At 36.9% G+C, this 72,089-nt stretch overlaps 2 protein-coding genes and 1 pseudogene across 2 annotated transcripts; all 3 read right to left on the bottom strand.

The window, feature by feature from the left end:
• Window positions 1-30,859: 30,859 nt before the first annotated feature.
• LOC145058624 (uncharacterized) lies at window positions 30,860-32,838 on the bottom strand. Its single transcript, XM_079006509.1, has 2 exons — window positions 31,997-32,838; window positions 30,860-31,925 (listed from the first exon to the last, which is right to left on the bottom strand). The coding sequence occupies exons 1-2, from the start codon at window positions 32,794-32,796 to the stop codon at window positions 30,884-30,886; spliced, it is 1,842 nt and encodes a 613-aa protein (XP_078862635.1). The 5' UTR covers window positions 32,797-32,838; the 3' UTR covers window positions 30,860-30,883.
• A 12,944-nt stretch (window positions 32,839-45,782) lies between these two features.
• On the bottom strand, window positions 45,783-47,708 carry LOC145060193 (uncharacterized). Its single transcript, XM_079007901.1, has 2 exons — window positions 46,903-47,708; window positions 45,783-46,824 (listed from the first exon to the last, which is right to left on the bottom strand). Exons 1-2 carry the CDS (start codon window positions 47,706-47,708, stop codon window positions 45,792-45,794), a joined length of 1,839 nt encoding a protein of 612 aa, XP_078864027.1. The 3' UTR covers window positions 45,783-45,791.
• A 9,700-nt stretch (window positions 47,709-57,408) lies between these two features.
• On the bottom strand, window positions 57,409-58,430 carry LOC145060192 (uncharacterized; annotated as a pseudogene).
• Between the last annotated feature and the right edge of the window lie 13,659 nt (window positions 58,431-72,089).

Below are 72,089 nucleotides of genomic sequence, written 5' to 3'. Positions count from 1 at the left end.
ACACATACCCACCCATACACACACATACCAACCCACACATACACACATACATACCCACCCATACACACACCCATACACAAACCCACACCTACCCCCACCCCACCCCTCACAAACACACACACCCACACACACACAAACCTACACCTACCCCCACAAACCACCTAACACCACCACGACAATCACCGACCTACCATCACCACCACCACCATCACTAACCCGTCACTAGCACCACCACCACCACTGTCGCCACCATCACCACCACTGACACAATTGCCGCCGCCACCACCATCGCCTGTCACCACCACCACCGCCGCCGACTCGCTACCGTCACCGCCCCCACCCACACCCTATCACCGCTACCATTTTTTAAAAATGAAAACTGATAGAAAAATACACATCTAAACACGTTTTCTAATTTTCTAAAACTGAAAATGAAAAATGAATAAGTTTAACTAAACGCGTTTTCTAAATTTTTCAATGAAAAATGAAAACGGAAAACAAAAATCAAAAAGGGAAAACAAAAAACGGATAATGAAAATTGTTTTTCCGTAACTAAACGCAACCTAAGAAATCCTGACTTTTTATAACTTTTCCAAAAAGGACTTTTGGGCTTGAAGAAGCTAAGCCAAATAGCTCCACAATATATTCATATTCATTTACACGTACGTATTATGTCTCCTCCTTTAAAACTCCAAAGATGGTCATTAATCCCTAAAAACCCTAAGAAAAGATTTCTTGGTAGCCTTTTTGGAGCTAACTGAGCCCTTCTAGCAAAATGGCGATGGAGTATCCTCTATCATCAAAATTTCAAATTGATCGAGGTCATCAAAACAATCAATGGTCCAGATGGGGGTTTTATCGGCTCTAATCCTTCTAGATTCTTCACAATGGAAAGTGGGTAATGCTTGAATACATTTTTTTGGGTAGGAAATCAAGCTGATAGGTAGTCTTGGTTACTGGATTTTGCTTTGGATGAGTTCAGTGTTAGATCGTTTATAAAGTTAATTGATCATTCCTATCTCCAATCCTTTAGCTCGATAATTACCCTCTGGAATTCTCTTTCCCCTATTAAAATATATTATGACTCTGAGATGGAATTTGGACATCTATTCCAAGATTCCTATCTCTCCCAACAGTTTTGGAATAGAGTGGGTCTTTTGTGGTCGGATGCTGTTTGTGGGGTATTTGGATGTTTAGGAACAATTTGACCTTTCTCTTTCAAAATATGTAATTAATGCCTTGTTTGCTTCTCTAGATTCTTCCTAGAGCTGTTGTACATGAATGTTTGTAAAAGAAAAATCTATACCATAATAATATTCTTTAAATAGATTAAACTGGTTGTCAAGTACATAATGTTATTTTTTTGAAGAATTTAACTATATTACTTATTTATCGTACATTAAGTCTAATAAAATAACAATTTATGATAGTGTAATGTCCAAATATATTAACATCTTATACCATTCGATTGTTGTAAACCTAAACCCTTTTACAAACAGAGTTGGACATGACCATGGTAAAGATATTGAGAGATGATCTTATCATACCTTCAAAAAAGGTCTCTAGTAGCTAGCCTTTCAAACAACTAACAAATGATATATTTCAGAGTTAATATGGGTTTTTATAATTTTATGTCAAATTATATTTCACAACTTTGGTTTTAATGATTTAAATAAGCAAGTGAGAGATTACATTATTAGAAATAATAGAAGTTTAAATAGCACAAAAGCATGAGAGTAATTTCAGGTAATTTCAAGTCCAGATTATGTGTTTATTGGATTCATGAACTGTAATTTAAGTTCAAGATTTATACAGACGCTCAATCTTCCCCAAATCTGAATTTAATTCTCATCAGGAAACGATGGCAGAGAAGCAACTTGTTAGTGATATTTATTTCACAGTTATTTCATAAATCATAGGAGTTAAATTTGTCCTGTTAAGAGGGATCCATGACAAGTTGACTTGACAATCCCAAGTTCTTTATGTTGTTTTATGTGTTAGCCTTATTATTTTCTTGCTTACAAGCATAGCTAATACCATAAGTGCAGTTATTGCATATTTCCAACAGTTTTCCCCCTGAACTCGTTGGCTATATGATGACAAAGAGGACTAACAGAGTTATAGAAGATACAATAGTGATAGCCCTTTTGTATATGCAAGCAAATAGCACGGCCGTCTCTACCATTTGCAAAACTAAACAAGAGCTTAGGGTCCCAAATTCTAAAGGGATCCCAATTTTAAAGTTTATTCTGTTATATATGCATATATACGTATTTCTTGAGTTAGAAAGACAAGTTGAAGCTTGGCCTTACAGTAAAAGCACTAGTTGATAAAACTAAAGGTCTCAAGTTCGAAACTGTTTGCTTACTTGAAGGGCCTCAATTTTTTTGTTTACTTAGAGCCCCCAAATTGGTTGAGCCAGCCTTGACAAATAGGTACTAAGAATGGTGGTGTTTGAGTTCCTAAGTCATGTCATGTTTCTAGTTTCGGCTGGCTTTCGTTTTGAGTTATGATCGTCTGAAAAGAAGGACGTAATGTTTTCCATTTTATGTCTGGATTGATGAGGTGTAAAGGGGGTAATCTTTCAAAGCCTTAAAATATATGTAAATGGTGATTTCCTAAAGAACCTTTCAAAGTTGTGTTATCCTAAGTGAGAAATTACAATCCCATGAATATTAATGGTCATCAAATGCTATTTATATACACATAATGTAACCTATCTATATGGAAATTAAGGATAAGTACAAAGTCTAATATATAATACAAAGGATATGTTTGGCAAAACTACCTGCTAACCGAAAATTGTAAGCAAGCAGCTATTATTTGTGTAGAAATATTTGGAAAAAATAGTTGTAAGCTTTTGAAATGTAGAAAATTACAAATAAAAAAAAAAAATCGTATACCATACTCTGAACTATTTTTTTGTTAAAATAAAAGTTTTAAACTTGTACTTTCAAACGAAGTTTTTTCTTTAATTCCATGATTTTTTTTTAAAAAAAACTAAAATTAAAAAGCTCATAAAAGCTATAAGAAAAGCTAGGTGTCGAATATACCCCGAAACCTTTTATATTTTCAAATGCAAACCATATAATCATATGATAACACCAATTTGATGCCCTGGTTCAGGGGTTTAAAAGAATAGGAAATATGTGTAAGATATTAATGCTATAGAAAATGAATTACTTACTAATTGGGAACAAAATCATAAAGATAGCCGTTTTCTGGAAAAGAATTTAAAAATTGATCATTATTTTTTGAATGGAAAAAATGACCATTATTAATCTTTTTATTTTTCATCCTTATGAAATGTATACGAAAACACACCAGATTTCTTTTGAATACAACACACAAAACATTGTCGAGGTCTGGAAGATTGATTTTTCAAATTAGTAAGTGTTAGATGATGATGATATAAGGAAGGGTCGTTGATAGTGAGCGGAAGTTGTGTACATGCTTTATGCAGAAAGTAACGGCATTGGATGCACACAAATGCAAAACCACTTGATATGGGTTTTTCACATGAATGGAAACCAATAAATCCAGATTTAATTTCTCCTCACCAACGTTGACACTAGCACCTACAATCGTCGAGGAGCTTTAATGGATGTCTTAATGGTTAATCTATTCCATATCTTCTCTCTCTTTTTTGTTGAATATGACATATATTTAGCCCTTCATTAAATTTATATAAAATAAGGTAGAATCAAAATACCATTTCAACAAAATCAACTTAACTTTTTTAGATTGCTTTGCTTCCGAGTATAGTTTCTAATGCTATTCACAACATTTTTTTCTCTAATATCAAGCTAAATTTAGCATACATCTTTTTTCCGAATGAAATTCACCTTCTGTATGTATTAGTAATGATTTCAAATACCTGGATTCCTTCCTTTTATCTTAATTGTTGATTACTTATTTTTAGCTTTATTGAAAATTAAAAACAATAAATCGTCTAACAAATATTGCCAATGGATATTATTTGTATGTATTAGTCATGATTTCACAACGAGTTTAATTGATCAACATAAAATTTTAGAAAAAAAAATAACTGTGTAGTTATATAATTTGATTTTAGTAATGTTTGTTTTCAGAAATTATTCTCTTGTGATTTCAAATATCTCATCCACAATATATTTATTTCCGTTTATGCAGTAGACTATCATAATGTTCTTTTAATATATTAAACTTGATGGCATGCCCTAGCACGCACGAAGAAGTCGTGCCCGGTCGTGCCAAAGAATGTCCCAAGGCATGACGCGCCCGGCACGCTAAACCCGACGGAACCTAGCGCCCATCAGTGCCCCTAAGAGCAGGGCGCTCGCGGAGAAAGGCTCGGCCCCGCCAGGGGCGTCTTCCACTCCGGGACAAATATAACGGTTTCATGCGACAAGGTAGATGCTCAGAGCATTACCTCTTGAACCAATCATTGGCTCTGACAGATTAAGGAGCACGATCCACCAATCAACGTCCCCGATCTTGTCAGGTCAGACGTCCTTGTCCCGTACGAACTAGAAAAAGGGTTTAGTATAAAAGGCTACTCCAGGTGCCTTGGGAAGGAAGTAAGTGATTCTCTCTCAGTTTACCCACAACAAAACTCCAAGTCTATCTACTGACTTGACCGTCAAAGTGTTTTCCTGGGAGCCCCCTCCCGGAGAACAGTTGATGGCCATTTCTTGCTATGACCTCGCAGGTTCGTCGGAATCATCCAAGGTGAAGAGCATAATCAAAGGGAACCAGGTCACATCATTTGGCATCATCCGTAGTGTAACGAAAAATAAATCAAAATCACACTCTTCATCGGTGAAAAATGGTATCCGGCGACACCGGGGGAGCTAGTGGAACGCCAACCAGCTCCATCATGCCTATGATGTTGCTGTAACAAACTACCACCCCAATTCCCAAAATAATCGTCGGCGAAACGTCACAAGCCGCCTGATCGCCGATAATCGCGACACCAATATCCGGGCTACAACAACCGATCGACAGAGGATAAACTTCTTCCGCCGCAGTGTCAATACAAAGCACTCCGATGCAAGCACCCCTACTAACGGTGATACCATGCAGTACAACACTGCCAACGGTGGAAGACGTTAGCGCCACACCGAGTTTCTTCTAGCAGCCACCACCAAACCAGATGGCAGGCACACAATCAGTGGTTTTCCAGACACCACCACCGCCTATTGTCCACCCAAACGTTAACCTTCCCATTTCCACATCAATCATTCTACGGGCCAAACACTGGCCACTCTCCAGCATATAACAACATGCTTATGCAACCCCAACAATATAACCCGTAGGGTGCCTTTCTAATCCCAAACCAAGACTACCTATCTCGTAGTGTAACATCTCCATTCGCCAAAGAGCTCTTGGATTATGGAATCCCAAACACAACAAAACTACCACATCTAAAGACCTACAATGGAACTACAGACCTCGATAGCCACATCGACACATACGAGCGGACAATGACATCGCTCAAATTGGACGAGCGATTCCGGTGTACGTGCTTCCCAAAAACCCCCGACGGCAACGCAAGAACGTGGTTCAAGACGTTGCGACCAGGGAGCATATATAACTTCAGGCAGTTAAAATATTTATTCTTGATGAATTTCATGCAACTGCGTAAATACAATGTAGATTTGCACTCAATCATTAGTTGCAAATAGAAATAAGGAGAAACAGTAAGAGAACACTTCACCAGGTTTACCAACGCCACACTGGACGTCCCGGGGTCACGACGAAGGCCTAATAGCAAGTGCCTTCACATGGAGCCTCCTACCAGGACCCTGTCTCAAAAGCTCATAGGAAAAAAGGCCTAGACACAGGCATAGCCAAAAGAGAAAGTAGAACGCTACCTAAGACAAGAAGAAGGCGAGTCAACGAAACAAGCCTACCTGAATGCCATGACCCCCTCGACCGCAAGATGCTACAGCCCACCACCATCTTCCCCAGAAACCCAAGGTGGGGGCATGCACTTTCGATGAGGCTAATGCTCGTGGGGACGCTTCAGGCCATTCCAAAGAGATGAAAAGCGAGGTAGGCGGTTAGACGTCTATGCAGTCTCTGACAAACAACTGGTGAAAAGATGAAAGGAATGATTATGTGAGTACCACAAAAGCAAACTCATTACACCGTCAACTGCTCAGTGTGAAAAAGGGATATGGAAGAAAAGCACCTGAAAGAGAATCTCATCGAGGTGGCACAAATCCTTTGTGCCAAGTTTGACGCTGAGAACGCTAAAGATGCAGCCAGAGAGCGTGACTAGCCTTGTGAAATCCTAATGATCTGTTCCAAGCGGGGAAGGCAAGAGGAGCACGACGATATGGACAGCCTCAACAGATCCATGCAGGGATTGACATTTTTAGCAAAGGACCCTCGTCCGAAAGGCTGGCGAGCTGACGACCCACTCATAATCCAAGGGTCTATCAAGAATGTGAGGCTCCTCGGGTATAAATCGATACGGGCAGCTCAGTAGACATTATTTATGAGCAAGCTTTTGGCCTTTTCCCTAATAGATGGAATGAGAACCTAAAGCCTACGACAAGGAGACTAACAAGTTTCACAGGAAACAGCCTCTGGCCCCTAGGCACAATTCATCAGCCCTTAACATTGACCAGACACGACAGAGTAAAGAAGAAGACAACCCTAATAGACTTCATCATGATGAGAAACCTGACAGAGCATAACATCATCCTTGGGTGGACGACCCTGCTCAAGTTTGGGCCAGCCCCGTCAATGATGCATGGGATTATAAAGTTTAGCACCACGGAGGGGCCAGGAATAGTCCTAGCAACGTCACCAAGGGAGCTACAATGTTACAAGATCATACAACCGAAAGAGATAGTGTAAGAAGACAAGAAGTCGTGAATAGAGCCGACAAGTGACAAAGAAATTATCAATACTGTAACGTCCCAAAATTTAAGACTAAAAATTTCTTTTAATACAATATTACTTAAGGTAAAATCATCGATTCAAAACATAATCAAAGCAATAGTTTTCAAAACATATGTTCATTATCAGAGTAAACATTCCCAGGCTGTCTAATCTATGATGTGTGTGCCATGTGATCACCCCGAGCTCCTCCCTCCGCTACCGGAAGTACCTGAAACCAAAACTGAAAACCGTAAGCACGAAGCTTAGTGAGTTCCCCACCCTACCACATACCATACAAACACATAACACATATACTGCCAGGCTATTCTGGGGTGCCTGACTACCCGGTATGGCCGTTCTGGGATGCCGACTACCCGTGTCAAGCCATTCTGGGGTGCTGACTACCTGTGTCAAGCCATTCTGGGGTGCTGACCTACCCATGTCAAGCCATTCTGGGGTGCTGAACTACCCATGTCAAGCCATTCTGGGGTGCTGACCTACCCATGTCAAGCCATTCTGAGGTGCTGACCTACCCGTCGGTCCTAACAACCGACCCTTGGGGACTATTCCACCCCCTGCTGCTACTATCATATATATCATAACATAAACAGTATACATACATATCATCACATACTGTCAGACGTTTCTGGGGCGTCTGACTACCCTTCGGTCCTAACAACCGAACTCTACTGATGAGCCATGGAACCCCATCCATGCTCCTACTAAGTCCTGGTCAGATGCGGGCCCAACCTGTTGGAATAGTGTCTAAGGCTGTAACTATATCCGGTTGTGCATGGTCCTTTTGGGTTGCCTTCACCATAGCAACTTGATAGGATGATTTATTAAGAGAGAATAAATATTATTAATATATTATGGGAATAATATAATGAATAATATATTTGTTATTTGATTAATATAAGTCATAGAATTAATTAGAATTAATTTGGTGACTTAAAGAGATTAATTAAATAAAGGGGTATAAACTGTCAATTGTTTGATAGTTAAGCTTTAAACTGTAAATCCATTTGGATATACTATGGACGAATTCTAAGAGGATTAGGATAGCTAAAATCGTCCATTAGAGTTATCTAGGAATGGATTTGGATGGCCTTAAGAGAAGATTATCTGATAGGGATTTATCTGTAATCCTTAAGGAGTCTACAAGTATAAATAGACCCCATGGCTGATGGAATTCGACACTTGACCTAAAGTAAGGAACCTCTGGTTGAAATTCCTCCCCTCTCCTCTCTCCCAAATCATCCTCCTTGCTTTGGTGTTTGTAAGCCATTAGAGGAGTGACATTTGTGACTCTAGAAGCTCCAAGACCTCAAGATCAACAAGGAACTCAAAGGTATGGTTCTAGATCTGTTTCAATGTTCTTGTTTAATCTAATTAGTAATTAGAAGTCTTGGATTCAAAGCATGTTTATTAGAAAGCCTAGATCCAAGTATTAGGGTTTTGCATGCGCACATAGGAAAGTTCTTATGGCTAAAACCCATCAGTGGTATCAGAGCCTGGTTTGGTTTTCTGTAAATTGTTGCTTGATTAACTGAAACAAACCTGCAAAATTCGATTTTTGGTTTCTGAGTCATGGACTCGGCGAGTCTCAAAGTGGACTCGGCGAGTAGGCCTGACTCGGCGAGTCCATTTGTGCACTCGGCGAGTCCAGGCGTCAGGAATGGCCAGATTCGGGATTTCTTTGTGTTTATCTTATCTTAACTTACCATAAACTAATTAGATCAATATTAATTCGTTTTTCTGATAAATATAACTATTATCTTGATCTAGTTAAGGGTAATTATCAACTAATTAAATATTTAATTTCCTTATATGATAATTAATTAATTATTTTGATTATTTTGGTAATTATCTTAAAAGGAAATCTTGAATAAATCAAATATAGATAATTAAGATATTAATTGTTAATTGGAATTATTTGTTATTTGATCCTCCATGTTTTAAATGTTTAAAACCTACCCTCATGTTTTGAAATTTACTTTTGTGATTAAAAGCTTTAATTTAGACAACTTAAATTTCAAGCCCTAGATTTTAAAAGTTTTAAAATACAACCCTATACTAATATGATATTACTAGAATAATATATATATATATATGTATAACTAAATGCTAGTCTTACCGTTAGTAGGCCTCATTCACGAAGCCGATCTATAAGGTGGGTATAAGGTTGCGGCCTATAAAATGGCGCTTAATGGGTGTACACTCACACCCACCGCTTGCTTGATTGGTGGAGGGTCGTTAGCCGAACGGGTAGGATAGGGCAACCTCATCCTCTCATTAAAAGTATAATAAGAAATATAAAGTAACTACACATATTTTAGAATTTCCCAATCCTAGTTACTTTAGGAAAAGTGAATTGATGCAATCCCATGAAATTACACTTTGCACCTTGCTAAGATGTTGGTGGAGCGTGTGTGGTTTACCGGCACACTAATTGGTTCTAAGCGAAGGTGGCAAAGGGTGATTCATTGTTTATCATAGTTCGATGGAGCGTGTGTGGTTTACCGGCACATCGAATAGGTGATTGTTACAATGAAGGCACCATGTGAATTTGCATGGTAATTCACACCCGCTTTGTGATCCTCGGCATCCCAGTCACAAACAAGAGGGGCATATCGAGATTTAAACATGCCATTGAATAGTTTCAATGAATCTCATCCGAACCTAGGAATTCTCAAAAACACTTAGGACTAATAGTTTAAGTTTCGTGATGGAGAATTAGTGAATCGTCATTCACTTACCTTCAATTTATTTGCATGTTAGATTACGGCATCCCTTTTCTAGTATGTAAATGCTATTGTTGGATCCTAGCCCTAATTTTCTTATTGGGTGATAATTAGGGATTCTTATTCTAATCTATCTTTGTCCTTTTCTAATTATAGATGTCGAACGCAAACAACGCTGCTGCTAGTTCTTTCACATTGATGAGCCTTTGCCAAAAGGTCACCTTCGATGGAACGAACTTTAGTGAATGGATAAGATACATTCGCACCATTGCTCGCTATGAGGACAAAGAGTATGTCCTTGATGAGAAGCTCGAGAAAATCAACACCGAAATCGCTACTCCAGCCGAAATCACCGCCTTTGAAACTCATGAGCGAGATGCAACGAAGGTACATTGCATCATGATCGCCACCATGAACTCCGAATTCAAAAAGTCCTACGAGGACATGTACCCGTACGAGATGCATCAAGACTTATTGGAGAGGTACCACCAAAACGCGAGACAAGAGAGGTACGAGATTTTCACTAACATGATTTCCGCAAAGATGGGTCATGGAGAATCTCTTACCGTGCACTTGCAAAAGATGCAAAGGTATGTCGACCGCCTTCGCAAGTTAAATGTTGACTTCGGTGAGGACTTGGCAATCGACATGGTGCTTCACTCTTTACCTCCGATGTACAACCAAGTTAGGATGGCCTACCACATGAACAAAGAAGAGGTCACCCTAAGCAAGCTCCAAGGTCTCTTGAGGGTTGCTGAGAGCAACTTTAAAGACAAGTCTGTTGCACCTACTCCCAATCCGCCCGCTGCTCCTGTCTTGGCTATTGGACAAGGGAAGGGAAAGAAGAGGAAAGCTTCATCGAAGAACTATCGCAAGGTGAAAGCCCGAGATGGTGCCTCTTCTAGTGGGACCAAAGTTGATCCCGCCAAGCCCTGCTCTAACCCGAAGGAGGCAGAGTGTCACCACTGCCACAAGATAGGACATTGGAAGAGAAGCTGCCCGGATTACCTGCAAGCAATCAAAGAAGGAAAGATCAAGCCATCTTTCGCAGGTATATATACAATCAAATCTAACGATTCTAATCATGCTATTTCTTGGGTTCTTGATACCGGTTGTGGTTATCACATTTGTTCTAATGTGCAGGGACTAAGAAGAAGTAGGGATGTGGAGCAAGGAAGGATCAATCTAATCATGGGGAACAGAAGATCGTCGCCTGTAACCAAGATTGGAGTATATTCCTTAGTGCTTAGGAATAGTTTAGTTTTAGATTTGAACAATTGTTGCTATTCGCCAGAAATGGCAAGAAACATCATTTCATTTCATGGTTTATTTAGACAAGGATTTAGATTTTCTTTCAATAATGAGAATGGTTCTATTTTGGCTTATCTAAATGGTGTCTTTTACTTTGAAGCTATACCATGTAATGGAATATATGAAACTGTTATGATTGTTGATGACTTTGGAAATGATGTTTTGAATATTGATTCTTCCACTAGTATGGATAAAGCTTCCTTGTGGCATTGTCGTCTTGGACATGTCAACAAGAAACGCATAGCCCAACTCCAAAAGGATGGAGTGTTGGAGTCATTCGACCTTAGGGAAGATGACACATGCGAGTCTTGTTTGCTTGGAAAGATGACTAAGTCGCCCTTCACAAGTACTTGTGAAAGGGGCGAGGGTCTATTGGACCTAATACATACCGATGTATGTGGACCGTTTAGATCAACCACGAAGGATGGGAACCGCTTCTATGTGACTTTTACCGATGACTATAGTAGATATGGGTATATCTACTTAATGAAGCAAAAGTCAGACACCTTTGAAAAGTTCAAAGAGTTCAAGAATGAAGTGGAGAATCAATTGGGCAGGAAAATCAAGATGCTTCGATCCGATCGAGGAGGAGAGTACCTAAGTCTTGAATTCCACGATTATCTCAAGGAGTGTGGAATAGTTTCGCAATTGACGCCTCCTAGGACACCGCAGTTAAATGGTGTGGCAGAAAGGCGTAATCGAACCTTATTGGATATGGTTCGCTCTATGATGAGTCGTGCTTCACTACCAATCTCTTTTTGGGGGTATGCCTTAGAGACTGCCGCCCATATCCTTAACCGAGTCCCTACTAAGAAGGTTGCCAAAACACCTCACGAGATGTGGACAGGGAAAGCTCCCTCGTTGGCACATATCAAGGTTTGGGGTTGCGAGGCTTTCGTAAGACGAGATACTCACGACAAGCTTGAACCTCGAAGTGAGCGATGTATTTTCATCGGCTACCCGCAGACATCCTTTGGATATCTCTTCTATAGACCGAAGGACAATGTTGTCTTCGTTGAGAGGAGAGGAGTTTTCCGAGAGCGAGAACTCATAAGCCAAGGAGACAGTGGGAGGCAAATCGAACTTGAAGAGATTCAAGAGTCGATGGATGAAGGAACCTCTACCGCTGGCACTCAACCCGAGGAGGAAACTCCGGTTGAACCAATTGACGAATCCTTACCTCTTAGACGTTCCGATAGAGTTAGAGTTCATCCCCAATTCTATGGCTTTCATATTACTACCGAAGGGGACACGTATATTAGTGATGGTACACTAGTAAATCTTGATGAACCTAATAGCTACAAGGAAGCCATGGCAGGCCCGGAGTCTGTAAAGTGGAAAGAGGCAAAGGATAGCGAGATCCAATCCATGTATGATAACCAAGTTTGGAATTTGGTTGATTACGTGCCCGGACGTAAGACCGTTGGGTGCAAATGGATCTTCAAGAAGAAGACCGACGTGGATGGGAACGTACACACATATAAAGCGCGATTGGTCGCGAAGGGCTTTACTCAAACTCCCGGAGTTGACTATGATGAGACCTTCTCACCAGTTGCGAAGATTAAATCTATTAGAGTAATGTTAGCAATTGCCGCATTTCATGATTATGAGATTTGGCAAATGGATGTCAAGACCGCTTTCCTTAACGGAAAGTTGGCTGAGGATGTTTACATGGCTCAGCCAGAGGGGTTTGTGGATCCGAAGCATCCGGATAGAGTGTGTAAACTTGAGAAGTCCATTTATGGACTTAAGCAAGCATCTCGCAGATGGAATCTTTGTTTCGATGAGAAAGTCAAAGAGTTTGGATTTGTACGAAGCGAAGACGAATCTTGTGTATATGTCAAAGCCAGTGGGAGTATAGTAAGCTTCCTCGTTCTATATGTCGATGACATATTACTCATAGGAAACGACATCCCGACTCTGCAGGAGGTAAAGTCCTGGCTCGGGAAGTGTTTCGCTATGAAGGACCTCGGAGAGGCCTCTTACATTTTGGGAATAAGGATAATAAGAGAAAGAAGTAAGAGACTAATTGGACTTAGTCAGAATACTTACTTAGAGAAGGTACTAAAACGTTTTAGTATGGAAAACTCAAAGAAGGGAGAACTACCGATACAAAGTAATGCCAAATTGAGTAAGACTCAAAGTCCGAGTACCGAAGCTGAGATAGCAGAAATGAGCCAAGTACCATACGCTTCCGCAGTTGGCTCAATCATGTACGCTATGACTTGTACTCGCCCTGATGTAGCCTTCGCTTTGAGCATGGTTAGCAGATATCAAGGGAATCCTGGCAAAGCCCATTGGATAGCGGTGAAGAATATCCTTAAGTACCTTCGGAGGACGAAGGAATGGTTCTTAGTCCTCGGAGGAAGTGATGACTTGAAGGTGCGAGGGTATAGTGACGCCAGTTTTCAAACCGACAGGGACAACTACCGTTCGCAGTCGGGCTGGGTCTTTACCCTAAATGGAGGAGCAGTGACATGGAAAAGTTCCAAGCAGGAAACCGTAGCTGATTCAACGTGCGAATCAGAGTACATTGCAGCGAGCGAAGCGTCGAAGGAGGCAATATGGCTAAAGAACTTCATCGGTGATCTTGGAGTCGTACCTGCCATAAAGGAGCCAATGGAGATTTTCTGTGATAACGAAGGTGCGGTTGCCTTAACCAAGGAACCGAGGGATCATGGTAGATCAAGACATATCGACAGAAAGTATCACTTCATTAGACATCGTGTAGAAGAAGGACAACTCGTAGTTAAGAGGATATCATCAGAAGATAACCCAGCAGATCCGCTTACGAAGGGACTGAGTAGGGTTAAGCACTTGCAGCATGCTAGGAGTATTGGGCTGAAGGATGATATTAGCATAGATTAGATAGTATTAGAAACGTGTAATAGATAAATGTAATTGACATTTGATGATTAAATAAAGGAGTTTTATTTATGAGTAATGTTACTGTCTTATGTTAATTGTTTAGCTATTGTTTCACTTTGCATGTTTTGACTTCCAGAATAATTGAGGTTATTAGGAATAATCGAATTATTCAAATGGTCCACAATCGTTCATATGTTGGAAGTAGATATGAAAGAAGATTGTCGTGAATTGGTGTGTAGAATGTCTAAATGATGTTAGACATAGCAAAGGATTGCTGCAACGTTCATGAGTGCTTATGAACTAGTTTTGAGCATTGGAATAAACCCGCGCTTGCTGGAATCACCTTATGGAATAAGATATAAAAGGTGATCGCAAGACGATAATATCATATAGTCTTAAAACTTAGATATATGGTTTATTATTTGTTAATTGATTGTACATTGATAATACGAAAACGCATCAGTAACTTGGTGTTATAAAACGTATTGTTGTGTATAGTTGGTAAATGAATAAGTAAATGCATATAAGTCAAAGTTTATCTGTAACTTTTATCTAAGAAGGTAAAAGCGATATCTCGGCCGCTCGATGATTTGATTTGACTTATGTGCCGGGCCCGGTCAGAACTGAATTGATGTGTTCGATTAAGTTCTATGTCAAATAAATCAGAGATCGAGAAACCTAAATGCTTGACTAACCATTCCATAGGATTGTCAGCATGATATCTAACAGAGGACTGTACGTTCCCTTATCTAAAGGACAAGATTGATTAGATCAGAGTTGACAGCGTCTTTGAGAGCTACGATTGCAAACCAAATTGTACTTGTATAGTTACTAGACTTATCCAAGTGGGAGACTGTTGGAATAGTGTCTAAGGCTGTAACTATATCCGGTTGTGCATGGTCCTTTTGGGTTGCCTTCACCATAGCAACTTGATAGGATGATTTATTAAGAGAGAATAAATATTATTAATATATTATGGGAATAATATAATGAATAATATATTTGTTATTTGATTAATATAAGTCATAGAATTAATTAGAATTAATTTGGTGACTTAAAGAGATTAATTAAATAAAGGGGTATAAACTGTCAATTGTTTGATAGTTAAGCTTTAAACTGTAAATCCATTTGGATATACTATGGACGAATTCTAAGAGGATTAGGATAGCTAAAATCGTCCATTAGAGTTATCTAGGAATGGATTTGGATGGCCTTAAGAGAAGATTATCTGATAGGGATTTATCTGTAATCCTTAAGGAGTCTACAAGTATAAATAGACCCCATGGCTGATGGAATTCGACACTTGACCTAAAGTAAGGAACCTCTGGTTGAAATTCCTCCCCTCTCCTCTCTCCCAAATCATCCTCCTTGCTTTGGTGTTTGTAAGCCATTAGAGGAGTGACATTTGTGACTCTAGAAGCTCCAAGACCTCAAGATCAACAAGGAACTCAAAGGTATGGTTCTAGATCTGTTTCAATGTTCTTGTTTAATCTAATTAGTAATTAGAAGTCTTGGATTCAAAGCATGTTTATTAGAAAGCCTAGATCCAAGCATTAGGGTTTTGCATGCGCACATAGGAAAGTTCTTATGGCTAAAACCCATCACAACCCACCCTCACTCCTTCCCTAACTTGGGCCTCGCCCCTGCTCTGCTGCTACTGAGATGTGGAACACCATCCACACTCTGCTATGGGTGAGATACGGGACCTCGCCCACACTCACCTCCCTACCAGGCATATACAAGTATCACACAGACATCAACTATAAACTATCACATAAACCATTCCTTGGGCACCCGCCCTCTATCATTGGACCTCGTCCCAATTATCTTACTAGCATACTGTACCTAGGGCTAACCCCCGGGTCTTCTACTCATAACTACATGGGCCGGCATTGTGGCCGTAGACCCATTCGCACAAAGGGATACTCACCTGCACTGGCTGAACTTGCTGATGATCCCACTAGCTGCTGCCCGACCACTCACTAAAATCCTGCTTTACTAGCTTCCCGAGCTATCAATATCAATGCAACACTTAGTCAAACTGACCCCCGACAGTTAACCAAGTCAATTCTGGTCTAAGTCAAAGTCCTGGTCAAAGTCAACCTTTCCAGGTCAACCCTACTCGCCGAGTCCACTTACTGACTCGCCGAGTTCATATACTCAGGGTCCATCCATTCGCGACATGACTCGCCGAGTCAGTCCATGACTCGCCGAGTCCAACGATTTCCGAGTCCTGACCTGACCAACTCGCTGAGTCTCCACCCGACTCACTGATCCGAGTCTCAACTCGAAGGGTTTGGGGTTTCGCGACCTGACTCGCCGAGTCCAAGAACAGACTAGCCGAGTACCAGGCAATCTTCATCCAACTCGCCGAGTTGTTCTTCCAACTCGCCGAGTTCATGCCCAACATCATCCGACTCGACGAGCTGTTCATCCCACTCGTCGAGTTCCTCCTCATCTTCATGCTACTCGCCGAGTCCACTCAAAGGACTCGCCGAGTCCATTCAGATCTCCAAACATGCAGAGGACTTTTGAGTCATGCAGGGACTCCAAACCATAGATCCATACTTCCAAAGCTCAATCCCCACGTAAAGTTGCAAACTTTACGTATAACTAAAGAGATCTAAGCTCAAAACATACTAGGGTTTGGTTTAAGGACAAAAGGGCTTTACCAACTACTAATCTCCTGATGCTTTATGACATATTGGACCATCCCAACAATAGATCTGAAGTGGCAACAACATATCTAAGCCCCTAACCCGATTTGGGTCTCAATCAACCATAAAACCCCCAAATCTCATGACAAAATAGATCTAGATGCAAAGAAGGGAAAATGGCAGCTTAATACCTCCAAGATGAACACAAACTGAAGTAGATCTCGAGCACACACCTCTCCTTTGAAGCAACCTTCATGATCTTCAAGTTCCTTTCCAAAGTTTCCTTCCTCCAAAGCTATTTCTCTCAAATGATGGAAGCTCACACAAAATATAGGGTTTACAGGTTCTATGGGATGATATGGGGGCTGAGGGAGGGACATAACACCTTTTATATAGGATACAACTCCCGGAATTAGGGTTTTCCTCGCACAGACCAGACTCGTCGAGTCACCTTGGCTGACTCGCCGAGTCGGTCACTTACTCCTCGACCCGGATCCCGCTCTGACTCGCCGAGTTCGTCCTTGGACTCGCCGAGTCGCCCCTTAACATTAAAGTTTTCTTTCCTTTCTTGGCCTTCAATACATTGGGTGTTACAACTCTTCTCCACTTAAACTAAACTTCATCCTCGAAGTTTGCTATGGCCCACCGCTTGTGCAAATGTTGAGCAATTTTATCGACTGTGCGATCCAGGCGTGTATTAGGGTTTCATTTTTTCCTACCGCTTCTGTGAAATCTCCACTGGGGATCGATCGACACTTGTTATCTAACAACACACCGACAAACACCACCGAAGATGGCTTCAATTCCTCCGCTTATCGATCCTCTATCTTCTTCCCTACTCTGTTCTACAGCCACTTCCGTCCCCGCCACCGCTTTCTTCCACCGTTCGTGTCTAACCTTATCTCCTCCAGTGCTCGCCGCTACGCTTTCTTCTCCTTTCCGCCTTACAGATCCTCGCAGACCATTGCTCATCGTCGCTGCAGCTACCACTTTGATGTCCAATTTCGTGCAGGTACAACTCTTCTCAGTGTAATTTGTGAGTTTAGTTTCGGATAAATTTCTTTGTAGATCAGTCTGTAATACGTGTTGTTACCATTTTCGGACATTTTAAAATAGACGTGATCATGAAACAGGAGCTAAATTTGTTGTTACCCTAAGCATCGCCTCGACAGAAATGGAAGAACAAAGTGATTCGCTATTTTTTGTTTTTCAGTTCGTATTGATCGCTAATTTTGTCCCAATCCTTCCAATTCGATGTTCCAGATCAGTTTTATATTCGAATTGGTAACTAGTATGGTAAGAATTTTGTCCCAATCCTTCCAATTTGATGTTCCAGATCACCCCTGCTTCTGATTTTTTAGCTTCCTGGTCAGGCCGACTCATAGAATTATTCCCCACAAACCCTTTGACTTCCGAAACATCACCCCCATCCTTGTTCTTTCCCATAACCTTGTTACTTTTCCAACGTTGCCCCTGTTCAATCTTTGAATCATTATACTTTCCTTTCATTGGCTGAATATTCCCATAATACCCCTGCCCATTTTTACCTCCTGTCTTCCCACCTCTGTCAAAACTAAATTCCAATTTTTTCTGATTATTCCCATTATACCCCTGATAGCGAATTCCAGCAGCAGCCCCAGAATTTCCAATTTTCGAATAATTCCCTTTTTGCCCCTGCTTGCGGTTTCCAGCAAAAACCCCTGAACCTTCATTTTTCGAGAAATTCCCTTGATTCCCCTGACTCGAAAACTGTTTTTCCCCCCTGTAGCTTCTTTTGAAAAAAAAATTCCATTATTTCCTTTGGTTTTCTTCACCACATCAATGCCTAACTAAATTGGCTATGTTTCTTGTTCTTTTTCTTAACCAAAGTTTATCAACTTTGTGAATATTATTCTGACTTGTTTTGTTATTTATTTTTGATATTTTGTTCTTAATGTTGGTTCTAACTTCTATTTTTTTTTTTCTTTTTTTTTTAAACAGTTACAAGGGACCTGAATAGGGGTTTTCTGAATTTGTAGTGATGGCTGCAGACACTGAAGATTTTGAAACATTGATAATTTGATACTAATTTTATCCTTTTGAATGCAGTATTGCGGAAGATAAAGTTATATTCCCTGCTGTAGATGTTAAGTTGCCATTCTCCCAAGAACACATAGAAGAAGAGAGTGACTTTGACAAATTTAGATGTTTGATTGAAAGCATAGAAAAAGATGGAGCAAATTCATCTTCATCTGAATTTTGTTCAAAGTTATGCTCACATGTTGATCATATCATGTCCATCATTGAGAAACATTTCAAAATGAAGAACTTCAGGTGAATGAGTGAAATAGTGAATCACTAGTCTTTCTTTTTATGACTTTTATTTACCATAACGCCCTTATGTGATTTCAATTTCAGGTTCTCCCACTTGCACAAAAGCATTTTACTCCTAAAAGACAATGAGAGCTCTTATACCAAAGTTTATGTGTAATGCCTTTGAGAGTAATTGAATGTGTTTTACCATGGTTAGTTAGATCACTTACTGAAGAGGAATCAAAATCATTTCTCCACAATATGCATATGGCAGGTTTGTCTATTTTTGTCAAATTTTTCTCAAACCATTGTTTATTTATTTCTTCATTGTGAAGTCTAAGTTTCTAACTCTTAACACATGGTTTTTGTTAGCTCCTCCTTCCGATATTGCGCTTGTCACCATGTCCTCTGGTTGGGCTTGCAAAGGGCGTCCAAGGGAAATATGCTTGTCTTCAGGCACAACAGGTTGTTGTCCTGCAAGGGCATTTTTGGAAATATGCTTGTCTTCAGGCACAACATGTTCTTTCTCTCTCTCTCTCTCTCTAACTATATATATATATATATATATATATATATATGATGGAGTTTCACTTGATTGCTTTCTGGTTCAAATTAACACTACACGACACATGCAATAGTCTTTAAAATTAATAGCCAATTGGCAGTATGTTCACTCATTATGTACCCTTTTTAAAGTTGTTTAATTATATGTATAGCTAAACAAGCTAGCAAGGTGCATAATAAGATTCATTTGAATCTTGAGTTTTCTACTGAATATTGCTTTGGACTCATAACAGCAGGTTGGGGGCAAGTTTTACACCAATGGGCTATAAGGTGGACTGAGGTGATAGATCAACCAGAGGGGTCATCCTTTTAAAATATTGATTTTATCCCCTTTATATGTTAAAGGACTTGGTAGATCATCATCTGGTGGAATCTTGAGTTCCATTAGTTATGGAGCCAATGAGATTATTATTATTATTATTATTATTATTATTATTATTATTATTATTATTATTATTTTATTTAATTTTAATAATGTTTGTAGATAAAAGTGGAAAGAAAGAAAAGGGGGAGAAGTCCGGTGTTGGTGAAAAAGCAAAAACAAAGGGAGCTGTTGTGGAAGAGGAAATAACAAAGGGAGAGGATTCTTTTCCATTATTAACTAAAATTACATGAAGTTAAAGTTAGGTCCTCTTCTTTGTGTTGAGTGCTTATTGCTCTGATTTTGATGTATGTGTTGAGTGCTTTTCTTTTGGTTCTGAGGTTTATCCTCATAAAAGCAATCATCCATATAGAGTTACGGTTAGTAATTTCTTGTTGGTATACAATTGTTGAAGTTTGTTGTTGTGTTCCAGTATATCCCCGATGACCACAAGCCACCACCGGAGGACCACCGTTGAATACCCCCAAAATCCGGTGGCCACTGCCCACAGAACAGGTTAGGATTCTTTGATTTGTTTTTTTACTGATGTGTTGTTTTTTGGTGACCACCAGCCACCACCGGAAGACCACCTTTGAAGCCAACCCGGAGAAATCCCGCTGCCACTGCCATATAACAGGTATGTTTTTTTTTATGTTATTTTATTTTGGTGGGATAATCTTATAAATTTTTCGATATCTTGTATGCCTCCTATGATTATTTGTATAATTGTTTGAAATTGATTGTGTGAAAGTCATCTACTAAAGCAAGGTTGGTGTAAGAGTTGATGACGAGAACATTGTTCCAAGACCTTCAGTGAGTTATGATGATGTCCTTTAATAGCAATGTAGTATTAGGTTATATAGTTAGCAATGATTATTTGTATTTGACATTTTAGTGCAATGAATTATCTTTCTTATTTATTGTATTTTATTTTGTATTTTGTATGGCATTAGCTTTTGTGTAATGGGTTGTATTTTTTGTATATGGTATTTTAATTATTTTCTATTATGAGACATGAAATGCAAATTTAATTTGAAAATTAGTAAATATATAAATAATTTTTTTTAAAAGAAAAATAAAAATTACGATACGCAAAAATGTGTGTCATATTCATTTATGACATGGCCTTTCTTGACAGCGGTTTTAATGATACGCATTGTGTGTCATTAACACGCGCGTCTTAAGGTTACGACACGCGGATGCGTGTCATCTTCCTTTATGACAGGGCCTTCCTTGATACGCATTGCGTGTCGTAAACGCGCGTCGTAAATGAGCGTCGTAAATGCGCGTCGTCTATAGATGAAGCGCAAAAGCGCGTCGTCTCTCTTTATGACAGGGCCTTCCTTGACGCGCATTTGCGCGTCGTCTGAGCCTTTTACGACGCGCAATGAGCGTCGTAAAAGGCTGTTTTTCTAGTAGTGTATGGGAAAATGGCAGCTTAATACCTCCAAGATGAACACAAACTGAAGTAGATCTCGAGCACACACCTCTCCTTTGAAGCAACCTTCATGATCTTCAAGTTCCTTTCCAAAGTTTCCTTCCTCCAAAGCTATTTCTCTCAAATGATGGAAGCTCACACGAAATATAGGGTTTACAGGTTCTCTGGGATGATATGGGGGCTGAGGGAGGGACATAACACCCTTTATATAGGATACAACTCCCAGAATTAGGGTTTTCCACGCACAGACCAGACTCACCGAGTCACCTTGGCCGACTCGCCGAGTCGGTCACTTACTCCTCGACCCGGATCCCGCTCTGACTCGCCGAGTCGCCCCTTAACATTAAGGTTTTCTTTCCTTTCTTGGCCTTCAAAACTTTGGGTGTTACAAATATGGAATATCCGGATGAACCGATCAGCGTAGGCAACAACCTCTCATCAGCCACGAGACAGATGCTCATCAATCTCCTTAAAAAATACAAGCATATATTTGCTTGGACCCCTACGGACATAGTAGGGGTAGATAGGAAGGTTATAGAGGTCAAACTCATGATCAAGCCAAGTAGTAAAGAAACCAAGCAGGAAAAAAATGGTTCATGGAGGTGACAGACAGGAACAAGGTAATCAACACTGATATTTTTATTAATTGTATGTATTAATAATGTTTTCACAAGGGCTTGAATTGATCTGTATACAAAACTAGAAAGAAAAGAAATCAGATAGATAATTTGATTTTGGTGACGTTTCTATTTCAAAAATTACTCTTTCCGATGTAACAAATCTTGTCCACAACATGTCCATATTCATTCATGCAGTAGATTATCATATTATTCTTTAAGGGTTAAGTTCAAATGAGAACACTATTTAGTGTGAGAACGTGAGAACACTATTTTATGTTACTATTCTACGATGAATTTAATATGGATCGTATTGTAGTAATTATTAAATGAATATATTCAATTTTATATTGTTATTCTACTATAAAATTTATATATATATATATATATATATATATATATATATATATATATATATATATATATATATATAGAATTAGGTTCAACTGTTTTTAGCAACTATTGTGTACCTAAATGCACCAATAAGAATTCAAGAAAAAACATAAATCATTACTATAAAAAAAAGGGTAGATGAGTCATTTTGTTTTTATAAGCTAAAAATAAATTCTTATATATTTGGTATATCCCTTAAATCACGTCTACTATTGTTTGACTTATTTAAAATCATCATATCCATAACCCTAAATGCACAAAGAAGGGACGCGTCTTCTTCAACAAATCGGGAATAAGGAACGATCGAATGGGAGCAGTCAAAAATCAAGGGCACTAGTGAGGGTCAAGCAGATTTGCAGGGAGGGCTGAGAAAGGGACTTCGGTCCTCATCGTCGTCTTCATCAGATCGAGAAGGCATCAGACGATTGAGGGAAGTCGAATGGTGGTCCCTTAAATCACGTGTGCGGTTTTTTTATAAACCTTATCATTTTCAAGTCTCCAAATAATTAACCCTACGCCATCGTCGACATTTTCTTCATCGTCTTCATATACTACAGGCAACACAGCCATCATCTTCACGGCATATGATTGATTTTTCTACAAAGATTAGTAACGAGACACATGGCACACACCATCGATCAGATCCAGGTAACTTTTTTTTTTGTCAAAAAATGTCATATTTAGACAGTAAGTTCTTTAGTTATGTAGAATTGAAAATATTCCAACTTGCTGTCTTAGTGAACTGTTGGTGGAATTGAAAATATTCCGATTTGCACACCAACTGTTTGTTAAAATGTCTCAGTGAACTTCAGTTACTTATTCCAAAATTTGTTATTTCTTGCTTAATGAGTCACTTTCAGTTAGAAGGAAGCATAGAAAAAGATGTTAGTTCGTATGGTTCCAGCCCTTGTATCAGAGCCTTATAATGTAAGTAACATTCTTTATTCATGTGTTCAAGTTGATGAGTTTCAATTTCTTTTATGTGGATGCTCTTCTTTCTTACAAAATAATGTTTTCAAATCTTATATGAAAACCACATTTCTATGCTTTAATGGGTCTGCTATATATTTTGTTTTTCTTTTGGTTATGGAATACAATTCTAGGTTGTTTGTGCCCTTTTATTTTTCATCAACACAAATTAATTTACTCTATGAACCTTGTGGTATGCATTCTAAATCATGTTGCTGGAAATTATGTTTATATGTAAACTATTGCAAGTAAATCAAATATGGTTTTTGACTTGTTTGATGATAATGTCTAACAAGTGTTTGTTGAAATGCCTGAAAGAGTATTTAAAGAATTTAACTTTGTGGTATGCATTCTGTCAGAATTATTAGCTGTAAATACTATACCTTTGAATGTATTCTATTTATTCTATCAGAATAAAATCGATGTATTCTGCCAGAATGTATTATATGCATTATATCATATTCTATGTATTCTACCAGAATATATTAAGTGATAGTTAATTGTAAGTAACATATTTTTAACAATTATTAGTTTTTGTTGTATTTGTGATAGGAATGGCTGAAAGAAGGCGTTGAAGACCTTGATATTATTTTACGATATGTATAATTATATTAAAATGTATAAAAATTTTAGTCTGTAAGAATATGTATGAATTTGTATTTAAGTTTGGATGTATAAGAATATATTAGAATGTTTGTTATTTTTCAACATATGATTCAAAAATTTAGTTTTTCTTCAATAATATTCTATTAGAATAAAATTCTGAAAGAGGATCATTCTAACAAAATAATATTCTATTAGAATAAAATTCTGAAAGAGCATCATTCTAAGAAATAATATTCTGACAGAATAAAATCGGTAAAAATTTGAAATTGAATTAATTAAAAAATTAAGATTTTTTTTTTAAAATAGGAGAATTAATCATCCCTAAAAATCCGAAATTTTCCTTTTATAAATGTAGTTAATTGTCCAAAATACCCTTTTGCTTAAAATTGTATGATTATATGCTACATGTTACCCTATTGTAATATCATACACCCTCAAATCATGTCCATTGATTAATTTCATCAATTGGTCCAGATTTGTACATTCTGGCACACAATACTTAGTAAAAACAAAATAACCTAAGCCTATATATATATATATATATATATATATATATATATATATATATATGTGTGTGTGTGTGTGTGTGTGTGTGTGTGTAGTAATTTAGTAAATTCTAATGTGAATGTTAAATATGTGATTGTTCATATATTCGGTGATGAATAATGTCATAAAGTTGTAAATACAAAATTTTAATGTGAATATTAATGTGTGATTGTTCGTATATTTATTGATGAATAATGCCATATCGTTGTATATACAAAATTCATAGTAGAATAGTAACATAAAGTAGTGTTCTTACGTTTTCACATTAAATATTGTTCTCATTTGAACTTAACCCTATTTTTTAAATATATTGTTACTCTAGCAATACAATGCAGAAAAATAATAAAACCTTGACAGCAATTAGTTTTTTTGTTTGTATTCCCGTTTTGCCCTTAGACCCAAGAACAAGCAATGACAATAACCAAGATAAAAGAAAGTAAAATAGAGAATGAAGAACAATAGAATTAACATGGTTCAGCAATAACTTGCTTACATCCACAAGAAGAGAGAAAACTTTTGTATTAGGTTAAGAAGCAATTTACCTCACTTTGTTCCCTGTTACAAAACTTACGTACATCTCTCTTTACAACTGAAATAAGCATATAAGCAAACATACATGGGCCTACAAACATTGGGCTGTTAACTGGGTCATTTAACCCAAAACAGTTGGGCTGACCCAAGTCAACTCAAGCTAACTTCTTGGGCTGACCACTTACAATTCTCCACCTCGAACAACATTTGATAGACCTCAAATTTTGGACGATACACCAAGAAGAAGTTGCAAACCTTGATATGTAAAACTCAATCCGGCTGCACCATTTGACCATGGTTGCCTACGTACCCACATTTGGGATCAAGCCACCGTAGTTCACTTCACCGGGTGAAAACTCCACCTCACCCTGACACCGCCCCGCAATGTCGTTGCCCTCAAGGGCAATCAACACTGATTAATATTAAGCAAGTTCAAGCAATGCTTAAACTTGTCACCTGGTACCGCCTTGGTTAACATGTCTGCTGGGTTCTCATCGGTGTGTACCTTCATAAGAGAAATATCACCATCTTTTATGACATCCCGCACAAAATGATATCTGACATTTATATGTTTGGTACGAGCATGATAAACTTGATTCTTAGCTAAGTGAATTGCACTTTGACTATCACACCACAAGTCTACACAATCTTGCTCAAACCCCAAATCATCTAAAAAACCCCACAACCACAGTGCTTCCTTTACACCTTCTGTTATAGCCATATACTCAGCTTCTGTAGTCGAAAGCGCTACTGTTGCTTGTAGCATCGATCGCCAACTAACTGGAGCACCATGTATTTTGAACACATAACCAGTAGTAGATCAACATCTATCCAGATCACCAGCATGATCTGAATCCACAAATCCAGTAATTCGACATGTATTTCCACCAAAGCATAAACCAATATCAGTGGTTCCTTTCAAATATCTCAAGACCCATTTCACAGCTTCCCAATGTGCCTTCCCTGGGTTCGCCATGAACCTGCTAACCACACTGACCGCCTGTGAAATATCTGGACGTGTACACACCATGGCATACATCAGACTGCCGACTGCACTGGCATAAGGCACACGCCCCATGTACGTCTTATCTTCTGCTGTAGAAGGAGATTGTCTACTAGAGAGCTTAAAATGTGGAGCCAATGGAGTTACCACTGACTTGGCATCTTGCATCCCGAACCTCGCAATGACCCGCTCAATGTATCCTTTTTGGCTCAAGAACAATCGATGTTTCGTCCTCTCTCTTCTAATCACCATACCCAATATTTTCTTGGCAATTCCCATGTCCTTCATCTCAAACTCTTTACCAAGTTGAGATTTCAGCCTATCTATCTCCACCTTGCTCTTCGAAGCGATAAGCATGTCATCCACATACAAAAGAAGATAAATATAATCACCTCCATGAAGCTTCCGCATGTAAACACAACAATCATACAGACTTCTAGAGAACCCATGCTTCAGCATGAAAGAGTCAACCTGCTTGTACCACTGTCGAGGAGATTGCTTCAATCCATATAGTGATTTCCTCAAGCGACATACCTGACTTTCCTTATCAACAACCTTGAATCCATCAGGTTGATGCATATAGATTTCCTCATCCAATTCTCCGTGCAAGAAAGCGGTTTTTACGTCGAGTTGTTCCAGCTCCAAATCACCATGAGCAACAATACTCAACAATACCCAGATGGAAGTGTGTTTCACTACCGGAGAAAATATCTCATTGTAGTCTACTCCCTCTCTTTGTGCAAACCCCTTTGCTACTAATCTTGCCTTGTACCTTGTACCACTGAGTTCGGAAGAATCCTCCTTTTTCTTGTACATCCACTTACAACCAATAGCTTTCTTTCCTACGGGTAATAGGACCACCTCCCACGTTTGGTTCTTTCAAAGAGACTCCATCTCTTCTTCCATAGCAGCCAACCAACTCTTATTATTGCCATTTTAAATAGCTTCCTTGAAGGAGACCGGCTCATCTTCCTCCATCGAGAGTGCATACTCAACCAAACTTGCATGTCCGTAGTGCTTCAAGGGTTGATCAGACCCTAACTTTTGAACTTTCTTATATGCTCGCCTCGGCCTAGTAGGGACCGAATTATCCTCGAGCTCTTGTTCCTCTGGTTCGTGTACATTTTCTTGTTGAACTGTCTCATGTTCAATATCATCGTGAATACCACCATGATCTTCCTCGTGAACACGACTAGAACCTTGTTGGCTTTTAGGTTCTATATCAACTACTTGAGACTTGACCGTCTCAATGTCATCACCATTTGGGACCGTAGCTTTTGAAGAAGCTACATTAGAGTTCTCATCAAAAGTAACATCCCTGCTGATTATAAACTTGGAATCTTCCAAACACCAAAGACGATAGCCTTTCACATCTGATGCATATCCCAAGAATATTTCCTTCTTGGCTCTTGCTTCAAGCTTTCCCTCACTAACATGATAATAGGCTGTGCACCCGAAGATTCTGAGTTTTTCATAATCTGCATGTTCCCCTGACCATACCCTATAGGGTATATTTCCATCTAGAGACGCATGAGGATACCGATTGATAATGTAGCAAGTTGTAGCAATCGACTCTACCTACCATTCTCTGCCCAAACCAGCATACGATCGCATACACATTGATCTCTCTCGCAATGTACGATTCATCCTTTCTGCGACCCCATTCTGTTGTGGTGTTTTCCTGACCGTCTAATGTCTAGCAATTCCTTCTTGATCACAAAATTTCTTGAAGGCACCTTCTGTATACTCTGTACCATTATCAAGTCGAAGTGTCTTCAATTTCTTGCCTGTTCTGTTCTCAACCATTGCTTTCCACTTTTTGAATGTGTCAAATACCTCATTCTTGTGTTTCAAAAAGTAAATCCAAACATACCTAGAATGATCATCCACAAAAGTGACAAAATATTTGGAACCTCCCTTGGAAGTGACTGAAGCAGGACCCCAAACATCTGTATGCACATAGTCTAAAATTCCTCTGCTTTTGTGTTTGCTAGATTTGAACTGAACCCGATGTGCTTTACCGTACACGCAATGCTCACAAAAATCCATGCAAGGCTTCTTCAAATTCTTCAACAAACCTTCTTTACCAAGCAGATCAAGACCCTTTTCGGACATATGCCCAAGTCGTCTATGCCATAACCGAGTGCTTTCACATGGGTCAAAGAACAACCTTCTTTACTCCTTCCCATGTAACTATCTTACACCCACCGGAGTCCAATACACCTTCAGAGATGAGATTCTTTCGCAACTCAGGAACATGTCTCATATCCAATAAAGTTCTAACCACTCCATCATGCATTTTGATTCTAACAGAACCGAGCCCAACCGTTTTGCAGGAATGGTTATTTCCCATTACCACGGTTCCACCATCTATGCTCTTATAGTTAGTAAACCACTTCCTATTTGGGCACATATGATATGAGCAACCTGAATCAATAATCCATTTACCAGAGATTTCTTCATCAGAAGTGGCAAAGTAACACTCATCATTGCTTTCTTCTCCCGAGGCATAACTAGCTTCTTGCTTCTCTTGTGCATTTCCTTTGTTTTTGTTGTTGTTGTTCTTTTCTTTGTTCCATCCTACTCTCTTGTTAGGACAATTTGCTTTGAAATGTCCAAGCTCGCCACACTTAAAACACCGCCTTTCAGCAAGGGTTCTAGATTTAGATCTAGACTTTCCTCCTTTTCCTTTTCCTCTCTCATTACTTCTACCTCTTGCAAACAATCCTTGTGCCTGGTCTTTGTTACCACTAGCAGTAGCCATGTCACCAGTTGCAATCTTTCGAAGATCGTCCACTAGAATTGACGTTCTAGTCTCATCTATCATAAGGCTATCACCCACAAGCATCAATGTTTGTACCAGATTCTCATAAGACTTTGGCAACGAAAGAAGTAGTAAAAGTGCTTGATCCTCATCTTCTACCTTCACATCAATGTCTTTTAAATCTGATATACACCTATCAAATTTACTGATGTGTTCCCGGATTGAAGAACCTTCAACCATTTTGCAAGTAATCAATTTGGACTTCAAATAGATTCTGTTTGTTAGAGTTTTCGTCATGAAGTTTGCCTCTAACTTTTCCCACACCGCAGCTGCCGATTCTACATTACCAACCAAGAAAGCAACATCCCTTTCAAGGCATAAAATGATCGATGCTCGTGCTTCAAGATCCAACTCCTCCCAATCCTCATCGGACATATCTTTGTGCTTCTTTGTCTTACCCGCCAAAGCCTTGTGTAACTTCTGTGAGATTAATAGATTTTTCATTTGCATCCTCCAATAAGAAAAATCATTCTTCCCATTGAACTTCTCTAATTCATACTTCCCAACTTTAACCGTTCCGCTTGTAGATGCCATTTACCCGCTTGTTTCAAAATCTGCCTCTCTCAGGACTTTTATCGAACACCTTGTGTGCTGAACACAAAATACCACCTAAATACCTCAAATTTGAGCTCTACCACCCGGATTTGATATTAAGCTCTGATACCAATTGTTACTCTAGCAATATAATGCAGAAAAATAATAAAACCTTGACAACAATTAATTTTTCTGTTTGTATTCCTGTTTTGCCCTTAGACCCAAGAACAAGCAATGACAATAACCAAGATAAAAGAAAGTAAAATAGAGAATGAAGAACGATAGAATTAACGTGGTTCAGCAATAACTTGCTTACATCCACAAGAAGAGAGAAAACTTTTGTATTAGGTTAAGAAGCAATTTACCTCACTTTGTTCCCTGTTACAAAACTTATAAACTTATGTACATCTCTCTTTACAGCTGAAATCAGCATATAAGCAAACATATATGGGCCTACAAACATTGGGCTGTTAACTGGGTCATTTAACCCAAAACAGTTGGGCTGACCCAAGTCAACTCAAGCTAACTTCTTGGGCTGACCACTTACATATATTAAACTGTTTTAGAGTGTATATAATTAGAATACATAATATATTTTTGATAAATTTAAGTACATTACTTTAATTATCACACTTTTTTCATAAATTATATTTGACAACTTCGATTTTAATGGTTGACAAACATTTCCTTTTGTAGTGATAAATTTCACTTTAGTTCGATATGACTTTCAAATATTTAAATTGAACAAGCTCAAAATTAGATAACCAGATGAAGCTCAATATTTAATATCGGTAAATGTAACACTCATGAATTTTGATATAATTAATAGGACTATAAGAAATTTGATCCGACTTCATTGTTGGACTTAATTTGTAGGTTTCATATATTTCTTCCGTTGATTTTTTTTGCTAAATAGATTGATATAAATTATGATTTAGAATTTTGAAGGGTAGGTAATATAAATGTGCAAGTGGAGGTACTCACATTACAAGAATTGGAGATGATTGTTAAATTACGTAACGAGTTATTTTCTTTATATGACAAAAACATGCAGAGTGGAGGGGATTGCGTTTGATTTGGAATGGATTGAAAGTGCTGAAGTTACAAATAGCACCGGAGCTTAGTTTTGCTGAGATCGAAGAGTGTAATTTCAGGTAATTAGAACTAGCTGGATTCGTGAGTCTGTATTTTAAGTTCGAGATGTATGTAGAGAAGTATTTTGGGACTTGTGTTCTGCATCTAAAAGTAGCCAGTTGGTGGTGAAGTAGTTGTTATTTCAAAGATCATTTTTGTTAAATTTGTACTTTTACGAGAAATCCGTTGAGAATGAGTTAACTTGACAATCTCAAGTTCTCTATGCAGTTTTCTGTTTTACCGATATTACTTTCTTGCATACAACATACAAAGGCAGAGGTCGCTTTCATCTCCATGAGTGGATTTGTGCTTTCTTCTTCCGCCTACCAGGTGCTCGATGTAATGCCTGTGGCTATTGTTGTTTGTTTTTCTTAGGTCAGTCAGGTGCATGTTTCCAATTAGAATACAAAAGAATGTAGTGGATCTAACTGGAAAAGCTGTTATATATAGAATACACTTGGAGAAGGTATATACAAATCGAAAATATGTGTAAGTTTGCTATGAACAGTGAGTTGTTGAATATAAGACAAGAAGAAGAGAAAGCCAACATATATATTTATAATTTATGGAAACAATGACATATATGGCCCTTTCTTAGTTCCTAATCATATGACATGTTTAAGGACCCATCACATTATTATAATCACATTCAAAGCATATATTGAAACTACAGACTCTACTGTGACATTCTAGGATCAAACAACCATTAATATCTTGATTACAATTAGAACACACATACTTGGGCGTTTTCTTTCTTCGGACGTATGTTAACGGATGTTTATGATAGGGAACATTTAAGGTGCCCTCGTGGAAAACATTTGCAAAACGCTTAAATCGATTAATGCAATAAAGGTGAAAAGAATTTTTGCATTTTCCACAATAATAGAGGGGGAACTTGGGGTGCATTTCTTCCTCACAAATATCACAATAGAAATCTTCAGGATGATCCATGACCGGGGGATATGTTAATGGAATTTCATGTCCTTTGCAATACCTATGACCAAGAGAATCTGGCGACCTCATTGCACAATAAATACCTAATGTGAAGCTACAAGCCTTACAAGCATAACTTATATTATCAGACCACATGTTGCAAGCGTTACAAAGAGGTCCAGGATCGATAACTTGGATAAGAGGATGTTTGTGGGATTTATGTTTGATGGTTCTTGGTAGAAATGCACATTTCACATCGAGGTAGAACTTGCAAGTTTTACATATGTACACAAATGTATTGGCTAGGCTACCACAACCTTCGCATCTATAGTATATCTTAAGTCCACTTGTATTTATCAAGGCAAGCGAATGATCCGGGTGAAGTGGATGTTGTAATTTGAGTGGTAACTCGGCACAATATTTATGGAGAGTGAATGAACATCCATCTTTACAACTATAGTATGGAAGGGAGAGGGGTTGTACACACCCGAAACATACCTCTATTGGATCACTACAACCATACATGTTGTTAGCTTGAGGTTGAACATGAAGGATTAATGGATGTTCATGACACCAATGCTCAGTCATAGTTTTTTCATCATCATCATCATCTTGTGTTATTTTTTCATAATGTTGTAGTTTCAGTGGATCATTAAATTCATCTGACATGGGAAAATGTAGCAAACCATTTTCTTCCTCATCAACCGTAGAAGTACTCGGACCATCCCTGAAACCAGATGCATATTTTTGTTTAGAGGGAGAATTCACAACCACAAAGAAAAAGCAAAGAAATTTTACCTTGGAATAGAAGGTTGTTCTGCATTTAAGGCACACCTGATATGAACAAAATATCTACAATTTGCACAATGATACAACCACTCGTTCCGCAAGATGTATTTGTTGCAAATTTCACAATAATACAAGAAATTAAAGAATATTTCTGGAAGCAAATAGACAAGAATAAGTTCGTGATCAGGATGATGGGGTAGGTGGATGATAGGTTCTAAGGAAGCACATGTTTTATGGATCCAGAAATCACAACTATCACATTGATAGAATAAGCCTTCATCCTTAGAATTGCAAGCATCACAAAGGAATGCAGCTGGTTTTAACTGTAGGGTTAAAATGTGTTGTGGATGGCCTTCGTGTTGAACCTTCATCTTTGCCTCCTCCTTGATAACATCTGCTTCAGCCTTGCGAGCAATCCTAGCAACACAACAATCAATGCAAGCTTTAAAGATGTATATTTTATCCTTCTCAAAAGTATATGAAAACACCCCAGATTTCTTTTGAATACAACACACATCACAATTCCAAGATCTGGAATATGGATTTTTCACATCAGTAAGTGTTAGATGATGATGATATAAGGAAGGATCGTTGATACTGAGCGGAAGTTGTGCACATTCTTTATGAAGAAAGTAACGACATTGGATGCAAGCATATGCAAAACCACTTGATATGGGTGTTTCACATGCATAACAACCAATCAACCCTGATTTCTCATCACCACCATTGACACTAGCACCTACAATCATCTCATAGTCGAGGAGTTTTAATGGATGGTTTTCATGACTAAAATGGTTAATCTCTTCCATATCTTCTCTCTCTCTCTCTCTCTCTCTCTCTCTCTCTCTCTCTCTCTCTCTCTCTCTCTCTTTGTTTTGTGAAGAATGACATATATTTAGCCCTTAACTAAATTTATAGAAAATAAGGTATAGGCAAAATACCATTTCCACAAAATCAACCTAACTTTTTTTAGATTGCTTTGCTTACAAGTATAAGTTTTAAAATGCTATTTACCACATTCTTTTCTCATATATCAAGTTAAATTTACTATACATCTTTTTTTCCAATTTATATTCTCTTTCTGTATGTATTAGTCACGATTTCACGAAAATAATTGGATTCCTTCCTTTTATTTTAATTCGTTGATTACTTTCTTTTTAGCTTTATTGAAGATTAAAAAAAATCGTTTAACAAATATTGCCAATGGATATTATTTGTATGTATTAGCCTTGCATTCACAAGGAGTTTAAATGATCAATATAATTTAAAAAAAAAAAAAAATAACGACGTAGGTATATAGTTTGATTTTAGTGATGATTGTATTTCAAAAATTATTCTCTTGTGATTTCAAATATCTCATCCACAATATATTCATATTCATTTATTCAGTAGACTATCATAATATTCTTTTAATATATTAATATGGTTTTCGAGAGTCTATATAATTAGAGTACATAATATATTTTTGAAGAATTTAACTATATTATTTTAATTATCACACTTTAAGACTATGTTTGACAGACTAGTTGAAAAGTTAGTTGATAACTGTTAAGTTAGCAACTAGATAAAATATGACGTTCGGTAAAAACTAGCTGATAAACTACTTATGAAATATAAAACGACATATAAGGACATGTATGAAAATGATTCAAATTTAATTAGAAAAATATGTAATGCATAACATTATATTAATGTAAATACTAAAAAAACATTTCTCCGATTATTTGTATTTAAGTAAAATTTTGTGCATTCCATATCATATTTGCAATATCATCACGAATTTTCTTGCATAGTACAAGGCGAAGGACTAGTGAATAAATTTTGTTATCAGTAATTGCAAATCCTAATAATATTGAGTTACAAAATAGAAGGTGGTGCTTTGTTTGAAACCGTTTTATTTTTTGGCATGATATGGTTATCTAATTATGTTTACAGTCCTTTTACATGATATGAGTTGCAATTATATGTTTAGTGGCTACACTATATTCATGCATATAAAGATACTTATAAATATATAGTATTTGATTTTTGAGGTTGAAATGAATATTGTTCGACTTTAAAGTTGGCATAAACATTTAATGGGTGATAATTTATTTTTACATTAACCACTTGAAATAAGTGCTACGTGTTAGTAAATGAATGCATAAACTGTTAAGAAATCCACTTTCTTGCTTAAATTACTAAATTAGTAGAAGAGTGTAACTTGAAATAAGTACTACAGAAATTCACTTAATTATGACCAACCTTCAACTTGAACAATGTGACCTACTCCCTAATCATGCCTTTCTTATGCAATTCAAGAGAGGCATCTCTTTTAGACATTTATGTGGGCATCCATTAAAAGAACTGAATTTATGAATAAATTACAGTTTGATACTATGTTGATGATCTTTTACCTTGTTACAAGCTGCACAATGTTTTATCTTTTAACAGGGTGGTTTATCGCGATTTTGGCTTAAATGAGATTTTGATCAAATTGTTTCAAGACCTTGCTAGGATTTATATGCAATACAAGGTTTTTTATTGGGTTATAAAGTCTTGTTTTTTATTAATCTTGTTCGTAATTAGGAAGCTGGTTAATACAAATTGGAACCAAGGAATCAGAAGGGCATACAACTACATATAGACAATCGCATTGTCCCACACCTCAAATCATATAAACGACTATAAAATTGCTTACTCAGATCATATAAATTGGAGAAACAACAAGTTGATTAAAAAAGATTACTCACCTTGAGTTCGTTTGAAGCTTTGACTAACCACATAAAAAGAAAAGTAGAAAACCTTCGTCTTATGACACTGAAACAATCAAAGACGTAACAAATCAATGTAATCAACAATTACGATAACAGATGACAAGAAGCACAATACATAGTATGAAAACGATACTAACCTTGAAATCGATTGAAGATTTCTTTGTAGAAACCGAATTGAAAAATTGGTACTATGAAATTGGTACCTGTGCTTTTAAAGAAATCGATGGTGGTGGGAAAATGATGTTAGTTTCTTGCGATTCAGAGGGAACCGATTTGGTGGATAAACAGATCTCCCCAAGGAGTGGTTCAAAAACCATCAAAACACGAGAAAAATGGAAAAACATGAGTTTACGACCGTAAACTCCCCAAGGAGTGGTTCAAAAACCGTAAACTCCATAAAGTGTCCATTTTGAGCCCTAATCACTTCCATAGCCCTTGAATCAACCCTAGAACCTTTCTTTGTGAAGCATGAAGCCTTAAAGCACACAAATACACCATTCCCATGAGTTTACGGCTGTAAACTCATGGGGAATATGGTTCCAAAACCGTAAACACCCCTAGGTACTACCATTTGAGGAGTAAACTCCAAAGTGAGACTATACTCTCCTTAGATGCAACCCTTAACACTCATAGCACTTGAAACAAGGTGTTTTCATGCATTAGAGGGTCTTTACTTGCTTAATTAGTTATTTAATGACTAATTGGATACTTAAATGTATCATTACTTGCTAATAGGATCCAAGTGTGTGTTCAAGACCTCAATTGACACATAACATCCTATATCGTCCGACCATCCGATTCACCCACGACAGGTGAGTTCATACCCCTGAATCAACCTTTTAAATGATTTTAACTGCTTTTAGGGGGGGGGGGGGGGGGAAATACAAGTTGAACTGTACAGTTATTAGATAAATCACATGTGATTAATAACTGTATAGCAAAATAGATTTTTGCATGTTAAACTGCTTCATCCAGCTAAAGATTTTCAAATCATGTTTTCGAGTCTTGTTAAAGTATTAATATCCTTTTTTAGATTATTAAAGGTTATCCAAAGGTTTTCAAAGCTTGTTTATAAAAAGGACATCAAGTCATAATTTCTTATTAAAGGTTATCTAAAGGTTTTCAAAGCTTGTTCTATAAACTGACATCAAGTCATAAATTCTTATTTATAAAGTTTTACCAAAGTTTCTGTTATGCTTTTATTTTGTTAAATGCATGCCCGTATATGTATAGTTATATAAGTAATGTTTAAGGAAGGCTAACTCGCTTTGGTTCCTTTTCCTTGTTTGGATGTGGCTTCAGGGTATCGGTTATCTGTCCGAAGGTCGTTTAAATACTAGTTATATATCATGTATACAAATATGGACATAAAAGCTCTCTCAGCCAGTTCATCGCCTTTGAGTAGTAAAGGCATCCTTCCATTACTCATGTTTCTAGAACCCTAGTAACTATGATAGGAATAGTTAGGAGATTCTATTTACTCTCTCTCTATCTCTCTCTCTCTCTCTCTAGTACGGAGAATCACTCATGAGTCTATACTATTATTATTATACTTAAATAGAATGTGACGCACTATTTCCCGCTACGACACTTCATAGCGCCATCGCCGTGTAACCAGAGTCTCCTGGAGGGAGAACGAACATCATGTGTATAGATCTATATGGGACCGACACTCCCGCACCCTGACTGCTAGCTACAGTCCGCACCGGTAAGGCCCATGGGTGACATAATGTCACTAACTCTACGCGTGACCTGGAGGGTCATCGGATACTCTATTGTCGATCAGCGTGGTTACATACGAGTTCACATTCAACCATTTTATTTACCTTTAGACTAAGCCAGGCTTATCGTTCATTCAATACCCTCTTGGAGTCTATGTTTTATTCACCTTTAGACTGAACCAGGCGTATTTTTCATTCAATACCCTCCTGGAGTCTATGTTCTATTCACCTTTAGACTGAACCAATTGTATTGTTCATTCAATACCCTCCTGGAGTCTATGTTTCATTTACTTTAGCCAACAGTATTACTGTTGAAATATATATTATTTTTCCCCTATTATTTTTACTTGTGATTTTCTCACAATCCCTTTAAAGTAAAAACTATATTTTGGTAATGATAGTATTTTGGGGAAATTACTCCTTAAAACATAAAACTGTCGGGTCTTGGTAGAAGACTGCTTTTGTTAAAGATACTTCTTGGTTTAAACTCAGAACGATTGAGTCTTGGTAGAAGACTGCTTTTATTTATAAAATATAGGATTTTCTAGAAAGAATTCTAATACACTATAGATTCTAAACTATTATCCTTCATGAGGTTATTTTGAATAAAAATGTGTATTTATACCAATGCCACTAAATACTTATGAATTCACCAGCATTATAAAAATGCTGATACTCGCTTTCAAAATAACTTGTATTCTCAGGTCATCGATAGATAGGTACATCCCGGGAGCTTTTGCGAAGTCAGCCAAGAACCAAGCTGCATCTATATTATGTTCTGTATTTACTTTGGTGTTGCTATGAAATGTAACCTATGTAAAATTATTACTATTAATGCAATGGTTTTTGTACTTTGATTACTATACTGCATATGTTGTGATACTTGACATGACGTCCTCCACCCCAGAACGTATTCCACTGTTCTCGGTTTTGGGGTGTGACACAATGCAAGATTTAAAGATGTATATGTTATCCTTAAGAAATGTACACGCAAACACCCCAAATTTCTTTTGAATACGACACATGGTACATCGCCAAGGTCTCTAACTTGGATTTTTTACATCAATAAGTGTTAGATGATGATGATATAAGGAAGGGTCGTCGATAGTGAGCGGAAGTTGTGCACAGGCTTTATGCAGAAAGTAACGACATTGGATGCAAGCATATGCAAAACCACTTGATATGAGTTTTTCACAAGCATAGCAACCAATCAATCTTGGTTTCTCATCACCATCATTGACACTAGCACCTATAATCGTCTTAAAGTCGAGGAACTTTAATGGATGGCTTTTATGACTAAAATGGTTAATCTCTTCCATATGTTTTCTCTCTTTTTTTTTTGTGGAAAATGACATATATTTAGCCTTTAATTAAATTTATATAAAATAACGTAGAGGCAAAATACCATTTCCACAAAATCAACTTAACTTTTTTAGATTGCTTTACTTCCAGGTATAGTTTTTAATGCTATTTACAACATTCTTTTCTCATATATCAAGTTAAATTTACCATACATCTTTTTTCCAATTGAAATTTTGTTTCTGTGTGTATTACTCATGATTTCAATTGAAATTTTGTTTCTGTGTGTATTACTCATGATTTCAAATAACTGGATTCCTTCCTTTTATCTTAATTCATTGATTACTTATTCGTAGCTTTATTGAAAATTAAAAACAAGAAATCTTTTAACAAATATTACCAATGGGTATTATTTGTATGTATTAGTCATGATTGCACAACGACTTTAATTGATCAACATAAAATTTTAGAAAAAAAAATAACTATGTAGGTATATAATTTGATTTTAGTGATGATTGTTTAAAAAATTATTCTCTTGTGATTTCAAATATCTCATCCACAATATATTCATATTCGTTTATGCACTAGACTATCATAATATTCTTTTAATATATTAAAATGGTTTTCAAGAGTCTATATAATTAGAGTACATAATATATTTTTGAAGATATTAACTATATTATTTTAACTATTACACTTTAAGATTATGTTTGACAGACTAGCTGAAAAGTTAGTAACTAGTTGATAAAATATGACGTTTGGTAAAAATCCGTTGATAAGCTAGTTATGAAATATAAAACAACATATAAGGACATGTACGAAAATGATTCAAATTAACAAGAAAATTATGTAATGCATAAAATTAAATTAATGTAAATACTAAAAAACATTTCTCCGATTATTTGTATTTAAGTAAAATTTTGTGCATCTCATATCATATGTGTAATATTATCAGGAGTTTCTCACATATCTCATGGCATGACTGTCGAATATTATCATTGACTAAATCTTGAATGATTTTTATGCTCTTCTGTAGGTATGTAATTGTTCTTTTTAGGAGGCATATTTCTTATAAAATCCCTGTACCACGCGTCCTAAATTTCGTAAGGGTAGAAATAATTATTATTATTATTTTTTTAAAAATTAACGCCAATTATATATATATATATATATATATATATATATATATATATATATATATATATATATATATATATATATATATACACACAAAAAGTCAGCGGGGAACAGAGTACAGGGCTAAGGACTAGTGAATAAACTTTTGTTATTTGTAATTGACAAATCCTAATAATATTGAGTAACACAAACATACAAGGTGCTGCTTTCTTTGAAACTGTTTTTTGGCAAGAGATGGTTATCTATATTCATACATATAAAGATACTTATAAATATATAGTATTGGATTTTTGAGGTTGAAATGAACATTTTTTGACTTTAAAGTTGGCATAAAGATTAATTTGTGGGTGATAGTTTATTTTCATATTAACCACTTGAAATAAGTTCTACGTATTAGTAAATTAATGCATAAACCGATAAGAAATCCACTTTCTTGCATAAATTAGTAGAAGAGTGTAACTTGGTTGCTTTATTAGTTGTTTTACCTACAAATTATGTGACTTGGATTTTACTTAATTCCATATTATACTTGTATTATGAAGCAGAGGCAATAAAATGGTTGTTAAACATTGGACATATGACTTCAACTATGACCAACCTTCAACTTAAACAGTGTGACCTACCCCCTAATCATGCCCTTTCTTATGCAATTCAAAAGAGACAACTCTTTTAGACATTTTGTCGAGCATTATGTGGGCGTCCATTAAAAGAACTGAATTTATGAATAAATTACAGTTTGATACTATGTTGATGATCTTTTAGCTTGCTAGAAGCTGCACAATGGTTTATCTTTTATAAGGGTACTTACCATGATGGGTTTATTGCGATTTTGGCTTAAATGACACTTTGATCAAATTGTTTCAAGACCTTGCTAGGATTTATCTGCAATACAAGTTTTTTTTATTGGGTTATAAAGTCTTGTTTTTTATTAATCTTGTTGTTAATTAGGAAGCTGGTTAATACAAATTGGAACCAAGGAATCAGAAGGGCATACAACTACAGATAGACAATCGCATTGTCCCACACCTCAAAATCATATAAACGACTATAAAATTGCTTTACTCAGATCATATAAATTGGAGAAACAACAAGTTGATTAAAAAAGATTACTGATCTTGAGTTCGTTTAAAGCTTTGACTAACCAGATAAAAAGAAAACCTTCGTCGTATGACACTGAAACAATCAAAGACGTAACAAATCAATGTAATCAACAATTACGATAACAGATGACACAGAAGCACTAGACATGGTATGAAAACGATACTAACCTTGAAATCGATTGAAGATTTATTTGTAGAAACCGAATTGAAAAATTGGTACTATGAAATTGGTACCTGTGCTTTTAAAGAAATCGATGGTGGTGGGAAAATGATGTTAGTTTCTTGCGATTCAGAGGGAACCGATTTGGCGGATAAACAGATCTCCAGATTATGGTGCTGATTTCATAATTATAAACCAAACATTTTGTAACAGAGGTCGATTTCTTTTTTTGTCAGAGGAGGCGTACTTTCAGCTTTTGCCCACCAGGTGCTTGACGAAATGCTTGCTTCTTATAGTTCTTAAATTTTTTTTTTGTTAAGTTCATATCAGATAGAACACAATCATATGAAATGATTATCTCTATTTTTTTTTTCAATAATTTATGTTCAAACCTTCAAAAATATCACAGAGACCTAGCAAACCTGTGTGGTATCACTAACCTTCTTGCATATAACTAATTCAAATATCATTGTCTGGAGATTGAATGTTCTTTATCATGTTATGTAACTGAAACCTAGTCACTCATACTATTCGATTTTCATTATATAAATTCCTATGCCTTAATCACATCAATGTGAAGGCTATGGTGTTTTATATGTTTTCAATGGCCAACTTGCATGTATTGAAATTTCAATGATTGCGTACTATTTTTTTAATGGCAAATAATTATTTTTTCTCCTTTCTCGGGGATTGAACCTAGGACCTCTTAGTTAGTTGTTAGTTTAACACCTCCTTGCTAGCCAAGTGGGCTTTAGGATTTCAGGTCAATGTGAAAGCATTGCAGAAAATCATGGCCTTTAGACACCCGGTTTATTAGTTTTTATGAGCATATTGTATGAATTAATAAGCATTAGGTTTATTTACAAAATTCAAATAAGAATTCTTCAGTAATTTGAATAGCTTATCAAGTTGTTAAAGGTCGATATCTATTAGAAACTCATTATATTTAGAGCACCTTAAGTATCAAGATTATTAGTTGATATTAGTATATGAATATCAACTAATTATACTAATATCAGCTAATAAACTAATATCAACTAATAAGGATAGCAATATATCATGAGACATGGTTTCTTCATTCAAGTAAGAATCAAGCCAATATTATTTAAGTCCCACTTGAAGAAGGCTTACAAATTGAAAATGTAATTACTATTATCAAAGATCGCTTGAATTTAAGACTCAAAAGAAATGTAAACAAACATACAGAAAGAATGTATGAAAACAATGACATGGCCCTTCCTTGGTTCATAATTGTATTACATGATTGATGATTCATTACTTCGTATAATGACACCGAAAACAAATATTGAAATTACAGACTCTTGCCCAACATTCTAGGATCAAGAAACCATTAATATCTTGATTACAAATAGAACACATGTACTTGGGCGTTTTCTTTCTCCGAACATATGTTAATTGATGTTTGTGATATGAAACATCCAAGGTGCCCTCATGGAAAATGTTTAAATTATAATCGTCTCGAGTAATGCAACAGAGATGAAAAGAATTTTTGCATTTGTGACAATAATAGAGTGGCAACTTAGGGTGCATTTCTTCCTCACAAATATCACAATAGAAATCTTCAGGATGATCCATGAGGGAGAATATGTCAATGGAATTTCATGTCCTTTGCAATACCTATGACCAAGGAAATGTGGCGACCTCATTGCACAAAACATGTCTAATAAGAAGTCGCAAGCCTTACAAGCATAACTTATACCACTAAACCCCATGTCACAAGCATTACAAGGAGTCTCAGTATCGATAACTTGGATAAGAGGATGCTTGTGGGATTTATGTTTGATGGTGTTGGGTTGGAATGCGCAGTTGACATCGAGGTTGAACGTGCAAGTTTTACATTTGTAGGAAAATGTGTTGACATAGCCCCAACAACCTTTACATCTATCGACATGTTCCCGTGTGTTTATCAAGTGAAGAATGATTTGGGTGAAGTGAATGTTGTAATTTGATGGGTAATTTGGCACAATATTTGTGGAGAGTGAATGAACATCCATCTTTGCAACTATAGTACGGTAGGGTGAGGGGTCGTACACACCCCTGACATACCTCTATCAGATCACTACTACAAGACATGTTGTTTGCTTGGGCTTCAACTGTAAGGATTAACGGATGGTGATGACTCCAATGCTTAATCTTAGTTTTTTTCATCATCAACTCGACTCATCTTTTCAAAATGTAGTAGTTTCAATGGATCTGTAAATGCGTCTCACATGGGAAAATGCAGCAAACCATTTTCATCCTCATCATCTTTGAAACCACATACTCTTGTTTAGAACTAGCATTCAACACAAACACAAAAAATAAATAAATAAATAAATAAAATGTAAAGAAGTTTTGCCTACCTTGGAGTAGAAGGAAGTTCTGCATGTAAGGCACACTTTATATGAGCAAAATATCTACAATTTGCACATTGATACAACCATTCATTCCGCAGGATGTATTCATTGCAAATTTCACAATAATATGGGAAATTAAAGAATTTTTCAGAAAGTGAATAGACGAGAACAAGTGGATGATTAGGGTGATGAGGCAGATTGATAGTAGAGGCTAAGGAAGCACAAGTCTTGTGGATCCAGAAGTCACAACTATCACACTCATAGAATAAGCCTTCATCCTTAGAATTGCAAGCATCACACCGCAATGCAGCAGGTCTTAATTGTAGGGTTAAAGTGTGGTGTGGATGGCCTTCGTGTTGAACCTTGATCTTTGCCTCCTCCTTGATTGCATCAACTTCAGCCTTGAGAGAAATTCTAGCAACACAACAATCAATGCAAGCTACAAAGGTGTATTTATTATCCTTAATAAAGATATACAAAAACACTCCGGGTGTCTTTCGAATACGACACACATCACATTGCCTTGATCTAGAATCTGTATTTTTCATATCAGTAAGTGTTAGAGGGTGATGATGATAATATAAGGAAGGGTCATTGATAGTATGGGGAAGTTGTGCGCATGATTTATGGAGAAAGTAGCAACATTGGATGCAAGCATATGCAAAACCACTTGATATGGGTTTTTCACATGCATAGCAGCCAATCACTTGTGGTGTTATATCACCACCATCAAAACTAACACCAACAATTGTCTTGGAGTTGATGAGCTTTAATGGATGGTTTTCATGACTAAAGTGATTAATCTCTTCCATGTCTTATCTCTCTATTATGTGGAAAATGACATTTATTTAACCTTCAAATTTTGAGAAAATAAGTAGAGGCAAAATACCATTTCCACAACTAGAGAAATCAACTTAACGTTTTGAGATTGCTTTGATTCCAAGTATAGTTCTTAAAATGCTATTTACAACATTCTTTTCTCATATATCAAGTTAAAATTATCAAACATCTATTTTTTCAATTGTAATTTTCTTTCTATATCACACGAAATGAATTGGATTCTTATTTTTATCTTAATTCGTTGATTACTCTTTGAGCTTAATTGAAAATTAAAAACAAGAATTCGTTTAATACGTATTGCCAATACTTTTATTATTTTTATTAATAATGTTTTCACGAGGACTTGAATTGATCTGTATACAAGATTAGAAAGAAAAAAAAATCACTTAGATAATTTGATTTATTGATGTTTGTATTTCAAAAATTACTCATTCAGATCGACATATCTCATCCAAAATATGTTCATATTCATTTATGCAGTTGAAGAGTCTATATAATTAGAGTACAAAATATATCTTTTTAAGAATTTAACTACATTACTTTAGTTAGCTTACTTTAAGTAGAATGAACTAACAATCTACTATAGTGTAATTTCAAAATATATTACCATCTTATACCATTTGGATTGTTATAAATCTCAATCCTTTTACAAAGAAAGTTGGAGATCACCTTGTAGAAACACTAGATATGATTTCTCATATCCTAAGAAAGGTTTTCTAGTAGCTAGCCTTTCAAACAATGAACAATGATATATGCTGGTGTAAATATGGTATTTGCAAATTTTATTAGAGATTATATTTGACAAATTTGGTTAAATTAATGATTCAAAGTGATGAATTAAAAGCTCTACTGATTTGCAACAAGATCGTAGTTTTTGTTTTCATCATCGGGAGATGTAGCAAAAAAAGGCTTCCGGTAACCTCCACAAAAGCGGATGAAATTCCCCAAAACAATTCAAAGGGCAAAATGGTCAAAATCTGAATTAAAAGGGAGAAAACCATCTCACAACATGAAATGTTAAATTTCAGCAAAGCAACACAAGGGGCAAGATAGTCAAAAGTTGACTCGAAAGGAGGAGGCCACCTCACACGTCAGCTATGAAACTTTGAAGGGGAATAAACAACAAGACTTTGCTGATGAAAAGAGCTTTAAGGTAGTTGGAATATTTGAGTAATGACCTAATTCTGTGACATATTGAGTTTGAGTCGAATCCCATAATTTAGAAGATCAGGTAGTGGGAATTAAAGAGGAATCCAAGTATGCGATAAAATATAACTCCAATTCTTCTTCATGTCTTTCTGATTGAAAAAACAGAGCAACCCCAAATGATAAGCAAAATCGAGAAACAGAGCAACCCCAAGTGACAGCAAAAATCGAAAATTGGAGCAGCACCAAAGGGTAATTAAAATTAAAGCTTACCCCAATTACTCTAAAAACGTTCTAAATATCTTTCAGCAACATATTTAGAAAGAAACCACTATGCTGTAAATAAACTTTCTTTTTGTGGTTAAGCAAAATCCATTAAAATTGTAACCTGACAATATTCCTATGTGATAGAATAAAGAACTATCTATACCGATACATAGAGGTAGAATTTTTCTACAAAATCCGACTTCTTTATGTAAATTTCTCAGTTGGGAAATTATTTTCATGGGTTAATATTTCTTTTCACCTTTTGCCTACCAGGTGCTTGATGAAATGCTTGTGTCATGTACTCATGTTGCGATTTGATGTTCTTTAGTTAACTTCATATCCACATAGAATATGACTTTCTACCACTCATTTAATCCATTTATGGGGACTTTTATTTATGAAAAAAGCTTCAGTCATGCCTTTTAATGATTTTCACTGTTTTCGTTAATAATTTATGTTTACAACTTCAACCAAAATGTCACAAAGACCTAGCAAACCAGAGCCACTCCTGAGGAATTAAATAAGCTTTGACAATGTATCATTGGCCGACTAGTGCATGTATTCATATTTCAATGATTTCCTACTTAGCATTGGTATGCAAAATGCTTTGGGATTTCAGGTCAATGTGAAAGCATTGCAGAATGGCCCTTAGACACTTGGATTATTAGTTTTTATGAACAAGATATTGTATGAATTAATAGGCACTAGGTCTATTTACAAATTTTAAATATGAGTTCTTTAGAAATTATAATAGTGTATCACGTTGTTAAAGCTTGATGTCAACTAGAAACTCATTATTTTTTAGCATCAACATCACGATAAAAAAATTTATGCGTATGGGACATGTGGTTTCTTCCTTCAAATAAGAATTAAGCCAAGATTATTGAAGTCATACCTAAATAAGGCATACAAATTAAAAATGTAATTGTTATGGGCAAAGATCGCTTGAATTTAAGAAACATAAGAAGATAAAGCAACCATATTAGAAATAATTAATGGAAACATTGGCATGATTGAGGATTCATAATTTCTTATAATGACATTCATAACAAATATTGAAATTACAGACTCTTGCCCGACATTCGAGGCTCAAATAACCATTAATATCTTGATTACAAACAGAACACACATACTTTGGCGTTTTCTTTCTCCGAACAAATGTTAATGGATGTTTATGATAGGAAACATTTCTTATGCCCTTGTACAACATGTTTGCACGCCAATCGATTCGACTAATGCAATCAAGATGAAAAGAATTTTTGCATTTGTGACAATAATAGAGTGGGAACTTAGGGTGCATTTCAATCTCACAAATATCACAATAGAAATCTTCTGGATGATCCATGATTGGGGGATACATCAATGATATTTCATGTCCTTTGCAATACCTATGAGCAAGGGAATGTGGTGACCTCATTGCACAATACATGTCTAATATGAAATCGCAAGGCTTACAAGCATAGCTTATACCGTTCGAATATTTGTTACATGCGCTACAAAGAGGTTCAGGATCAATAACTTGGATAAGAGGATGCTTATGGGATTTGTGTTTGATGGTTTTGGGTAGAAATGCACAATTGACATCAAGGTAGAACTTGCAAGTTTCACAGTTGTACAAAAACGTGTTGCCGTAGCTAAAACAACCAATGCATTTATAGTTTATACCATGTCCCGTTGTGTTTATCAAGACAAGTGAATGATCCGGGTGAAGTGGATGTTGTAATTTGAGGGGTAACTCGGTGCAATATTTGTGGAGAGTAAATGAACATCCATCTTTGCAACTATAGAACGGAAGGGAGAGGGGTCGTACACACCCGTGACATACCTCTATTGGATCACTAGAGATCATACCACACATGTTGTTAACTTGATGAACAACACTATGTATTAATGGATGATTGTGGCTCCAATGTGTAATTTCTTTCGTGTCATCATCACCCATAAATGTCTTATCCAAATGTAGCAGTTTTAATGGATTTGTGAATGCCTCTAACATGGGAAATTCCAACAAATCTTTTAGGTCTTCATCAACAAAAGAAGTACTTGAGACATCTCTGAAACCACAAAAAAATAAATAAATAAACAAATCATAAGAAGCATGCACAAACGCATAAAAAGGAAGTTTAATTTACCTTTGAGTAGTAGAAGTTTGCTCTGCATTTAAGGCACACCTGATATGGACAAAATATCTACAATTTGCACAATGATACAACCACTCAATCCGTTGGATGTATTTGTTACAAATTTCACAATAATAGAAGAAATTAAAGAATATTTCTGGAAGCGAATAGATGAGAACAAGTTCATGATTGGGGTGATTGGTTAGGTGGATGGTAGGTGCTAAGGAAGCACAAGTCTTATGGATCCAAAAGTGACAACTATCACATTGAAAGAACAAGCCTTCATCCTTATAAGTATTGCAAGCATCACAAAGGAATGCTGCAGGTTTTAACTGAAGGGTTAAAGTGTGTTGTGGATGGCCTTCATGATGAACCTTGGTTGTTGCCTCCTCCTTGATAGCATTTGCTTCAACCCTGCAAGCAATCCTAACGACACAACAATCAATGCAAGCTGCAAAGATGCACTCACCGTCCTTCGAAAAGTTATACGAAAACACCCCAGGTTTCTTTTGAATGCGGCACACATTACAATGCCATGATCTGGAAGAAGTAGAATTCAAAGGAGTAAGTGTTAGAAGATGGTTATATAAGGAAGGGTCGTTGAAAGTTGGCGGAAGTTGTGCACATTCTTTATGCAGAAAGTAACGACATTGAATGCAACCATATGCAAAGCCACTTGATATGGGTTTTCCACATACAGAGCATCCAATGAATTTTGGTTTCTCTTCATCACCACCAACAGTAGCACTTACAATCGTGTGAGAGTTGAGGAGCTTTAATGGATGGTTTTTATGACTAAAATGATTAATCTCTTCCATCTCTCTCTCTCTCTCTCTTGTGAAAATGACTTATACTTAACCCTAAAATTTATAGAAAATGAGGTAGAGGCAAAATACCATTTCCACAACTAGAGAATGAACTTAACTTTTTTAGATTGCTTTGATTCCAAGTATAGTTTTTAAAATGATATTTACAACGTTCTTTTCTCATATATCAAGTTAAAATTACCAAACATCTCTTTTTCCAATTGGAATTTTCTTTCTATATCACACGAAAAGTATTGGATTTCTTCATTTTATCTTAATACATTGATTACTTTTTGAGCTTAACTGAAAAGTAAAAACAAAGATTTCCTTTAACATGTCTTGCCATTGCTTTTATTATTATTAATATTCTCACAAGGACTGGAATTGATCTATATACAAAATTAAAACGAAAAAAAAAAAATCACATACATAATTTGATTTTAGTGATGTTTGTATTTCAAAAATTACTGTCCACAATATATTCATATTCATTTATACGTACGTACTATTTCTCCTCCTTTAAAACTCCAAAGATTTCTTGGTAGCCTTTTTGGAGCTAACTGAGCCCTTCTAGCAAAATGGCGATGTAGTGTCCTCTAAGATCAAAATTTTAAATTGGTCGAGGTCATCAATGCAATCTATGGTCCAGATGGGGGTTTTATCAGCTCTAATCCTTCTAGATTCTTCATAATGGAAAGTGGGTAATGTTTGAATACGTTTTTTTTGGGTAGGAAATCAAGATGATAGGTTGGCTATTGGATTTTGCTTTGATGAGTTCACTGTTAGATCGTTTATAAAGTTAATTGATCAATTAATCCTATCTCCAATCCTTTAGCTCGATTACCCTCTGGAATTCTCTTTCCACTATTAAAATATATGTCTTCATTTGGAGATTATCACTCTGAGATGGAATTTGGACATCTATTCCAAGATTCCTATCTCTCCCAACAACTTTGGTATAGAGTGGGTCTTTGGTGGTCGGATGCTGTTTGTGGGGGGCATTTGGATGTTTAGGAACAATATGACATTCTTTTTCAAAAAAAAAAAAAAAAAAAAAAAAGAAAGCTGATGAGTTGCTCGATTGGGTGATGTCTTGATCTTTTTTTCTGGATCAAGTCTAGAAAAGACAATTGTATTCTTAATTAGACCGAGTGGGTAAAAAATCTTATTCAAAGTATGTAATGCCTTGTTTGCTTCTCTAGCTTCTTGCTAGAGATGTTGTAAATGATGAATGTTTGGTTGCTGCTGTAAAAAAATCTGTACTATAGTAATATTCTTTAAATAGATGAAACTAGTTGTCAAGTACATAATATTATAATATAACTATATATATATTACTTATTTATCATACATTAAATCTAATAAAATAACAATTTATGACAGTGTAATGTCTAAATATATGACCATCTTATACCATTTCGATTGTTATAAACCTCAGCCCTTTTACAAACAGAGTTGTACATGATCATGGTAAAAATGAGAGATGATTTTATCATACCTTAAAAAAAGGCCTCTGGTAGCTAGCCGTTGAAACAACTAACAAATGATATATTTCAGAGTTATGGGTTTTTATAATTTTATGTCAAATTATATTCCACAACTTTGGTTTTAGCGATTTAAATAAGCAAGTGAGAGATTACATTATTAGAAGTAATTGAATTTTAAATAGCAAAAAAGCATGAGAGTAATTTTAAGTCCAGATTATGTGTTTATTGGATTCGTGAATCTGTAATTTAAGTTCAAGATTTATACAGACACCCAATCTTCCCCAAATCTAAATTTAATTCCCATCAGGAAACGATGGCCGAGAAGCAGCTTGTTAGTGATGTTTATTTCACAGTTATTTCATAAATCATTGGTGCTAAATGTGTCCTATGAAGAGAAATCGATGACAAGTTATCTAGGGTATATATAAAATTCTTCCATTGTAACTTTATATCAAATTATATTTGACAACTTTGGTTTAAATATAATGATTTAAATTGAGCAAGTGAAAATTACATTATTAGAAAAAGCTCGAAATTCCATCTTTATAAACGTAAGTGACTCTCTCAAATAAAAGGTCATGAGTTCAAGTCTCTTAGGAGAGGTTGGTTGTATTTAGGAGTAGGTAAGCTAGTTTTCTGTTTTAAAAAAATGAATTTCAACATAAAGGGATTTCATGCGGCTTTTAATAGCAAGGAAGCATGACGTGTAATTTCAGGTAATTTCAAGTCCAGATTAATTTGCAATCGATCAGAAATAGCTTATGTGTTTATTGGATTTGTGAATCTGTACGTAATTACACATAATTATACATATACCCAATCTTCCCCAAAATCTGTAACTTAATTCCCATCATGAAACAATGCCAGAGAAGCAGTCTGTTAGTGATGTTTATTTCAAGTTAGTGGTGTTAAATTGGTCATGTAAAAGGGAAATTCATGAAAAGTTTACTTGATAATCCAAAGTTCTTTATGTTGTTTTTACTGTTAGACTTTTTATTTTCTTGCTTAAAAAGACAGATGTCGCTTTCTTCTCCATGAATGGATGTGTGCTTTCGTCTTCTGTCTACCAGGTGCTTGATGTAATGTATGTGTCTTATTCTTCTTTGATTTTATTTGGTCATGTGCATGTCTCCAAATAAAAGACAAGATTGTAATGGATCTAACTGAAAAACATGCAGGTTATATATAGTGAATCAAGTTCGGGTGTACTAATGCAAATTGTTGTGATTTGAAATGGTTCTTCAAGCCAAACTTGGAGAAGGTATACAGATTGAAAAAATATATACACAAGTTTTCTACGAGCACAAAGTGCTTGATATTAGACAAGAAGAAGAAGAAGAAGAAGCCAACATATATATTTATAATTTATTGAAACAATGGAATCGCCCTTCAATATTTCCTACCATAATGACAACCAACGCATATATTGAAACTACAGACTCTTGCCCGACATTTGAGGACCAAACGACCATTAATATCTTGATTACAAATAGAACACACATATTTGGGCGTTTTCTTTCTCCGAACAAATGTTAATGGATGTTTGTGATATGAAACATTCAAGGTGCCCTCGTGGAAAATATTTAAATTACAATCATCTCGAGTAATGAAATAGAGGTGAAAGGAATTTTTGCATCTGTGGCAATAATAAAGGGGGAGCTTGGGGTGCATTTCCATCTCACAAATTTCACAATAGAAATCTTCAGGATGATCCATGACTGGGGGATACGTCAATGGAATTTCATGTCCTTTGCAATACCTATGACCAAGGGAATGTGGCGACCTTATTGCACAAAACATGTCTAATAAGAAGTCGCAAGCCTTACAAGCATAACTTATACCACTAAACCCCATGTCACAAGCATTACAAGGAGTCTCAGTATCAATAACTTGGATAAGAGGATGCTTGTGGGATTTATGTTTGATGGTGTTGGGTAGGAATGCACAATTGACATCGAGGTTGAATGTGCATGTTTTACATTTATATGAAAATGTTGAAATAAGTATCCGATATATCAAACTTGTCATTAATTCTTATGCAGGGTAAGTTGTGTATATTTGTATTTGTGTTGGGTGTGTTGTGTATTTATTGTGCAGGTAGCCGGGTTTACACGCGGGTTAATGGGTAGCTCCATGGAGCTGTGTACCCGAGGTATATATTGTGTTCTGTGTGTAGATGAAGTCAGTCAATAGATATTTTTCTTCATTTTTGGTTCTCTCTTCTCTCTCAAATTAGGGTTTTCTCCCAGTGTATTCATACTTAAATCTAGAAGATCTTTGTGTGTAAAATCTTCTTGAGATTCATGTAAATGTTTGAGTGTGAGTGAATTTTGTAGAGAGTTTTCTGATGTAAGTAAATGTTTGATCGAACTGGTTTATAGTGAATAAACTGTTCAAGTTGGGAATCGTTGGTGTTCTTTACTTTCTTTACATGGTATCAGAGCTGTAGGCTTCGTGTTCTTCGTTTTGGTGTTCATCGATGATTGTTTTTTCCCAGAACGTCATCGTTAAAGGTTGTTTCTAACCTTTTGTTTCTCTTTTACAGTTTTTGTTGTTTGATCTGAAGTTTTCTTTCATTGAATCTTTAGATCGGTGTTTTTAGTGAAAAGTTTTAAAGAATCCTGGTACTGTGAGTTCTTTGTGGATCCTTGCAGGTTCAGTTGCTGGATACTTGGTGTTGAACGTCGGTGTTGCTAACGTCGGTGTTGCTTCATTCGATTAATCTATCTGTCTGAAATAACTCTCTAGGGGTCGGAGTTGATCACCGATAAACCCTAAGTAGAGAACGGACAAGTAGAGTCGATTCATTAAAGAGATCGTCACTATAGCACTGTGAGGGATTTCTTGTTCTCTTTTATTCTTCTTATATTTGTTTGTGAGATTCTGGATGTCTTGAGTACTCCAGTTGTTGCTGTTTGTTTTTTGTATGCTTTCATAGTATGTTCTTTATGATTTTCTTGACTCGGTATTGATTGTCTTGGGCCCCGACAAACGTAGTGACCATCTGGACTTTAAGTCAATACTCGAATCTGTTTTTCGTTGTTTATTTTTTCTCTTGTTATCTCATTTCTGTAGTAAGTTTTGTGATTAATCTTTTGGTATGGCTGGGTCTACTGATCCTCCGGGTGGAAGTGGAAAAGATGATCAAGTTAATTTTGATGATCCTCTTTTTGTCCATCCTTATGATAATACTGTTACAACAATTATTACAATAAAACTAACTGGTAATGAGAACTTTAGATTGTGGAGAAGTTCTATGTCTAGAGCCCTTAAGGCTAGGAATAAACTTGGTTTTGTAGATGGAACTTGTAAAAAATCGAGTGTTGATGCATCCAAACAAATTAAGTGGGATAGGGCCAATGCAGTTGTTTGTTCTTGGCTCCTGTCGTCTGTTTCTGATTCCATTTATCAGAGTCAAGCCTATTCTGACATTGCTGAGGATGTTTGGAATAGTCTGTTTGAAACTTATAACAAGTCAGATGGTTCTGTGGTTTTTAATATTCATCAACAAATAAATAATCTTAAACAAAATGGAATTTCTCTTTCAGACTACTTCAATAGACTTGACTCTCTTTGGAAAGAATTTGATGCTCTTACTAGTCTCACTGAATGTACATGTGAAGCTGCTGTTAAACAAACAGATCACTCTAATCTCATGAAACTTATGCAGTTTCTTAGTGGTCTTGATGATTCATATAGTCAGGTTAAGAGTCATATTTTACTTATGGAACCATTACCTTCTGTTAAAACTGCTTTTTCTATATTGTCTAGAGAAGAGTCTCTCCAAAGAAATGGTTCTTTGGGTTCTCTTCAGTCATCTCAAGCTTCATCTAAGTCTCAGCCTACTGCTTTTAATAGTAGATTTAATAATAAGTTTAACTCCAACAGTTCTAATAAAAATAAGAGTCAAATTGTTCAATGCAAAAACTGTGGTGTTAAAGGTCATTCAATTGATAAGCGTTACAAAATAATAGGATATCCAAAAGATTTTAAGAAGAAAAATGATTTTAATGGTCAAAAATCTTTTTCTGTTAATTCTGCTACAACTTCTTCTGGGAGTTCTAGTGTTTCTAATTCTACTGATTCTGTTGGAGATTCTGAGTTTCATCAGCTTACCAAGGAACAATATATCAAATTTTTGCAACTTATAAATGATAAGCAGGTTAATGAGGAAGCATCTGCTAGTGCTAATATGGCAGGTACTTGCTTATTCCAAGCTTTTAGTTCCTCTGTTAAGAATCAGAAATGGATTGTAGATTCAGGGGCAAATCAACATATGATTGCTTCTGAATCTCTTCTTCATGACACTGTGGATGTGTCTAAATTGAATCTAATTGTTAGTCATCCTAATGGTACTTTTGCTAAAATAGAAAAGATTGGTAATATGAATATGACTAATTCTTTAACATTGTTTGATGTTTTTGTTGTTCCTGACTTCAATGTAAATTTGTTGTCTGTTCATAAAGTTTGTAAGGACAGTAATTGTGAAGTCATTTTTAATGAACATGGTTGCAAAATTCAGGGTTTACAATCAAAGGTGATGGTGGGGAATGGTAGAGAGTCTGGAGGTCTCTATTACATGAATAGTGAACCTTCAGGTAATTCTCTTAGGGTTAATAATTCCTCATCTTTTTGTTGTGTTTCTAAACTCACTTGGCATAACAGGCTTGGTCATCCTTCTGATCAAGCTTTGTTTTCTTTAAAACAAAAACTTAATTTTGAAAATGATATTCTTCCTCCATGTGATGTGTGTCATAAAGCAAAACAAACTAGAGAATCTTTTCCTGTTAGTCAACATGTAACTTCAGGTCTTGGTGAATTAATTCATCTGGATGTGTGGGGTCCTTATAGAGTGACCACTGTAGAAGGATTTAGATATTTCTTGACCATTGTGGATGATTTTACTAGAGCTACTTGGGTATATTTGTTAAAATCAAAGGATGAAGTCTATGAGTGTGTCATGTTGTTTTTTAACATTCTTTTAAATCAATTTGAAGTTAAAATTAAAACAGTTAGGTCAGATAATGGAACTGAATTTTTAAATAATAAGATGAGACATTTGTTTGAGTCTAAAGGTATTATACATCAAACTTCTTGTGTTCACACTCCACAAAAAAATGGAGTTGTGGAGAGAAAACACAGGCACATTCTTAATGTTGCTAGATCTTTAATTTTTCAATCTGGTTTACCTCTCAAGTATTGGGGAGAAGCTGTTTTAACTTCTGTTTTTTTAATTAATAGAACTCCTACTTCTGTGTTAAAAGGAGCTTCTCCTTATGAATTGGTTTACAAGTCTTCTCCTGTTTTTGATAGGCTTAGAGTTTTTGGATGTTTATGTTTTGCAACAAAATTAAATAATTTGGACAAATTTTCTGAAAGGGCTGATAAATGTGTTTTTCTTGGTTATTCTTCTGATAAAAAAGGATATAAAGTTCTTAGTCTTGACTCAAATCTTGTTTTTGTTTCCAGGGATGTTAAATTTTATGAGTCTGTTTTTCCTTTCAAGCTCAAATCTTCTTCAATTACAAATAAATATAATGATCCTTTGAGCTCTAGTGATCCTTTTTCCTATGATGATTCTTTGCATTCTAGTTCATTACTTGATAATTCTAGAGTAGATAACTTGAGAGATGTCCATCAGAGGAATGGTGCTAGTGCAGACCAATATCTGGATGAGACTAATTTGTTTGATGTCAGCAACCAGACAGGGGAGACACATGTGCCTTCTTCTGGTGAGATGTTTCCTAGTACTTCTACAATGTCTGAGGAAAGTGGTCAAGATAATACAAATCCTCTTGAAAGTGATCAATCTATTAGGACTACTAGGTCTGGTCGTACTGTGCATTTGCCTGCTAAATTTAGTGATTATATTGTGGAAGGAAAACATAAATTTGGTATTGAAAAAATAGTTAACTATTCTCTACTGGATAATGAAAATCTATGTTTTGTTTCAAATCTTAATAAAACTGTTGAACCAAAAAATTATAGTGAAGCTGCTTTAGATACTAATTGGATAAAAGCTATGAATGATGAAATGGAGGCACTTTATAGAAACAATACTTGGGAAATTACTGATCTTCCTAAAGGAAGAAAACCTATAGGATGTAGATGGATTTATAAGATTAAATATAAGGCTAATGGGGAAATTGAAAGATTTAAAGCTAGACTTGTAGCAAAAGGTTATAGTCAGCGTGAGGGTATTGATTATTACGAGACTTTTTCTCCTGTTGCTAAAATGGTTTCTGTAAGAGTAGTATTATCTTTAGCAGTTCATAGTTCATGGCCTCTATTTCAACTTGATGTGAATAATGCTTTTTTATATGGTGATTTATCTGAAGATGTGTATATGAGTCAACCTGAAGGATATCATTCAAAAGGTGATATTAGGGTTTGTAAACTAATAAAGTCTTTATATGGTCTTAAACAAGCCCCTAGGAAATGGAATGAAAAGTTATGTCATTCACTTTCAATTTTTGGTTTTAAACAAAGCATGAATGATTATTCTATATTTGTGAGAAATCATGAGAATACAATTGTAATTTTACTGGTGTATGTAGATGATATCATAATCACAGGAAACAGTAATGCTGAATTGGAAAAGTTAAGAATTTCTTAAAATCACAATTTTTTATTAAAGATTTAAGAGAGTTAAAGTATTTTTTAGGTATTGAGGTTATTAAAACTGATAAAGGTATTTGTCTGAATCAAAGAAAGTATTGTCTAGAGTTGTTGCATGAGTTTGGTATGCTTGGTTGTAAACCTGTTAAGACTCCTTTAGAAACAAATTTGGTTTTAAAAAGGGAGTCAGATTTGGATAAATCTGATTGTGTTGTTAATATAACTGAATTTCAAAAACTTATTGGAAAATTAATTTACTTGACAATGACACGTCCAGATATTTCATATGTTGTGCACATTTTGAGTCAATATATGCATAAACCTCATAATCTCATTTAAAAGTAGCATTTAGATTATTAAGGTATTTGAAGAATTGTCCAGGTAAGGGTGTACATATAACAAAGGATAACTCATTGAACATTACTGCTTATGTAGATGCAGATTGGGCTAAATGTTTGTTTAGTAGAAGGTCTGTTACTGGTTTTCTTGTGTACTGTTTCGCGTTCTTCAACTGAGTCTGAATATAGAGCATTGGGCTCTGTCGCTTGTGAAATAATCTGGATTTTAAAATTGTTGTTTGATTTTGGTATTAATGGTTTAACTCCAGTTAATGTTTTTTGTGATAATGAGTCAGCTATTAAATTAGCTTTAAATCCTGTATTTCATGAAAAAACTAAACATTTTGAAATAGATCTGCATTTTATTCGTGAAAAAATTGAAAAGGGTATTTTGAAAATAAATAAAATTAGTTCTTTAAATCAAAATGCAGATATTTTGACAAAGTCATTGAGTATTTCACAGCATGAATATATTTCTAATCGTTTGGGTATGATAGATGTTTTTAAAAGTTAATAAAATTTTGAATTAATGATCAGTTTGGGGGGGGGGGTGTTGAAATAAGTATCCGATATATCAAACTTGTCATTAATTCTTATGCAGGGTAAGTTGTGTATATTTGTATTTGTGTTGGGTGTGTTGTGTATTTATTGTGCAGGTAGCCGGGTTTACACGCGGGTTAATGGGTAGCTCCATGGAGCTGTGTACCCGAGGTATATATTGTGTTCTGTGTGTAGATGAAGTCAGTCAATAGATATTTTTCTTCATTTTTGGTTCTCTCTTCTCTCTCAAATTAGGGTTTTCTCCCAGTGTATTCATACTTAAATCTAGAAGATCTTTGTGTGTAAAATCTTCTTGAGATTCATGTAAATGTTTGAGTGTGAGTGAATTTTGTAGAGAGTTTTCTGATGTAAGTAAATGTTTGATCGAACTGGTTTATAGTGAATAAACTGTTCAAGTTGGGAATCGTTGGTGTTCTTTACTTTCTTTACAGAAAATGTGTTGACATAGCCCCAACAACCTTTACATCTATCGACATGTTCCCGTGTGTTTATCAAGTGAAGCGAATGATTTGGGTGAAGTGAATGTTGTAATTTGATAGGTAATTTGACACAGTATTTATGGAGAGTGAATGAACATCCATCTTTGCAACTATAGTATGGAAAGGAGAGGGGTCGTACACACCCCTGACATACCTCTATTAGATCACTACTACAAGACATGTTGTTTGCTTGGGCTTCAACGGTAAGGATTAATGGATGGTGATGACTCTAATGCTTAATCTTAGTTTTTTCATCATCAACTCGACTCATCTTTTCAAAATGTAGTAGTTTCAATGGATCTGTAAATGCATTTGACATGGGAAAATGCAGCAAACCTTTTACATCATCATCATCTCTGAAACCACATACTCTTGTTTAGAACTAGCGTTAAACACAAAAAAAAAACAAAAAAAAAACAAAACAAAAAAAAAGTAAAGAAGCTTTACTTACGTTGCAGTAGAAGGAATTTCTGCATGCAAGGCACACTTTATATGAGCAAAATATCTACAATTTGCACATTGATACAACCATTCATTCCGCAAGATGTATTCGTTGCATATTTCACAATAATATGGGAAATTAAAGAATTTTTCAGAAAGTGAATAGACGAGAACAAGTGGGTGATTCGGGTGATGGGGCAGATGGATAGTAGAGGCTAAGGAAGCACAAGTCTTGTGGATCCAAAAGTCACAACTATCACACTCATAGAATAAGCCTTCATCCTTAGAATTGCAAGCATCACATCAAAATGCAGCAGGTCTTAATTGTAGGCTTAAAGTGTGGTGTGGATGGCCTTCGTGTTGAACCTTGATCTTTGCCTCCTCCTTGATTGCATCAGCTTCAGCCTTGAGAGAAATTATAGCAACACAACAATCGATGCAAGCTGCAAAGGTGTATTTATTATCCTTAATAAAGATATACGAAAACACTCCAGGTGTCTTTCGAATACGACACACGTCACATTGCCTTGATCTAGAATCTTTATTTTTCATATCAGTAAGTGTTAGAGGGTGATGATATATGGAAGGGTCGTTGAAAGTGGGTGGTAGTTGTGCACATGCTTTATGCAAAAAGTAACGACATTTGGTACAAGCATATGCAAAACCACTTGATATGGGCTTGTCACATGCATTGCAGCCAATGACTTGTGGTTTTTTATCACCACCATCAAAACTGACATCAACAATTGTCTTGAAGTTGATGAGCTTTAATGGATGGTTTTCATGACTAAAGTGATTAATCTCTTCCATATCTTATCTCTTTTTTGTATGGAAAATGACAATTATTTAACCCTTAAATTAATAGCAAATGAGGTAGAGGTAAAATACATTTTTAGATTGCTTTGATTCCAAGTATAGTTCTTAGAGTGCTGTTTACAACATTCTTTTCTCATATATCAAGTTAAAATTATCAAACATCTATTCTTTAAATTGTAATTTTCTTTCTATGTCACACAAAATGAATTGGATTCTTATTTTATCTTAATCAAGTTAAAATTACATTTTTAGATTGCTTTGATTCCAAGTATAGTTCTTAGAGTGCTGTTTACAACATTCTTTTCTCATATATCAAGCTAAAATTATCAAACATCTATTCTTTAAATTGGAATTTTCTTTCTATGTCACACAAAATGAATTGGATTCTTATTTTATCTTAATTCGTTGATTACTCTTTGAGCTTAATTTAAAATTGAAAACAAGAATTCGTTTAACACGTCTTGCCAATGCTTTTATTTTTTTATTAATAATGTTTTCACGAGGACTTGAATTGATCTGTATACAAGATTAGAAAAAAAAAATCACTTAGATAATTTGATTTTAGTGATGTTTTCATTTCAAAAATTACTCGTTTGGATTGACATATCTGATCCAAAATATGTTCATATTCATTTATGCATTAGACTATCATTTATTCTATAAATATATTAAATCGGTTATCAAGAGTCTATATTATTAGAGTACATAATATATTTTTTTAAGAATTTAGCTACACTACTTTAGTTAGCGTACTTTAAGTCGAATGAACTATCAAGCTACTATAGTGTAATTTCAAATATAGAACCATCTTACACAATTTGGATTGTTATAAATCTCAATCCTTTTACAAAGAAAGTTGGAGATCATATTATAGAAATGAGAGATATGATTTCTCATATCATAAAAAAGGTTTTCTAGTAGCTAGCCTTTCAAACAATGAACAATGATATATACCGGTGTAAATATGGTATTTGTAATTATATTAGAGATTATATTTGACAAATTTGAATAAATTAATTATTCAAATTGATGAAGTAAAAGCTCTATTGATTAGGGGAAAATGGTCAAAATCTGAATTAAAAGGGAGAAAACCATCTCACAACATGAACGTGGCAGCATCAGAAATGTTAAACTTCAACAAAGCAACATCGGGGGCAAGATAGTCAAAAGCTGACTCGAAAGGTGGAGGCCACCTCACAAGTCGGCTATGAAACTTTGAAGGGGAATAAACAACAAGACTTTGCTCAACAACAACACCAATTGAACACCACTAAAAACAGTTGTCACACCCCCAAACCAGAACGGCGGAAACGTTCGGGGGCGGAGGACGTCATATTCAATATCATAACAGTTTATAGAAAGGAAAGTACACACCACCATATATAAAGGTTTTTAAAAAAAATGTTTACATCGTTGTATTCATTACACGTTCAAAAGATAAATGCATAAATATCTTTCAAAAGAAGTAAATAATGCCAGCGTGTTATTCACCAAAAGTTGCTTTCCAAACCTGCTTAACGATTCCTTGAGAATACGAGTTATTTCAAAGAAAAAGTGTCAACAATTAAGTTGGTGAGTTCATAAGTGATTTAGAAACATTGATTGCCATTCCAAAAGCGAGTGTATATCTTCCAAGAAAATCCCATATTTCCTTATAAAAGTGTGAAATGCATGAGAATATTGGTATTGAAAAAAAACGTAGATAGTTGAAACAAGAAAATCCCTTATTTTCTTAATAGTTGTTTGTTTAATGTTCAAGGCCAACATTTTGAAGCAATCCACATGCTTTAGAAAAGTTTTAAACATAGATTTATATAATAAACCTATTAGAAGTTTTCAGCTTGTTAGATAATGAATAACCGTAGTAACTACTTATTCATTATTCAAAAGTACTATAGTAGTTGTATATCCGATGAGTTTTATAACCATACTGAACATAATATGCCTGTAGCGATGTTCTTCAGGCGTCGTAGCGTTATGACAAACTGTCACCCCAAAAGACGGACTGTAGCTAATAGCCAGGGTGCGGGATCATGACTTCCCGTATAGATCTATACACATTTGACACGTTCTCCGAACGGGAGACTCTGGTTATAGACAGGACTTGTAGCGATACCTTTTATCTAAAAGGCAGTGTTTGAAGATATACACGTCTCATGGATTCTCAACTAAGTCTGTATTAAAGTGATAGTTTTGTATGCAAAGTTTATCCTTTTTCACAATGTTTGACCAACATAAATCACAAGTTTTTAGAATATATGAAATGGTTTAACAACGAAAGATATTTTGGTGTTACTAAATACTTTGTATAAATCTATTGCATGCAAAGTATAGCAAGAGTTTTCGCATAATAGAACTAAATCACAAGTGATTCATTTGATAGAAACGAGTAAATGAGATTTTTACGAAATAAACGATAATAACGGTAAGTTTACTTGTATTTGTAACGCCCGTGTTTCTAGGCTTTCCATTTTTAGCAATGTAATAGTCTAGGTTAACCATTGTAACCCCAATTTGAAATAATAAAATGTATTATTAGTGAATTTGTGTATTATGTGAGTTATGTGTTTATTTGCTTAATTATGTGATGTAATTAAATTAAGAATAAAATAAGCGTCAAAATTAAAGTATGAGATAAGCCCGATATCTTTGCATAAAGCTGTAGTGGTTGAAACAAGGATTCTGGAGATATAAGGAATGCCAAAATCCGAGTTATAACGAAGAAGTTATGACCTGTCGAAGTTTCGCGGCAGAACCGGCACGACGCCGAGTGACGTAAAGTATGAATTTAAGTCAGAGCGATATTTAGCCTTAGCGATCTAAACGAAAGTCGTAGATTTCGTTAAACCGAGAGCGTGCGTAAAAGGAACGCCCAAATCTGACTTCGTATGATGAAGTTATGATTTTCTGAAGTTTCGACGTGGCAGTATGCAGCCCGAATACTCGATTTGAGATCGAGCGATTTCTAGCCGAAACAATCTAAATGAGAATCGAAGATCTCGTTGTTAGTAGCGAAACGATGAAAAGATAGGCGAGAACGGACGTCGGACGAAGAAGTTATGATTTTATAACGAAGTTTTCCTGTCCGAGCCTTCTAAAAATAATTAATAAAAATAAAAGTCAAAATTAGCCGACGGAGTCTAAACGAAAGTTGTAGAACGTAGTCTCACCTTCGTGTGGATATAAAGAACGTTGAAATCGGAGTCCGTATGAAGGAGATATGAATTTCTGAAGTTTAATAAAATATTTAATATTTATTTTTATTTTACTCCGATATTATCCGAAGAAAGGAGAGGCGGTCTATCCGAAGTACGCAGCATGTACTGCTGTACGCCCCGCGTACAGCGAGGGGCACTCGAGTAATCCGAAGTCGTAAGCGATGACGTAGAGGGCCCGGTGACGTAAGCGCTGACGATCTGCGAAGCATTACGCCCCGCGTACCCCTGAAGTTACGCCCCGCGTAACCCCGAGGATCAGCCTATAAAAGGAGGTCCGAAGCAGCTTCTTTTCTTTTACAAATCCCTCATTCTCTCTAGCCCTTTCGCCTCGATTTGCGTGCCGATTGTACCCCGAAGCCCCGGTATTATTCCCGAGCCCCGAAGCGAGATCCGAAGCCCCGAGAATCCCGAAGAGCGTTATTCCCGAGCCGAAGCCCTGCCCGCGAGGAGCCGGTTTTTGTGAAGATCTTCCAGATCTACGGAGAGACGCTACTTCTATAAGCCGTAGTACTGTCGGATCATCTTCTGATCAAGTGAGTGTGTAGTTATTTTCTCTCCAACACAATATTATGAAGTATTTAATATAAAATACGTGCTACGTGTATATATTTTGTGGTTATATGTGTGAATGTATATTTTCTATGAAATACGTGTTATGTGTGTATGCCTCATCTGTTATGTGGAATATGTATTGATTAAAGCATGCTATACAGGTTTTTAAACAGTGTATATAAATGTATATTTTTATCTACTAATATGTTGGGTAGAACATGGGTAGATAATTGGTGTGAAATAAACAGATGAGAGGCCTCGGTGTTATTGGTGTTATTCTAGTCATTCAGCAGAGTATGGATGACGACCACGGACTATTGTAGACTGTCCTGTGGAACACTAGCAAGCTCATTACCTGTAGGTGTTGTGAACGACGTGTTCACCGGTGTACTCTATCCCCCACATGGTTGCCTTTAGGACACTTATTGTTGAGGAAGCCCCTCTGCAGTAATGTCCGTCCCGATGAAAATCCTAAAATAAGTTCCTTATAATATACGTTATTTTTAGGAACGTAAGGTGAGGATAACGGGAATGGGTAATCGGGTTTATTGTTGATTGTTGTAATTAAATATAATTATTGTGGGTTTGAAAACCCTATATGCTCACCAGGCTCCCAAGTGTAACAGCCCGGAAATCCAGATATTGATATAATTATGATTTTGGGTGTTTTAAGAGGGGACTCGGCGAGTTGGAGCTCTGACTCGCCGAGTAGGATCGCAGATCTGGTCGCGGGTTCGCGACTGGACTCGACGAGTCAGGATATGGACTCGGCGAGTCCATGCTGTTTAGCGAAACCCTAACCGTTCAGGTTTGGGACGTATATGAGGGACTTTATGGCCGTCATTGTTCACTCTAGCCTTCTGAGAGAAACCCTAAATTGATTGTGAGCGTCTGGAGCAAGGTTGAAGGCCATTGTTGATTTTAGAAGAGTTATTGTGCAAGGAAGAGAAGGCTTGATTAAGGGAGCAACAAAGGAAGTCACGTTCTGAGGATTGGGGACACAGAGAGCACATTATTCAGGTAAGAATTCGAGTTATACTCTGCTATGTTGATGTGTATATGGATTAGGGTTTATGGAACCTTTTTGTGACTAGATTGAATGTTACCCTAGTCCCCCAAACGATTGGAACCCTGTATTGGGACCTTTGGAGGTCCAGAATGTCCCATGCCTGAGCAGGGGGAGAGAGAATCTTGACTTCTCAGTGTGATTCTGATCAGGGTATAGGGTGGATATTAGTGGTTCATCCTGGGAGACGTTCGAGGATATCAGCAGTGTATCGGGTCTTCCAACCTGCGGGTGTTGGGGGCTAGCTCAGCAGATGTATGTGATTGCAAGAGGAGAACTCGTGAGAGTTGCTCTAAGAGTGAGAATGGGTCTCTCAGTCGGTCCGGTATGGACAAAGTGGGCTTTGGATTGGGGATCCGGTGGTTTCTGGTTTCCTAACCCTTATGGGTCGAGTGATTGTTGAGATTGAGAGTAGAGTTGCATCTTGGGTAATTCTCGGTTACAGAGAGTGATGGGTAGTACAGAGACCGTGCTTCAGTCGACAGAGCAGATTTAGCGGATTAGACAGAGGTTATTGACCGCCCAGAGCCGACAGGAAAAGTTATGTAGATAGACGCCGGTCCGAGCTTGAGTTTCAGGTCGGTGACTTCGTACTCCTGAAGGCCACTCCTTGGAGAGGAGTGTTTCGATTCAGGAATAGGGGCAAGTTGGGTCCCCGGTATATTGGGCCTTTTCATGTGATTGTAAGGATAGACCAGGTAGCCTATCATTTGGAGTTGCCCACAGATTTGAGACAAATCCACGACATTTTTCATGTGTCGCAATTGAGAAAGTATATAGCCGATGAGTCGGCAGTGGTCCCATTAGAAGACATTCAGGTGGATGCGAGCCTGAATTATGCCGAGAGACCAGTGGTCATCAGAAATCGGAAGATCGAGGTTCTGAGGTATAAGGAAATACCTCTGGTGTTGGTTCAGTGGCAGCACCGGAGGGGATCGGAAATGAACTGTGAGCTGGAACGTGAGATGTGGGAGTAGCATCCGGGGCTATTTTCAGAGTGAGACTTCGAGGGCGAAGTCTAGTCCTAGTGGGGGAGAGTTGTAACAGCCCGGAAATCCAGATATTGATATAATTATGATTTTGGGTGTTATAAAAGGGGACTCGGCGATTTGGAGCTCAGACTCGCCGAGTAGGATCGCAGATCTGGTCGCGGGTTCGCGACTGGACTCGACGAGTCCGGATATGGACTCGGCGAGTCCACGCTGTTTAGCGAAACCCTAACTGTTCAGGTTTGGGACGTATATGAGGGACTTTATGGCCGTCATTGTTCACTCTAGCCTTCTGAGAGAAACCCTAAATTGATTGTGAGCGTCTGGAGCAAGGTTGAAGGCCATTGTTGATTTTAGAAGAGTTATTGTGCAAGGAAGAGAAGGCTTGATTAAGGGAGCAACAAAGGAAGTCACGTTCTGAGGATTGGGGACACAAAGAGCACATTATTCAGGTAAGAATTCGAGTTATACTCTGCTATGTTGATGTGTATATGGATTAGGGTTTATGGAACCCTTTTGTGACTAGATTGAATGTTACCCTAGTCCCCCAAACGATTGGAACCCTGTATTGGGACCTTTGGAGGTCCAGAATGTCCCATGCCCGAGCATTTCGGGAATTGATGAAGGTTTTGGATTGGAATCCTTATGCCTTAGGTCAAAATGTAATTTATGAGTCATGGAGTGTATTATGAGCACCGAAATGAGGACCTTATGTGATGAATCAGATTAGGAAGGCCAGACCTATGAATGGTCGGAGCAGTTCTGACCTTAGAAGGCAGTTTGAGCGGTTGCATGGCATGGACTCGCCGAGTCCGATGAACAGACTCGGCGAGTAGCTTGAAGATTAACTGGGACTCGTCGAGTTGTTCTTCAGACTCGGCGAGTTGAGTCGGGGTGGCCCCGCGATTCATCCAGGAGGAACTCGTCAAGTAAAAAGGGGATACTCGACGCGTAGAAAGGGAATCTTAAGGAATCGGTGGGTTAAGGGCGAGTGGACTCAGAGTCGTTGAAATCGGCGAGTCTTGGGGTGACTCGGCGAGTTAGATCGCGGGTTGAGTGAAGTTCTGGGTATGGGGACTCGGCGAGTCATAGGGTTGACTCGGCGAGTAGGGTCAGTCAGGGGTTGACCTTGACCTTGTCTCTGACCAAGGATTGACCAGTGGTTCCAGGGGTATTTTGGTAATTGTTGTTTATTGTTTGAGTTCAGTGCATTTGGTGGCTGTCCAGAGGTGGAGATCGTATCAGTGATCGGAGCAGCTTGAGCTATCTGTTCAGTCGGCAGTTTCGAGGTGAGTTATCCTCACTATATCGCTAGGGTTTATGGCACCAAGGCCGACCCTGTTTATCAGATGGAAATCCGGGTATTTGTAATTGTTATGATATAGGCCGGAAGGCATTACATGTTATGGGTCGTAAGGCTTTGCTATGTGGACCGGAAGGTCATGGCCTGGAAAGGCGTATGTATGCATTTAGTATGTTGACTGATTCGTAGGGTAATGTTATGCTAGTGACCGGCTAGACCGGTATCTTGCTTAGAGTAATGCTATGATATGTGATCTGTTGATCGATTGTTGTCTATGAACTGCTATATGATTATTTGTTATGTTGTATATGCATTTTATGCTTATGGGCCGGAAGGCAATATGTTATGGGCCGGAAGGCGATTATGTTGTGTAATGGACCGGAAGGTCGGCGTGGGTAGGACCGGAAGGTTTACCCAGCAGGGACGGAAGTCCCGTGAGACACATGGACCGGAAGGTCAGGGCCTGGAAAGGCGTATATGTGGTTGGTATTCTGGGGGTATCTCACTAAGCTTTCGGGCTTACAGTTGTGGTTTTATGTTTCAGGTTCTCAAGAGTCTGTGGCATGGCAAAGGCGTGATCGTACCGTTCCTCGTGTTGGTGTTTTATGATATGAACCTGGGAAATTACTCTGTTTAATAATGTATTGAAAACCTTTTTGTAACAACGTTAATAAAATGGATGATTTTGAAAAGTTTTAATTGCTTTGAAATTTTGGACGTTACACCAAGCCTGACCCACTCAGTCGAATTGTTTTACAGGAAGTGGCGCAAGAGCTTAAGATGGGCGAATCATCAAGTTATTTTTGTTTACAAGTCTGCATATGTATATATTTGTTTAAAGACTTGTAATGTAATCGTTTATGCTTTGTGATCTGTATCGGAACATGACATCCCGACTTTTGATTATGAAATGAAATCATATTTCTATATGAAATGTTTTGATAAATATCTATCTTATCATGTTTTGTTTTTGGGAACAAATTCCGCATCTCTTTTAAAAATCAAATGGATTTACTCTGAAAATGTTTTAAAAAGCATAAATGCAATCGGTCTTTTCTGGCCGAGATTTTGGGGATGTCACAGTTGGTATCAGAGCATTAGTTTAAGCGAACTAGGAAATTGTAGGATTTCTATATTTAAACTTAGTATGCAAAGTGGAGATTGTGAGATGTGTGTCTGATAAATTTTAGACACGAGCACTAGTTTATTTTAGGAAGGTTGCCTAAAATGCTTTTATGTGCTAAATGTTATATGTTTCCATATATGATATTATTTGTTCGGATCTACGGTTTGTTGCCAACCGGATCTGAAGGTTTATGTGTTTAGCATTCTAAGCGTATGTATACGATATTAGAACTAGCATGTAATCGTTTAGAGTAATAAGGTGAAATTATTCGGTGTGTTGATCAAAAATGGTGAGAACAAGAAGCGGAGTTGGAAATGCTGATGAAAACAGGAATCAACCGCCTGTAAATCAACAAGTACCTGTTGTAGCTGATGCACCTGAGCCGATAACAATGGCTGGTGTACAAATGATGATTCAAATGATGTTGGATCGTTAGATGGAAGAAACAAGACGCCTGCTTAGGCAGCATCGTGAAGAACCGTCAATTCAAGCGGAAGAGCCCGAGGAGAATGGAGGGAAATCTGGAGGAGAAAACTTTAGTGGGATTATTGGTCAAGACGAACAACCAGTGGTTAGACGCAATAACCAGTATGGAGGAAATGATGGTCGTGGGTGCAAGTACAAGGATTTCATGGCATCCAAACCACCATGTCTATCCGGAAGCCCGACGCCGGTGCAAGTTATGGACTGGGTCTCCGAAATGGAGACTATGTTTGAAAGTTGCGAATGCAGCAACAGGCAGAAGACCGCTCTCGCGATCCCTCTGCTAAAATCTGGTGTGTTGAGTTGGTGGAAGCTGTTAGTTGACTCTATGCCCAAGGGAGAAGCAAGCAAAATGTCTTGGGAAGACTTTGTGGAACAACTAAAAATGCAATACTGCTCCGAGCAGGACCTTCTGGAAATCAGTAATGAGTTTCAGAATTTGAAGAAAGGGAAATTGAGCGTTACTGAATACGCTGCAAGTTTCACAGAAAAGATGAAGTTTATCCCATATTTGGTGCCTACAGAACTCTCTAAGGTCAACAAGTTCGCCCTTGGACTACCAGCGGACTATGGTCCAATGGTTAAGCAAGCAACCACATTGAAAGCCGCCATCTGGGCTGCTAGAAATGTTGAGACCCAGATCAGGGAAAAAGGTCTGGAAAGGTCAGAGGTTGGCGAGAAAAGGAAAATCGATGGATTTTCAGGGTCCAGCAAGAAAAGTAAATTCTCGAAGTCTAGTTCGAGGGGAAGCGGAGGAAAGGTAGAAGCGAAATGGCGTGACAAGTGCAAGAAGAAGCATTATGGGAAGTGTGGCGGGGAAACCACATGCTTCAAATGTGGAAAGCTAGGGCATTATGCCAACGACTGCACCTTCACCAAGAATGTTTGTTATGGTTGTGGTGAAGAGGGGCACATCTCAAGGGATTGTCCGAAAAAGAAGGAAGCAGCAAGACCCAACATTCCGCCAAAGCCAAAGGCGAGAGCATTCCAGATGACACTGGAAGCTGCTAAAGATGAAGCTGATGTCGCTTCAGGTACCTTTCTCGTTAATAAATTACCTGCCCAAATTTTATTTGATTCTGGAGCCAACTACTCCTTTATATCGCATGAATTTGGTAGAAAACTAGCTTTGCCTATTGATAGACTAGATAATGCTTTATTAGTCGAAGTTGCTAGTGGAAAGTTTGTACCTGTTAGCTATTGTATGAAAAACATCTTAATTGACTTGAATGGGAATAAGTTCCACGAGGAATTATTGCCTATCGAACTTAACGGTTTCGACATCGTTTTGGGAATGGATTGGCTTAGCGCCAATGATGCTGAAATTTTATGCAAGAAGAAAATAGTGAAAGTGAATCCACCTGGGAAGGAATCGTTTATGGTGTACGGAGATAAACGCAGAGTAAACTCTGGAATCATTTCTCTAATGAAAGCCAGAAAATGTTTGACCAAGGGGTGTACATCATACTTAGCATTTGTGATCGATGCTAAGAAGGAAAAGAAGGTGATGCAAAATATTCCTGTTGTGTGTGATTATCCGGAAGTATTTCCCGAAGATCTTCCTGGATAACCGCCCGATCGACAAGTAGAATTTCGTATCGACTTGTTGCCTGGAACAACGCCAATTGCAAAAGCACCTTATCGATTAGCACCGACGGAGATGAAGGAGCTAATGATGCAACTTCAGGAGTTATTGGACAAAGGTTTCATTAGACCTAGTTCATCACCCTGGGGAGCTCCGGTGTTATTCGTAAAGAAGAAAGATGGAAGCATGAGGATGTGCATTGATTACCGAGAGCTGAATAAGGCAACAATAAAGAATCGATATCCGTTGCCGAGGATTGATGACCTATTCGATCAACTACAAGGTTCAAGTTATTTCTCAAAGATCGACTTGAGGTCAGGATATCATCAGCTGAAAGTAAGGGAGCATGATATAGAGAAAACTGCATTCAGAACACGATATGGACACTACGAGTTCTTGGTTATGTCGTTTGGACTAACCAATGCTCCGGCAGCATTCATGGATTTGATGAACAGAGTTTGTAATCCGTTCCTTGATAAATCTGTGATAGTGTTCATAGATGACATTCTGATTTATTCAAAAAGCCAAGAGGAGCATGGCAGACACTTACGAGAAGTGTTAGAAGTCTTGAAGAAGGAGAAGTTGTATGCGAAATTCTCCAAATGTGATTTCTGGATTCGTGAAGTCCAATTTTTGGGTCACGTGGTCAACCAAGAAGGGATAATGGTTGATCCAGCGAAGATCGAAGCTGTGATGAAGTGGGAACAACCGAAAAGTCCCACGGAGATCCGAAGCTTTTTGGGATTAGCCGGATATTACCGAAGGTTTATCCAAGGCTTTTCTTCGATCGCTAGTCCATTAACAGCTTTGACCCACAAAGGAGCTACTTATGCTTGGAGTGATAAGCATAAAGAAGCGTTCGAGAGAATAAAGAAGAAACTATGCGAGGCACCGATACTTTCTCTACCCGATGGGGTTGAAGACTTCGCTGTTTATAGCGATGCGTCTGGGGTTGGATTGGGTTGCGTTTTGACCCAAAGGGATAAGGTGATCGCATATGCGTCTCGACAGCTGAAAGAGCACGAAAAGAACTACCCGACTCATGATTTAGAGTTGGCAGCGGTAGTTTTCGCACCAAAAATATGGAGGCATTACCTCTATGGCACGAAGTGCAAACTTTTCACTGATCATAAGAGTCTCCAATATCTCTTTAGTCAGAAAGAATTGAATATGAGGCAACGACGCTGGCTGGAATTACTTAAGGACTCCGACTATGAGATACTTTACCACCTCGATAAGGCCAATATTGTTGCTGATGCTCTCAGTCGGAAGGTCAATCTTGAAAAGAAAAGGCCAAGAGCGTTGAGAATTGAAGTTGTCTCGACTATTTTGGAAAGTATAAAGAAAGCTCAAAGCGAAGCTTCTGAGAAAAATGACCGAAAGGAGGAACGTTTGGGCAAAACGTTGGTGTTCGGTGTAAACAGTCATGGACTGAAGGTGTTCCAAGATCGGATTTGGATACTGTGACATCCCCAAAATCTCGGCCAGAAAAGACCGATTTTCATTTATGCTTTTAAATATTTTCAGAGTAAATCCTTTTGATTTGAAAGAGTTGCGGAATTTGTTCCCAAAAACAAAACATGATAAAACATTGTTTACCGAAGCATTTCATAAAAGAAATGTATTTTCATTATAATCAAAACTCGGGGTGTCATGTTCCGATACAGACCAATAAGCATAAACGAATACATTACAAGTCATATAACAAATATAAACATATGCAGACTTGTAAACAAAACAACTTGATGGTTCATCCATCTCATGCCCTTCCGCCACTACTTGTAATACAATTTAAAACTGAGTGGGTCAGGCTTGGGAGCCTGGTGAGCATATAGGGTTTTCAACCCACAATAAATATCATATTTAATTTTCACCAACCAACAATAACCTAATTACCCATTCCCGTTATTCTCACCTTAATGTCCCTAAAACAACTAACATAAGGGACCCAGTCTAAGAATATTTCATCGGGGCGACAACACATGCTTCGGGGGTACCTCAGCAATATAAGTCAAATAAGGCAACCATGAGGGGGATGGAGTACAACGAATGAACACCCATGTTCATTAACACCTACAGGTGGTGAACCTGCTAATGTTTCCACAAGACTGTCTAGAATAGCCAGTGGTCGTCATCTAAACTCTGCTAGATGACTCAATCAAACAACAACGAGGCCTCTCATCTGTTTATTACACACCAACTGTCTACCCATGTTCTACCCAACATATTAGTAGATAAAAATATACATTTGTATACATAGTTTAAAAACCTGTATAGCATGCTTTAATCAACACATATATGACATAACAGATGAGGCACAACACACATAACACATATCTCATAAAGAAATAAGCAGGTCTGTAAGATAGAAGAGAGTGAATACTCATTCACACATAACACAACCAAATATATACACATAGCACGTATTTTTATATAAAATACTTCGTATTATTGTATTAGAAGAAAATAACTACACACTCACTTGATCAGAAGACGATCGGACAGCACTACGGCTTATAAAAGTAGTAATCCACAGCAGATCTGGAAGATCTTCACAAAAATCGAACTTCTCGCGGGCAGAGCTTCGACTCGGGAACCGCACTTCTCGGGATCTTCGGGTCTCGGGACTTGCCTCGGGGCTAGAGTATGATACCGGGACTTCGGGATAGCTTCGGCACGAAAAACGATGCAAAAGACTAGAGAGAAGAGAAGAAATTGAACAACAAAGAAGGCTGTCTTCGGATCCTTTATATAGAGGCTGGAGCCTCGGAGTACGCGGGGCGTACAGGGCTCCGAAATCGTCATTGCATGCGTCATCCGAAGTGTCTACACTATCGGAGTACGCGGGGCGTTCTCGCGTATGCGGGGCGTACCTCGGATCAGACGGGTGACTCGGCTTCGGATAATACCTCCGAATTTTGAATTAAATTTAAATACCAAATGGTTAATAAACTTCAGAAATTCATAACTTCTTCATACGAACTCCGTTTTCGATGTTCTTTATATCCACGCGAAGGTGAGACCATGCTCTACGACTTTCGTTTAGACTCCGTCGGCTAATTTTGACTTTATTTTTATTAATTATTTTTAATAGGCCGCGACAGAAACTTTCGCTATAAATTCATAACTTCTTCGTTTGACGTCCGTTCTCGCCTAACTTTTTATCGTTTCAATACCAACAATGAGATCTTCGATTCTCATTTAGATTGCTTCGGCTAACAACTGCTCGATCTCAAATCGAGTAAAACAGGCTGTATATCGCTAAGCCGGAACTTCGATAAATCATAACTTCCTCATACGAAGTCAGATTTGGGCGTTCTATATATATTCG

The sequence above is a fragment of the Lactuca serriola genome, chromosome 6 (assembly GCF_051521515.1).
Source record: "Lactuca serriola cultivar US96UC23 chromosome 6, Lser_US96UC23_V15, whole genome shotgun sequence".
NCBI lineage: Eukaryota > Viridiplantae > Streptophyta > Magnoliopsida > Asterales > Asteraceae > Lactuca > Lactuca serriola.
Note: the sequence above shows the minus strand (reverse complement) of the source record. Positions and strands in the feature narration are given on the sequence as shown.

Excerpts from the sequence above, each read along its gene's own strand:
- LOC145060193 (XM_079007901.1), bottom strand. The coding sequence starts at position 47,708 with ATGGAAGAGATTAATCATTTTAGTCATAAAAACCATCCATTAAAGCTC. Across the intron at positions 46,825-46,902 it reads CAAACTTCTACTACTCAAAG|AGATGTCTCAAGTACTTCTT; the intron begins GTAAATTAAACT and ends TTGTGGTTTCAG.
- LOC145058624 (XM_079006509.1), bottom strand. The coding sequence starts at position 32,796 with ATGGAAGAGATTAACCATTTTAGTCATGAAAACCATCCATTAAAACTC. Across the intron at positions 31,926-31,996 it reads GAACAACCTTCTATTCCAAG|GGATGGTCCGAGTACTTCTA; the intron begins GTAAAATTTCTT and ends ATCTGGTTTCAG.